Consider the following 72,089-nt stretch of genomic DNA (forward strand, 5'->3'; position numbering starts at 1 on the left):
AATAGCTTCCCAATAAATGGATCACAGCACTAGGCAATTAATCAGAACAAGTTCCAAGGCACAGCCCTGAATTATCTACTTATGGCAATCCTGTCTGCAGCCATGAGTGCCATTCCTAGACATGATATTTTATATTCAGAAAAACTGAATTCTGTACTTTCATTTTGCTTAGATTCAGTTATTCCATTCAAACCCTAACCATTTATAGGCAAGTATTTTAAGGAGTCATGCTATGAGTTAAATGAATTATCATGATGAAATAGATTTGTGTGTCATCCAATGATCAGCTCTAAATCAATTGATGGTCTCTTCCTATGTCATTATAGGTTGACATGGCCATATAAAATGTATCAGTCAATAAATCAGTCCTATCTTTCATTTCCCTCCAGCTTTATTGTTTACAATTTTCTTCATAATAGGGTTAATTTCTGTAGTAGTGACTTGTACATGTGCTATGTGGTATGTAGTGTACATGTGCTATGTATGAGTTGTGCTATGTGCTATGTAGTGTACATGTGCTATGTATGAGTTGGAAGAAAAGTCTCCAATCCCATCTCCTTGAGTTCAAGGTCCCCACAGGGATGTGTCTTGAGTCCACTACCATTCACCTTGATAACCCATGACTGCTGTGCCAAATCTGCTACAAATCATATTGTGAAGTATGAGGATGACACAGCAGTGGTGGGTTTTATCCAGGACAACAATGAAGATGCATATAGGGAAGAGGTGAAGGCTCTGGTGGACTGGTGCAATAAAAGTAACCTGGTTCTAAATGTTAATAAAACAAGGAGATCACTGTAGATTTTAAAAAGAGCCAGCATGGTCATACTCCACTCAATATCTAGGATGCAACTGTAGACAATGGACAACAGTATTAAGTATCTGGGGGTGCAGATAACTAACAATCTGAACTGGTCTCTCCACACGTCATCCTTAGTGAAGTGTGCAAAGCAGCACTTGCATTTCCTGTGTGAAATGAGGAGAGCATATCTTCTCCTTCAGTCCTGGCCACTTTTTACAGAGGCACAATTGAGAGCTTTTTAACAAACTGCATCACTGTTTGGTTTGATGGTAGCAGTGCCTCAGATAGAGAGTCCATTCAGAAAGTGGTAAGGACAAACAAGAAGATTATAGGAAGCTCGATTCCTGTTATTTAGGATACTGCTTATAAGCGTTATGTGCTTAGAGCTCAAAGCATTGTTAGAGACCGCAAACACCCACTTCATGGTCTGCTTCTGTTGCACCTGTCTGGGAGGAGGTTTCAAAGTATTTCTAGCAGGACTTCCAGATTCTGTAGCAGCATTGTTCCCTACGCCATCTATCTGGTAAACTTGCAAGATTCATTTTTCTCTCCATGTACATGTACATCTGAACTAGATTGTGTTGTTTCTTTGTGATATAGATATAGTGATATAGATATAGTGATATAGAACCACTATATCCACTGAAATATGCTCTTGCCAACAGGAAATCCCTACTTATATCTCATCTAAGTCATATTCCTTGCACTTTCAACTCAATGGTTCTGGTCCTGCCTCTGAGAGAGAAAAAAAAACAAGTCTAGTTCCTCCTCTATGCGACAACTATCCATCTATATTCTGCACAAGGGTGTCTCCATGTTTCTCCTAACTACTTTGATTGCCAACTGCCATCCCTCTCTTTAGATGCCACATCCTATTTGTGGACCATGTAAATTTCAGCAATCATTTTCATATGAAGAGACAAGAGAGTTTAATTAGAATAGGAACTAGTTTCTCATAGGAGAGAACAATATGTTTTAAAAGTAAATATTAAACTAGATTTCTATCGATGTGTGGGATTGCCAGGTTTAGTTTCCTACAAAAAATTCAATCTATGCCTGAACAATAAGGAGGGTGGGAGGATGCTAAAATATGGTCTATGCTAGATTCTTAGTCTATTTTTCACACTCTATTCCTTCCCTGGCTGGAACATAGCATTGAAATACTCTTCATTATTCTGTGTGTTCTCTGTGGCTCAACAGTTATGTTATTAACTCTGTGTTCTTTCAATGGACTTTGTGATAAAAGTGAGACCACTACACTTGTAGAAACTAAGAAGAATCTTATTGCAGTAATGAAGCAGTGTGGTTCAAAATACAATGCAATGCAATGTTTCTTCTTACACCACAGATAAACTGTTGACAAACCAAATGTTCAGTTAAACCACAACATCTGCCAGGTAAACAGGATTAAATTTCTTCAATATTCAAAATTTCTAAGAACACAAAATGGAACCAGGCAAGATCTGACTTAAAAAGGTCTTGGAAGTCATGATCTGCTTTATTTTCTTTCAAAACAGAAGACATGAAATGGAGTGTGTTGTCAAGGTAGAGCTGAATAATTCTGCATTCCAAAATTTACTTTAAGGAGCAGAAAGATTCAATCAATTTATGCTGTTTACTGCTTACTTTAAGCTAATTATCAGAAATTCCTGTATTATGAATAGCTTTGCCAACTTTCTTGATTCAGGTGAGTGGCAGCACATCATTAGATCTAATTTGTTTTTGTGGCCAGATGTTACCATTCTATGGAGCTAGACAAAGTGATATGAAAAGTAGCAGCACCCTCAATGACCTTTCTCTGTCCTTTCCTGGATATCATAATATCCTAGCAATTCTCAGTCTTATTTTATTTCGTATTTCATTGGTTTTTTTCCAATTTTTGTATCTTCCCACCTCAAGCCAGTGGCTCTGGCCAGCAAATGCTAAAACAATGAAGACACATTTAGAAAAAGAAATTAACTACAAATAGCTAAAAAATATGGTGGGAGGGGAAACGTCCATATTGGGAGTTAATCAGACAGCCTTTGAAAGAAAAAAAAAAGGCCATATCCGAATAGATACAAGATAGTGAAATGTAATCTAAGGGAGTCAAAGACCCCTTTGGCTATATGTTTTTTTAGCTTAACTCCTGACAGTCAGGATTGAAGAAACTTGTTGGGTGAGAAGCAAAGGGGGAAAAAAAATCAGGAAAGTTCAGTTGCTTTTTGGAAAAGCACTTTTGGGACAATCATAGCCTGGGTGATTGAGAATCTCCATAGACTTTTGGTTTGGATGCCTAACAATTAATAAAAATATTACTAACCAAAGTGGAACAAGAAAAGCTCCTGGCAACAAACAACCTGACTTTACCTCCTTCCTAATTTTAAAATTAGGATGTTAAAAATTTGGAAAATGCCTAACTTGACTTTACTGGTATATCACACACACACCTGCAACAAAAGAAACAATTTTCTGTTTCCCCCCTCCATCTAGACCAGCCTGAATAGTAGCACTAGCCAGGGGCAGCTATGGCAACTATGGCAACTGTACTACCAGGAACCCTGCTGGTGCACTGGTTAGAATATAGTGTTGCAGGCTAACTCTGCCCCCAGTCTGGAGTTTGACAGGATCAAGGTTGACTCAACCTCTCAATCTTCCAAGGTCAGTAAAATGAAGGATCTCGATTATTGGGGGCAATATGCTGACATTGTAAACTGCTCAGAAGAGTGTTGTAAAGCATTATGGAGCAGTATATAAGTCTAAGTGCTATTGCTACTTATGACCTGTGGACTTCAACTCCCAGAATTTCCGAGTCAACCATACTGGCCCAGGGATTCTGGGAGCTGAAGTCCACAGGTCATAAAATTATCATAGTTGCCCACCCTGTATAGGTGATAGTGCAGAGACTGGACCTAAAATAGAGGTCCAGGTCTCAACTTCAGGCAAAGTGCACTGCTACCAGGACTAGGGGAGACATGATAGCAGTGTTCCAGTATCTCAGGGGTTGCCACAAAGAAGAAGGAGTCAAACTATTCTCCAAAGCACCTGAGGTTAGAACAAGAAGCAATGGGTGGAAACTAATCAAGGAGAGAAGCAATTTAGAACTAAGGAGAAATTTCCTGACAGTTAGAACAATTACTAAGTGGAACAACTTGCCTGCAGAAGTTGTGAAAGCCCCAACAGTGGAAATTTTTAAGATGTTGGATAACCATTTGTCTGAAGTGGTGTAGGGTTTCCTGCCTGGGCAGGAGGTTGGATTAGAAGACCTCCAAGGTCCCTTCCAACTCTGTTATTCTATTCTATTCTATTCTATTCTATTCTATTCTATTCTATTCTATTCTATTCTATTCTATTCTATTCTATTCTATTCTACCATTTAAAAAGACCATTTTATGACTTTACCCAATGTGCACAAGACTTACAGAATGGCATGATTACCACTGCTATCCAGCATTCTCCAGAATCTGCCACACATCAGGTCTTTTCTTTTTCTGCTAACAGGCTCCTGCAGTCCAAGACTATTCAGGTCCCATGAGGGCTTCATTCTTGAAGCAGTTTTGGACAAAGCTCTTCTGCAGCCTCTGCAGCTTCTGAAAAATTTGTGCAAGCATGACCTTTTCTTGCTCAATTTTTGGAAGCTGTGGAGACCATGTAAGAGCACGGCCCTCCTGGGTGACTTATAGAAGTTCAGAGGTCACACAACAGCACCCCTTTTCTCATAAAGTCTTCAGGGCCTCTGAAATTTGTACAAGAATGGGGCATGCTTTTGAGAATCATTGTTGGGGAATCTTGATGTGTCATACACAACATATGATTTCACAGGCTTAGATACTGTTGGTAAACGTCTCTGCATGATTTTGGAGCTCTTCTTGGAAAAGTAGCTGTGGCATGAAAGTTTGAGTTCTCAGTCTTTGGGTCTGCAAAATCTCATTTGAGACCCCTTAGTCATTGTTATGGGGAAGATATTAGCAAGGGGGGTGAATGAGGTCCTAAGTGGATCCCAATCAACAATGAGGTCCAAAGTATTAGCTGTTACAATCCACGAGATATTTATGCAGTTTTCTATTAAATTTCCTAATCCTGCCTTTGTGGAGCTTATTTTCTTGAGTGTATCCCAAATATTTGGATTCCTTCAAATATGACCACAATGAAAATCAGTCAAATAAAAAACTAGTATGGCAGAAACAAGTTCCAAAAGAAGACTCATGGAGAGATAGCACTTTGTTTATTGATAAATCAACAAAAGACATTTAATACAGAAATGGAGAAGAACCCAAGAGAAGAACAGAAGTTTTATGGGGACATTAATGAGCAAGGCATGAAGATGGTGGGATATCCTTAATCTTCTGCAAATTTCACACACTGTCCAAGGTATCTCAGGCGAACTCTTCTTCTGCTGCGACTGATGGGAAAACAGCCAAAAATTAAATATAAGAACCATAGGGGTGCATCCACCATCATGGCCCAACCAACCAAAAGACTAGAATAGTCAGCAAGGTTACTTGGGACCTCCTGAAACTGGCAAGTTGGCTTTGCTTCCCACTTCTCCTAGCTTAGTAAAATATTCTCCTTGACACCACTACAAATCTATCTGTGACAGAAAATGTTTTCTAAGTGAATATTCACAGCCAATGTGAAATAAGCAATTTTTCTGAAAGCCTAAAAATCCAGGGCTGCCTATACAAATGGTCTCTTCTCCACCATAGAGTGAGCTGCATACTTACACATACACATTGCAGAAATAACACTTGTTGTCATATGTTTTGCCATCAGAGCCAAAGTGGGGCTGATATTTTCTGGTGCAGAACTTTCTTGGGTACCCCGTGCAATATTGCTATGGGGAAAAGCAAATGATTCATTTAATGGTGCCACCCTGCCCTTCTTTTTGTGGCATTCAGTGATAATTTGAATAATCTGGACTAAACTGATTATGTGTTCTTATCTTGCCAAGTTGTAATTGCTTCTTCATCAAAGTTCACTCCTGTTCTAATTGATCCTCCTTGTCCCATATAGGCCATCTTGCATGAGCAACACTGGAAAAAGGATCCAGGAATTTTTAGGAATTATATCCTTATATTGCTGTTTAAATAAATTCTGCATGGTTTACAATGTACTTCCCAACATTAAGGGGTTTCTGTGTATGTGTATGTGTGTATATGTGTATGTATATATCTATAGACCTGGCCTTATGGGGCAGGATGAGAGGAAACTGCCTGAAAAATCATTCTGAGTCTTATTGTATCTGAGGATACATCACATTGGCAACAAAGGAGGTTGTTGATGATGGGAGGAGGCATGGGGTTATTTTGTATTTCTGAATCCTATACAATGACTTGATTTAATGACTAAGAGCTGATACTCATCCTTTTTAGATTGAAATTTTGGGCAGCAATATCTGAAAAAAAACATACCAAATGTGAATATTTGAAACAACTCCACATTATCTCCTATTTTTTTTAAAAAAAATAGTTGTGTGTTTCCACTTGCACTATCCCTTGCTCCCTCCCTCCTTCCCTCCAATTAAAATCCTTAAAATAGAAAGGAAAAATTAATATTCAGGTAAAATTCCAAAATCCAGTAAAAACCAACAGTTCACTACTAATAAAACTGATGAGGATATCGTTGGGCAGTTCAATACTTCTGATTTCATCAGGAATTTTCCTTATGTTACACCGGAAAGCACATCTTGATACCACAGCCCCAAAATGAAAGGTGGCCATATGATCCCTCCCTTGTCTAAAAGTAAATCAAAACAATTAATAAAACCAATGTAATGGGCTCTTTTCCTCACAGTGCCTCTTCCTCACTTTTGTGAAAACTTGTGCCTGCACTCTGAGCTGCTGCAGAGCTCTTAGAAACTGTGAGTCACAACCTGAAAACCTCTGGTATACAGAATCTTCCAGTGAAAATGTCAACTCTATACTAATAATCTCCAATTTTCGTTAGCATCTTGTGCAGATTCCCCTGAGCAAGAATTATTTTCCACTAAATCAGCCCTGAGGATATTTTTGGATGATTGTGCTTTTTGTCCTCAAATCTCTCTTTCAAAAAAGGAAAAGTTGGAATAATAAACAGAACCTAATGGAATACAATGAGAAGAGCAGCAGAGTGAGCAGCAGAAAGCTTCCTGGCTTCATGATTCCTCACTGAACTTGGCTGAAGTAGGACTCTTTGGAGCAGTATATGCTGAAGAAAAGGCCTCACAGCTTTCCCCTGCCCTTCCAGACTATATAGGTATATCCTGACTACTTTGGTGATGAAATCTCTCCCTTCCAGATGCAACTGGTTGTGGAAATGGTCTGTTGCTAAGGTCGGTGGAAAGCTGGTCAGTTTGTAAACTTTCCTTTACAAAATTAACCCAGGATTTAAGAATCGCCTCTCTCCTGATTAAATTGTTTTCAAATTTATGCATCATCAGACTTTGTGGATAAAGACTTTGATAACTAGTAAATAAATCCCAATATCTTGTTTCCTTAGAAGAGACCTGTTGCAACAACAAAGACTTCTCTCATTAGAAGAACAATATTAGGCTGAATAGAAGATGGCAAGTGTCAGCTAGGAATCCATTTTTCTAAAGAGCAGAAAGAATTTGATGAAAGCAATAGTATATTTATTGTTTGTTGACTTTTGGAATAATGATCTCTTGTGGGGATTTTAATCTCATGATGGGATCAAAAATGGAAAGATAATAGGTATAGACTGCACAATTAAACCCCATCCCCTTTTCATGTTTGTAGATTTTAACCATTCTTCAATCTTACCTCCTTGTAGCATGTTGTTAAACTGCATATCAAAGAGTGTGTGTGTTTAGACTAGTCAGATGTTTCAACCAAAAACCTTGAGATAATGCAGTTCATCTTCATGTGATGCTGACCCATTCTTGGTCTTCCTTGACATTTTCTCCACCATTTCTGCAGTTATAACAAGTTCTTGTATTTCAACTTGCTTTTTATTCTTCTCCACCTCCTTTATCCAAGCTGCATTCTTCTTTTATTTCTTTGGGTTATACCATAGCTGCACCTAGAACTGTGATGTTTCTTCTTCGTGAGATGTTGATTGGTTCACTGCAGCCTCTCCGCTGATGAGGCATTTAGAAGCATTTCTGATTAAACAGAAGGCATTCGATAACTTGAACTGGAACTTCCTCATATTACAATTAGAGGCTATGGATTTTGGCGATAAATTTATACAAATGATTAGGAAAGTATACTCCTCTCAAACGGCAAAAATTATAATTAATGGGGACATGACAGATAATTTGGATATACAAAAAGGTGTGAGGCAAGGATGCCCTCTATCCCCACTACTGTTTATAATATCATTGGAAATTTTATTAAACGAAATCAGGAAGGATGAAGAAATAAAAGGTCTGAGAATACAAAAAGAGGAATATAAATTACAAGCCTTCGCCGATGATGTGGTGTTTATGTTGGAACAACCGGAAACAGCAGGAATCAAACTCTTAGCAAAGATAGAGGAATATGGAAGAGTGGCGGGGCTCAAAATCAACAAACAAAAAACTAAAGCACTAACAAAAAACCTGACAAAGGTACAGGAGACAAAGTTAGAAGATAAACTAGGAATACAAATTGTAAAAAAAGTAATGTATCTAGGAATTTGGCTCACCACTAAAACAACGTCAATTAGAGAGGACAACTATACTAAACTGATGAAACAAATTAAAAAGGATTTGGAAACATGGAACAAACTACAACTGTCATTTTTAGGGAAAATCGCATCTATAAAAATGAATATACTACCCAGATTACTCTACTTCTTTCAAGTAACTCCAATTTGGCCAGGAAAGGATTTCTTTAAGGACCTTAATAAAATAACAACAAAATATATCTGGCAAAGAAAAAAGGCCAGAATTAAAATAAAATGTTTGCAAGATATCCGGGAAAAGGGAGGATTAGGCCTACCAGACTGGGAGTTATATTACAAAGCAGCATCGCTAAATTGGATAAGAGACTGGATAGACCTCAAAAATAAAAGAACACTACTCCTAGAGGGATTTGAACTACAATGAGGCTGGCACACATTTCTGTGGGAGGTAAAAGATAAACAACACGGATACTTCCAACAACATATTATTAGAGGATCACTAAACAAAACATGGCAAGAGATTAGAAAGCAGCATTACACCAAAATTCCGCAATGGCTATCGACCATGGAAGCATTGATTTATCCAAATGCCATGGACATAGAGAAAATGAGAAACTACAAAGAATTATTGAATAATGAAGGAGACTTACAAACGAGACAAGAATTGAAAAATCAGGGTATAGACATTGATTGGTAGCCATATTTGCAAATAGAATTAAGATATAAAACAGATTGGGCACAATTCGGATTTCAAAATGAACCAAATGAATTAGATGAGATATTACAAGGTACAGATGAGAAAATGATAACCAAAATTTATAACTATTTAATAAAATATAAACTAGAAGAGGAGGTGGTTAAAGAAAACATGATAACTTGGGCAAAAAACATAGGATACAGCATCGAATTGGATAACTGGGAAAAAATATGGAAGGTAAATTACAAGCTGACAAGGTCTATACCCTATAAGGAAAATCTGTACAAAATGTTCTACCGATGGCACCTCCCACCGGCGCGCCTGGCAAAAATGTTCCCAAATACATCTCCAATGTGTTGGAAATGTAAATCACAAAAGGGAACATACTATCATCTCTGGTGGTCATGCCGAAAGGCGAAACAATATTGGCAAGAAATTAAGAAAATGATTGAAGAAATTATAAAACAGAAGTTGGAAGTGAGGCTGGAAATCTTTTTATTGGGAATAATTACAGCACAATATACCAAAGAAATCAAATACTTAATTATTCATATCTTAACAGCAAAACGCATACTCTTTGCCCAAAATTGGAAATCTGAGCAATTACCGACAGAAAACAAAATAATCGCAAAAATTACAGAATGAGCAGAAATGGATAGGCTTACAAAGGAACTACAAGAGAAAGATGATACTGATTACTATTTAGTGTGGCAAAGATGGTATAGCTGGCTGGAGAAAAAGATAGGAACATAAAAATAACTTTGAGTACCTAATAGGAAATGTAAAGAACTAAACAAAGAGCGGATTATAAATGTTCTGTATATAAATATGTAAATATGTAAATATAGATATGCATAGAGAAAGATAAGAAAAATAGAAAAATAACCCATCAATGTGATAGCTTTAAGAGTCAGTCGTAAGACTGAATTGATGTTTGTTTGTTTTGTATGTTGTTTTAATGTATGTTGTTTGTTTGTATTTTTAATCAATAAAAAATATTAAATAATAAAAAAAAAGAAAGTGGAGATTTTGCAATTTGAGGCACTATCTGCAGATCTTCTGGGATATAACTTATTGGGTGCTTTATTATTTCCAGTGCTTCCTTAGCCTTCATTGCCTCTAGGTGATATTTCTTGATCAAGTATTTTTTTAGTCTGCTGTTCTTCAGCTTTGTTTCTTTTATGTGTTCAAAATTAATTTTCATATGGGGTTAGGGAGAGCTTTAAATATCAAATAAAATAGGCAATTTGTTACAGTATGTTTTAAGAGTAAATAGTTTTGTCACCATTAAAATTTGAGGGGCTATCACAGAGAAGAGGGGGTCAACCTATTCTTCAAAACACCGGAAGGCAGAACAAGAAGCAATGGATAGAAACGTATCAAGGAGAGATCCAACTTAGAACTAAGACATTCCCTGAAAGTGAGAACAATTGATCACTGGAATGGCTTGCCTCCAGAAGTTATGGGTGCTCCATCACTTGAGGTTTTTAAGAAGAGATTAGACAGCCATTTATCCAGAATAGCATAGGGTCTCCTGCTTGAGCAAGATGTTCATCTAGAGGACCTCCAAGGTGCCTTCCAACTCCATTGTTCTGTATTCTATTCTATTTTGTATAATAATCCTGATTTTTATAGATATGCAGGCCTGCCAGATTTAGTTTCCTACAAAATATTCAATGCTGGATTCTTTGTTTAGCTGCTCTCTCTCCCCCTCAGAATGCTAGATGTTGACCCTCATAGCTTTTGCTTCCCACTCTACCCCTTCATCAACTGGAGCCATAGAAGTGAAACATTCTTCATCATTCGGTGTGTTCTCTGCGATTCAATGCTTATGTTTTAAACTCTGTATTAAAGTGGACACTGAAATGGACTTTCATCACTTCAGTGGACTTTGTGATGAAAGTGATCCCACAAAATTGGAAGCCACAGATTAAGAAAAATCGTATTGCAATAATGAGGCAGTGTGGTTTAAAAATAGTGCAATTGTTCCTCCTTACACCATAATATACAGTACATTATTGACAAATTAACAGTTCAGTTAAACCACAGCCTCAGCTAAGAACCTGACTGGATTTCTACATTATTCCAAACAAAATTGAACAAGAAAATGGAACAAGAAAATTGAATTTAAAAGGTCATGGAAGTCATCGTCTGCTTTACTTTCCTTTAAAATACTTAGAAGACATGAAATGGAGCATGTTGTAAAAGGTGAAGAATTCTACATTCCAAAATTTATTTTAAATAGCAGAATGATTCAGTCAATGTACACTGTTGTACAGAAGATAAACTGCTTACTTTAAACTTGTTACCAGAACTTAATGCATCAAGAATACCTTTGCCAACTTTCTTGATTCAGGTGAGAGGCATTAGATTTAATTTATATTTATGGCCAGATGCTACCATCCATTGTGATTCTATGGAGCATAGGTTCTTCCACTTTTTATGTTTTTGAGAAAGTTATATAAAAAGCAACACTTCCCTTAATGACTCTTCCCTGTTCTTTCCTTTATCCAGAATCACAATATGCCAGCAATTCTCTGTCTTATTTTATTGCTTATTTCATTGTTTTTAGTATAGCTGTCCATCTCAAACCAGTGACTCTGGGCAACAAACAATCATAAATACAATTAAAACACATTAAAGAAATTAAATACAAACAACAGCCAAGAAATCTTACAATCTGTCAGTGTCAACATAACCAGGAAATAGAGCACACTCAGGTCCCACATCCTAGACACATAACCCAATGTTCAAGGCCTTCCCAAAGGCCAGCAGGGTCAGATCCAGGGGTGGGTTCTAAATTTTTTTACTACCGGTTCTGTGAGCGTGGCCTATTTTGTGGGTGCTGCTTGGAGGTCATGTGACTAGGTGGGCGTGGCTAGCTGGTAAGAGTCATTTCTGGAAGGTCCTCGCACTTACGACCCGACTCATTTGTTTGCTTTTAACACTGATCAGCTGTAGGACAGCCCTTTGAAGCCCCGTGGCAAGAGTTTAAACAGTTTTTTTCCCTCTAGTCATCAGCTGGGACTCAGGAGGCAGCAATAGATTGGGGATGGGCCAAATAAAAGGTAAGAATAACGTGGGGGGGCAGGGGGGAGAACCGGTTCGGTGATGTCATATCGTCACCGCTACTGGCTCGGCCGAACCCGACCGAACCGGGAGGAACCCACCACTGGTCAGATCCATCCTAATCCCTGGGAGAAGGGTGTTCCAGAGACAGAAAAGGCATTCCTCCTGATAACTGCCATCTGTAATGTGACCAGGAGCATGCCCATCCTGCTGGACCAGATTAGACAGGTAGAAATAATTGGAAAAAGACACTCCCTCAGTTAACACAGTTCTACAACATGAAGGGCTTTATACTTTTATTACACCTGAAAACACACTGTAAACCAATGCAACCCCTGAAACAATAGTGGTGGGTAGGTGGGTGGATGTACACACACCGTTCAAATATTAAATTGGCCTTTACTCTTAACAGGAATATATTTGCACTAAATTAAGTTTACATGAACAATTTATTAAAAACTATAATAACTGAGGAAAAAGTAATGATATTTGCCTGGAAAATATGGACAAAAATAAAAACGATAGAGAGCTTCTTTCTTTATTTAATTGAATATGAATAGTGAGATTTATTTATGAGAGAAAATATTCAAGCAAGTCTATGGTGATCATGAGAATGAAATCAATGACTGGATGAGTAGATCTGATAATTTGAACTTTGACTTTGGACAATGTCTTCCCATTTCCACCCAATGTAATGGTTATTGTCCTTTTCCTGTAAGCTTGTCATACTCTTTAAAAATAGGATGAAGACCACTTGAGATATGACTGTTTTGTGGAATGTCAGTTCTTCACAGTTTCCTCTAGAGAAAACAGAAGGATTTTAGCACTAGCAAGTTGTCCACAAAATAATATCTTTCTAAGTTATTTATGAAACTGGTTATGATTACTTGGATTCACAATAAATATGTATATATGAGGAAATTTCTTCCAAATAATATTGTGTAACTTACTACTATTACTTGTTTGAATAAAAGAGACTGGCTTTCAAATATTTTTTTGCTTAATGTACAAAACAATGTGTGTTGAAGCCTTCTAAAATACATTTTAACATAGATTTTTTCATAAAATATACAAACTTTTCATTTTCTTAGAAACAATTTTCATTTCATTTTCAATTTTCTTTTCATTAGCTATATATCATACAATCCTTGATTCTGTTATCTCTGGCTTTATGACCGTAGTAAATGGTAACATGCTACATTCTTAATTGCTATAAACTGTTCTAGAATCAATCAATATAGAATGAATAGAACAAACCTTGGGGCATGGTCCTATATTCTGTATGCCAATCTCAGATTTAGTTTTCCTGGAAAAACAAAGTAGAGATATAAAGACCACAGTTAAATCCCTAATTTAAAATTGAACAATATTGTGAATATTATGGCTATTTATACAAACGTAAATCCATGTTCAGTTGAACATTATCACAAACTTTTCTCAGAAGAGATTTAGTATTAAGAGGAACTTCTACTCCACCATCAAAATTTAGAAATGTTCTTGATCCTAATTTCAGTTCAAACATTTCAGTTGTATTTTTGCTGATGACTCTTTCTGCCCCTGTAGCAATATCTTTTACAAATCATGACAGTGTCTTCTTTCAGCTGGAAAATCTGAGTCCTTATAATTGTGTGAGGATAAAAAGGGAGGCTAGGTAATATAAGCATGTATATTAACTTCTGGAAAGGAAAAGACACCATATGCAGAATTAAATCAGACAAAGCAGTCTGAGAAATTTCAGTAATTGGTTTATATACTTCTTGGTTGCTTTTGATGGGGAGGGGGGTAATTTGGTGCAATGGTTAAGGGTGCTAGAGTAAAAGTTGTGAAACAAAAATAAATAAATTCTTTCTTCAGCGATCATTTGTTCCATTTTGCAAAAACCAAAGGCAAATACTTTGGTCTTTTAGCTAGACAAAATTGTCCAAGATGACTACAGGTAAGGCAAACTGTGGAAAGGAGACATGTAAGCATATACTCACAGAATTTGATTGCAGAGCACACATTCATTCTTATATGTCACACCATCAGTGCCGCAAACCTCTGGAGGGATCAGTTTGCAAAGGACTTGTCCTCTGGTTTGGGGATACTTGCTGCAATCAACCTAAAGAGAATTACTGGTATGGGCAACTTGCGGAATCCAACTAGACTTGAGTCTTTTCTGTGTCTTCCCACATTAAACATATTTTGCAAATTTGGAAAATGAAATGCAATACGTCTTTGGCAGAACTTAGTATTTGGGTTATTCCATTTCATTCCACTAGTAAAAAGGAATGTCACTATGGAACTGATCTCATTCTTGATATCCCTTTGCCAACTTTCTCGATTCAGGTGAGAGGCAGCATGTCATTAGATTTAATTTATATTTATGGAGCTGAATTCAGCACATTACCACCCCCACCCCCATTTTTTCTTATTTAAGAATTCTCTATGATGAGAACAAGGGCTACTTGTTTCATAAATACTGTCTAATTCCAGGACAGCTGACAACAAAACATTCACACAAGAACCCTCCTGATGATCGTTTAGAAACCTTAGTACTACCAGGTTGAATGCTAGGATTTCTCTTTGCTCAGTTGCACAAGGGTGCTTGGAGAAAAATCATAGGGGTAATTAAGTTTTTCAACTATAGTTCTCTAGTTCATTCTATAAATCTTCAAAGATGAGTTTGATATCAGTTTCTCTGTTATGGCCCTTCACTTTATACCTATTTCTGAAACTTCCAACATCTTAACACCCAACATACATATATAACATGACAATCAGTTGCATATTTTGGGGAAAATAAATTCCACTGAACTAAGGTTTTAGGTTCCAAGCAAGCATGTCAAGCATTATATTCCTCACAGTCACTCATGCTCTTGTCACCTTTAGATGTCACGGTTAGATTATTGCAACATGCTCTACATGGGGCTACCCTTGAAAAGTGTTTGGAGACTACAGTTGGTCCAGAATGCAGCCGCGCAAGCTATCGTGGGTGCACCTAAATACACCCACATTACACCAATTCTCTGCACTGGCTCCCTATTGGTCTCCGGGCACAATTCAAGGTGTTGGTTATTACTTTAAAGCCCTACATGGCTCAGGGCCAGGTTATCTTCGAGACTGCCTTCTACCAATAGCTCCCAGCGACCGGTAAGATCCCACAGAGTTGGTCTCCTCTGGGTCCCGTCAGCTAAACAATGCCGGCTGGCGGGTCCATGGGGGAGGGCCTTCTCTGTGGCTGCCCCAGGTCTCTGGAACCAGTTACCTCCTGAGGTCCGGACCACCCCCACCCTATTGACCTTCCGAAAAGCAGTGAAGACCTGGCTTTTCCGGCAGGCCTGGGGCCATTGATCTCGCTGTTGCGATCTTGTGAGATCCGGCCATGAATGATGTGAATGGGTTTTAATTTTTAAATGTTTTTATAATGGTTTTTTTTAAATGCATTGTAAGCCGCCCTGAGTCTCCGGACAAAGGCGGCATATAAATTGAAATAATAATAATAATAATAATAATAATAATAATAATAATAATAATAATATTCCTAGTCCTGGCACCATCATTAAAAATATAGTCTTACCGTTTCATGAATGACTTCTGTACATTCACCTTCATGCTTTATTGCAGGGATATGTGTGGCATTCCTGTAAGCAACATACAAAGTGCTATTACATGAGTTTTGATCATGTAATCATCCCAGCTAATTATTGTGATGATCAGTCAAAAAGCCAATGGTTAGGCTATGTTACAGAACAAATAAAACCAACAGACACACTCACATTTACAGAAGACACAAAAATGTCAATTTAAAAGTGGAGAAATACTCCAAATCTCAGCTGAAGCATTGGGAATTCTGATAACTTACCCTCTTGAGTTAATATATGGCTTAGTAACCATTATAGACCTTGGCTGTTGTGCGTAATCTAGCATGACAAACTGGATTCTTCCTTTCCAATTGTTCCAGGTTTGTAAGATCATCAAATTTTGGAAGTTCCCATGCTAAAATGCTGACATTTCTTGAGTAAACAAGCAACTTGTATCGCATTTCAGCTATTTTTATATTTAAAATAATGTGAAGTTATCTGAGAGAGCAAGAATATCACGGAAGGAAGATGACCACTCTAGTACCTGCAGGCCCCACACTGTTGCCTTCTGACTTGTATGGCTATGTTATGGCAAGATCAAACACACAATTTATTATTGGCAAAAACCTTCTAACTCTAGGAGCTGCAAGGACTTCCCCCTTTTGCTTCAAGTTATCTCATTTCATTAGTTTTTTAAATTATGTTTTTCATCTGGTATCTTCTGATGTGTAAAATAGAATCTAAAATTCCAATAGAAAGAACAATGAAATTACAAGGGAAATCCCAAGCATTGTATCCCAACTCTGATATATCTTTAAGGTTTTCAGCAAATAAAGTGGTCAGTTTTGAGGATTTATTCATGGGGAATATTGTTGGAAAGTTTATGCTAAAACAAAGGCCTGCACATTCTCTACGCTTGAAGCACACTTTTGTGCTGCAAAATCCAGATAAATTTATCCAATACTTAAAGACTTGGCACACAGACCTTTTAGATTGTCTACCACCATTCATCATCCAGTGGATGATACAATTTGTCAAGTCAACTTCACAAGTCACTGTACAGATGCTTGGTAATTTGCATCAAAATTTTAGAATCTGTTCCTGATCTTCACACAAGATGAGGTGATGTCTTTACATTTCTACAGTCATTGTTTTTTGTCAGCACTATTAAATTTAGAATTTCTTAGATCATCTAGTTCAGGGCTGTCAAACTCATGGCCCGTGGGCCAGAAGCATCACACGCTGGCCATGCCCATGCCTGGTTAAGCAAAGGGGAAAATTGTGATACATCACATGATGATGCCATGACAACACTGCTTTGACACCCCTGATCTAGGTTATTTGCAATTCTCTGCTTCCAAATAAACACCACATACACTTCCTCATTATGAGACAAGTTCTATCTTAATCAGTCATTAAGCAAGCCTGAAGTCTCCAAAAGAATAATGATCAAGATAATATTTGTATGTGCATCACACTTATCCTGCATTGTTTTTATTTTAATTGAGTCTTTTCTGTGTTCATCATAGCAAATCACCAATCAAATATTAGATAGCTTGCTATGGTGTAAACACAATTAATACTCTACTGCAAAGGTGTACATGAGTCAAATTACCTTTACAGTGAAACAGGAAACAATGTTTATACTCACATAATTGCTAAGCACAGGAAACATTTATTGCTGTATGTTTTTGCATCGGTGCCACAAACAGGAGACCACAAAGCCTGGCAGGAAGTCTTGTTCTTTTTAAGGTTGGCTAGAATTATAATGCAGTTCAGCTAAAAGCAAAAACAAAAAACCTAGGATCATTCCAAGCATCAGCCTAGTTTTAAATTTGCTCAAGTAATGAAAGCCAGCTCTAAGGACAGATTTAGCAATGTATTTCTTGCAACTGGCTTCAGTTGGAAATGGAATTAGTACATACAAATAAGTTGATCTAAATATGTCTATTATAAAGCAAGTCTATCCAGTGCAGTCTCACACTAATAGTCTTCAATTCCTCATAGAGAGCTTGAATTCCATAGGTAGAACCCCCTGTCTACCTACATCTGAAAAGTCCCCAGTAGTATGAAACAATCACATAGTACCTCCTAGTGGTCAATGTAGGTGACAATACTGCACAGAATGCACATTGTTTGAAAGAAGGCATTGGGTTGGGGTAGAAGTCATGTAAAGCTCAATTCACATACGGATGACATAGTGTAACATCTTTATCTCTGCTCTGGGTGCTTAAAGAAAAGTTGTGTGTGTGTGTGTATAGCCAGGTTCTTCCTATGTAAACCAAGATTTTTATGCAGCCCTAGTTCAGTGAAATCCCAATCCACTAGCTAGGACTGCATAAAAATCTTGGTTTATGTAGGGAGAACCTGGCTAAAAAGAAATACACATAAAGGTCTACGAAAAGAAAAGAATATGTGTGTGTGTGTGTGTGTGTGTGTGTGTGTGTGTGTGTGTGTTTCTTTTAGCCAGGTTTTTCTTACATAACCAAGATTTTTATGCAGCCCTAGCTCAGTGGAGTCACATCCACTCGATTCTGGGCTTTTTTCTTCTGGCAGCCAGCAGGCCCTATGCTACCTAGTGAGAGACTTATATAGATCTATTTCTGGCTCATTAGCCATCATCAGTAAGCCACACCCACATCTCATGTATCCTCCCTGTAAAGGTACAATATCTATTTTCTTACTCTTCGTAACACACATAAAACCTACGAAGAGTATATATATATTTACACACAGTATGTAGGTCTTTGGTTATTCAGGTTTTCTCCCATGTAAAATTGGAAGTGTCTTGGCAACGTTTCAACGAAGTCTCATTCGTCAACTTCACGCTGGTGTTTTCGGCTTCGTGCTTCTAGGAGCAATGTGTGATCGCAGCTGTTTCTTCCTTTTAACTGCCAGTGGGGGTGTGAACTGATTGGGTGGGAGCTTGGCTGTGTTCTGATTGGGTGGAGGTGTGTTCTGATTGGGTGGGGGCTTGGCTGTGCTCTGATTGGATGGGGGGTTGGCTGTGCTCTGATTGGATGGGAGTGTGTTCTGTTTGGGTGGGGGCTTGGTTGTGCTTGGGTTAGTCTGAATTGCAGGGGGATTTGAGCTGGTGAGCTGCATTGCTGTTGTTTGGCTTTGCGTTCGTGGCTGTGCCACATCTTCATGGTAGGTGTCAGTTTGCTTCATGTATGGATTGGAGGGGTTTAAAGTGGCTAATGATCCAGCTGTGGTCTGGCTTCTGGTTTGTAATATAAATTTGAAGAGTTATATTAATCCTCACAGTCTGTCAAATATATGCCAGCTTTGTCAACATTTATACACAAGACTGCATTTCTATCAACTGCAAATATCTATGATTCAGCTGTAAAATATGTGCAAAATGTAATATAGCTGTTTGCAAACCCAAAATGCAAATGGGGGAGAGATCATGAAACATATACAAAGTTACCAACTAAAGGGATAACTGCTGATCTTCATAGACTTGTCTTGATTAAAATGTCTTGAATTAGCTATAATAAAGCTTTATAGCTTTATTAGCTATAAACTCAAAACTACCACCTGTTGATCTGACTATAGAAATGTAGATTATTACCCCAGACCATTATATACCAAGTAAGGCCAGATGGATTAATAAATCTACCTACCCAACAACACACCTGCATTCTTTGTATCCAGCTGATATCCTGTGAAAGATCACCTTTGACAGAAGATCCAATAATTGAATAGATGATAGAACTGCTTTGATTTCTGCCACTAGAGGGCAACACTTCTGTCCAACAATGACAGTATCAATAAAGCTGTTCTACAATGTATGGAACAGAATTGTGTGTCCATTTTTAAAGGTGTTTTGTACTTAAGCATAAATGCTACTTTTTCTGTAGCAACTCTGGAAACATGAAACACCAATCTTTGCTAATCTTACTAAAATTATATTGTCCAAATACAGGTTCTTGACCAGTGATAAACATTTATTCCATTTTTATATTAGGAAAGACTTTTACCTTGCTGTCAATGGTAGCGCCAGTTTTCTTTCTGTTTCTTAAAAGATCTTTTCGACAATCTGCACTATATGAAGAGTCTCCTGACCTAGAAGAAATAATATGTACATTCATCTAAGTTTTTAATGGTGAACATATATCCAGTGATGATCTCACTGATGCCAAATGCTAATCTGATCAAGATTGCATCATGATCAACACAACATGTTCTTGCATGATTTGAATGAATTGGCTTCAGATGCTAGCATGAGTAGGATTTTGCTGACATAGAGACTAAGTTGACCTTGATAGACATATGCAGAAATTATTGCGTAGGCAAAAGGGGCTGCAGAGTTTGTTAACGTCCGAGATAACATTTGGTAGTGGATCAAGAAGTCACCTCCCTAATTCAGTATAAGGAGGAGGAGGAAGTATAGCATAGCCAAACTTGCAAGGTTCTGTTATTAGAGCCAATCTCAATAAAAATAGTAAAATAGTTTCAGCCTTCCTAAGGCATTGGTTCCTTGGTCTGGTCTACCAGATTGCTACCAAGGATTCGTTGCTTGTACTTTATAACCTGAGAAGGGAAACTGATGAATCCAAGCTCACCTGCAAGGGTTGGATCTTGGGGTCCTGTGCTTCATTGGTTCTGCTCCTGCCTGAGAGGACAGAACTAATCAATGGAAAAGGGTGGCAAAGTGGTTAGAATGCAATATTGCAGGCTAACTCTGCCCACAGTCTGGAATTCGATCCTGATGAGCTTGAGATTGACTCAGCCTTCCATCCTTCCAAGGTTGGTAAAATGAGGACCCAGATTGTTGGGGGCAATACGTTGATTCTGTAAACTGCTAAGAGAGGGCTATAAAGCCTTATAGAGCTGTATATAAGGCTAAGTGTTATTGCTATCATTATCTGACTGGATTACTGCAATGTTCTGTACATGGGGTTGAAGCCTCCCTTGGAAGCGCCAATGGATACAAAATGCAGTGACTTGTATGTTTCCAAATTAAAGGCATGACTTTTATATAAGACCCATTTTATCATCCCTACATTGGCCACCAATAAATTTTCTGGGTATGATTCAAAGTGCTGTATTGGTCTACACAAAGCCCTATATGTGTGGGACTGAGGTATATTCAGAACTGCCTTCTCCAATAGAAATGTGGTTGTTTCATCAAGAATTTCAATGTTTAAGATGAAGAGAGACAGATGATTGAAAAAGTATTTTTTGTTCCAGCCATCAAGTTATGAACTACCTCATGCTGGAAATTAAGCTGTTAGCTTTGTTGTTGGCCTTCTGGAAGTTAATATTATTTGGGGGAAAATACAGAAAGGAGCATTCACTACAATAACAAGATTTGGCAATGGCTAAAATCAGGAAAGCTAAAGAAAGAGACAGAGGGGATAATTCTGGCTGAACAAAATTAAATCTTAAGAACAAATGTATTCTTTTTCTTCCTCTTGTGCCATATCCGTCATCGGATGTTGGCAATCATGTTGGCAATCCTATTTTTGTCAACAGCCGCATGAAAAAGTGCTGCTGAGTTTTGTCCAAACCAGTCCCTTAGGTTTTGAAGCCATGCTATTCTTCTTCTGCCTGGCCCTCATTTGCCTTCAACCTTTCCCTGGAGGATTAAGTGAAGGATGCCGTATTTTTCTGGGTGTCACATCACATGTCCAAAATATTCTAACTTTCACTTTTTAATGGCTTTGATGATTTCCCTTTGCTTTCCCAGGTGGCTTATCAATTCCACATTTGTGATTTTGTTAACCCAAGTTATGTGTAACAGCTGTCTGTTCAAATTTCAAATGCTTCTAGTTTCAAATGCTTCTAGTTTCTTCAAGTGGTTTTCTGTCAGAGACCAACACTCTACTCCATAGAGCAGGATAGAAAAGATGTAACATCTGACAAGCCTGATTTTCAGTCTTAGGCTTATGTTGTGACTGCAGAAGACCTTTTTCATTTTGAAGAATGCTGTTCAAACAAGTGTATACAAAGCCAACATTGAGAAGACAGCAACAGACAGCAAATACCAACTCTGAAAGAAACTGAAGAAACAGTAGACCACCTAGATAGCTGCTACAAAAAGTTCCCATAGACTGACTAGAAACAATGGCATGAAAAAATAGTAACAATGGTGCATTGGAAGATCTCAAGAAATATGGTTTGCCTGCAAACAACAACTGGAGGGAACATAAAGTAATAGAAAGTAAGTGATAAGTGCCTTAGATGCAATCCCAAAAAAACTGGAGCACCACTTGGACACCACTGGCATTAACAAAATCATCATTGATCAACAGCTTTACTTAAAACAGCCTACATCCTGTGATGATGCCTTAACATCATGAAACAATAACATCTGTCTATCCCAGGGTACTTAGAAGGACTCAATAGGTGAATAAAAATATCAAATCCAGTTTAAATATCTCACTAATTGTGCAACCAACCAGAAAAGACAGATATTTTCTGGAGGGCCTTGAGAATAAACTGGCCCCACCTGCACATATTTATATTTTGATAGATTTGCATTTTAGTTTGATTTTGGGTTTTTTACTGTTTCATGTTTGTATTATGTACTCTATTGCAATAATTTTGAAAACAGCAATATGAGCATAAAAGCATAATAACTAAATCCATAAGCAAGCTCCTAGACTATCTTCTGAAATAGTTCATGAAAGCCAGGTGCTTTCATGAACTTAAGTCCACATTGTCAGAAGCCAGGTTGATAGAGAACTGACTGTTCTTTATGTTTCCTCTTTTGCACTATAGCTACTCTTACACAGTTCTTTGCCTACTTAGCATACTCACCCTCCACAATTGGTACTTGTTCTGTAATCACCATGTGCAATCTTCTCTCCTGTGCAGGAGTTATATCCCACATTGGGTTGAGTCAAACCATCCTGCTGATTGCAATTTCTCTGTCAATAAAGAAGTATATTATTTGCTTGTGGACAAATGGAGGCCTTGAGAGACAAGGTGAGATTGATTATCTCTTGTCCATTGAAACAGATGACCTTAGAAGTGTTTTGTTATTTCATTGATGGTGAAATTGCAATATTCAAAAGTTCAGAATTTTAAACAGCAACACTTGTATCCTCCAACTCTTTTATGTAAAATTCATCTTATTTAGACCTTGGAAAGGTAGTCCTTGGAAACTTTATGAGTTACAGATTATGTGTTCTTGGCTCAGAATGTCTCCATTTAATCATCCAGTCCTCAGTCTACAAGTTGCTTGAAGTCTCACATGGACAGCCAGATCCCTGAATCATATGCGGTTGTTCCCAGATGGGCCATTCCCACCATAGTCATCAGCAACCATAGAAAGAGATCATTAATATGTTTGAAAAGTTTTAATTTTGACCATGACTACAAATTTTATATTTATTAAGATAATCAACTAATAGAACGGGTACTATGAGATAGCCAATGTATGTTGATTTTACATATGCAAGTACCTCTGTACCATAACCAGTATTTCTAAATATATTCTAAATAGGGGTAGAACCTCCTGGGTGGTACAAATATATCAGATTAATGTTGCAGTTGTTATGAAATCCTTGAGAAATGTCTAGAGCCGTGATGACAAACCTCTGGCACACAGAGCCATATCTGTGGGCACATGAGCATTGCCCTAGCTCAGGTCCAATGCACATGCGTGCGCTGGCCAGCTGGTTTTTGGGCCTTCTGGGCCCACCAGAAGTCAGGAAATGGGCCGTTTCCGGCCTCTGGAGGACTTCCGGGGTGGGTGGGTGGGGAAGGTCATTTTCACCCTCCCCAGGCTCCAAGAAAGCCTCTGGAGCCTGGGAAGGGTGAAAAACGGGCCTACTGGGCCCACTGGTAACCTTTTTGCCAAAAGAAGGGGGAGTGCAGAGGTGGTCGCGTGTGCATGTGTGGGGGGCATTGAATTATGAGTGTGGGCACATGGGTGCGTGACCCCCTGCGCTCCCCCTGCTTTTGGCATGCGACAGCAAAAAGGTTAGCCATCACTGGTCTAGCGCAATCTACAGTCTTAGGAAAGAGCTTGGTGGAAAACAAAAAACAAAGAATAAAGCCAAATAAACAACAACAGAAAAAGTAAACATGGAGGAGGTTCTCATCCTAATATAGTTAATGGAATGAGATGTTGGATATAAAGATTAATGGGTCACAAACAAATCTGTCAAAATTCCTGAACCATATGGGTAGGAGGCTGTAAATGTCTTCGGCTTTAAAATGTTAATACTTGTTACCTGTTTAAATTGGCAATATGATTTGTATAAGGCTTATTGTGGAAGGAAGGAGCAAGGTTCCTTAAGAGACAAAGTCATAAGAAAGAAAGCAATAATTTGTTAACATGCAACATTGCATCCTGAAATGAAAATTATTGTGCCTATGAATTATTTAATGCCCTATGATTTAAGTATTTCAAAATAAGTAGGTAGGACATTTGGAAAGAAGACTTGGAAAGAAGTACCTCTGAAAAAACATAATACAGTTGGAGTGGTGAAAAAAATAACAAAAATGACTTGTTGTTGGAAGTAACTGATATATTAGGCAAATATATCAAGTTTGGAACTTTACTAGTTAAAAAAAACAACAAGTTAAACGATATGTCATAAAATTCCACTAAATTATGTACAATATGGAGAAATTTGTTTGTTGTTCTCTTCTTTGTCTGTTTGAAGGCGCTCCTGTTGGATTTGTCCACAAAAAGATCCAGCAGGAGCTCCTCCATAACAGACAAAAAAGAAAACAATAAATGGAGCAATGTTGTCATTCCATATCTTGCTGGAATATATGAAAAGTTTGGGAGGATCCTCAGCCAACACAATATAATTGCACACTTTAAACCAGGAATACATTAAGGCAGAAGCTTGTCCACCCCAAAGACAGAACACCCAGACACAAACTGAACAATATGGTATAGCCAGTGGTGGGATTCAAATAATTTAACAACCGGTTCTCTGCCCTAATGACCAGCTGAGTAGGTGTGGCTCTTTGGTCATGTGACTGTGTGGGTGTGGCTAACTCAACATCACTCACGTCGATGGGTGCTTCGCCTTAGCTGTTACAATGTAATAAGGGTTACCCAGAGGCAGTTTCTGTAAGCAGGGCAATAAAGATTAGGCTAGAAACACCATTAGAATGTTTCCTTCCTGCCTTCCTTACAGGATTAGCCTTGTAAAGTGGAAAAAAACAAAAGGAGATTTCTTCGAAACAACTGGTTCTCTGAACTGTTTAGAAAATTAACAACCGGTTCTCCCAAATAGGTGCGAACTGGCTGAATCCCACCACTGGGTATAGCCAATGCAATGCAGTGAGACATGTGCAGACCTGTACATTGGGAAAACAAAACAACTACTTCACAAATGCATGGCACAACACAGGAGACAAACTCATCAGGCTAGGATTCAGCAGTCCATCTGCATCTGGATCACTCTTTTTGAAGACAGAAAAGTTGACATTCTGGATGGAAAGGACCACTGGTTTGAAAGAGTCAAAGGGGCCATCTATGTTAAAATTGAACAGTCTTCCTATAATAGAGGCGGAGGAATACAACAACACCTATCTCCTCTTTACAATGGAGTCCTTTCAGCATCCCAAGAAGGTTCCACACCCATCTATACTCTGATTCAGGTGACTCAGAGGATACAGATAAACCCTCAAGTGGACTCAATGACTCTCAGTACTAACAACCAGATGACTGCAAAGAATATAAATCCTTCCATTCCTCACCAGTCAGTTAGAACTGAAGCAGCTTCTTGGATGACAAGTGAAATGTTTACATAGAAAAAGCCAAGAAAGTCCAGTTGCCTTTTGAAAAAAGCACTTTTGAGATTATCCGGATTAAAAGGAGAAAAGATGATTCAGAGTACGCCATCACACCAACTGCTTCTTACACCAAACACGTTTGTTCCTAGAACTGTTGGCTCTCTGATGGTAATACTCCTCCACTCTTAAAGTACCTGTGGTCTAATATAATTTCATTTAATGAAATTAAATGAAATATTCAGATCAGAGAAATAAAGTACTTTGTTACCTAGCACACATGGCATAAACCACTGAAATGGCTAGCACAGTGATGGTGAAGCTATGACATAAGTATCAACAGGCATGTATCAAAGGTGACATGCCTGTTCACCAACACTGACAGCTTCTAATCTCTTTAGTCTGCCGCGCCTAGTGACGCAGCAGACTAAAGCACTGTTATTAACAGTTATTAACATCAGCTGCCTGCAATTACTGCAAGTTCAAATCTCGCCAAGGCTCAAGGTTGACTCAGCCTTCCATCCTTTCTAAGGTAGGTAAAATGAGGACCCAGATTGTGGGGTCAATAAGCTGACTTTGTATAAAAATATACAAAATTATGAAGGCTATTGCTTAATGCATTGTAAGCCGCCCTGAGTCTCCAGAGAAGGGCAGCATATAAATCAATTTTTTTAAAAAAGCCCATCCTTCCTCCCATTTTTGATGGGGGGGGCTACAGAATGGAATGTGCTCTTGCATGGCATTCAGAGCCTCCAAATATTTTACACAAAGAGGGCATGCTTTTGCACAATTTTTGGAGCCTGCATATGCAGCAGGAGAGCATTCTCTGAAGCTGCTTCAGGAACAAAGGCCTCAAGTGGATGTTTTTAAGGAGAGTCTAGACCTGTGATGGAAAATCTATGGCACATCAGTGGGCACGCAAGCTCAGCTCTGGTGCGCAGGAGGTCCCACCGGAAGTTAGCAGGCCGTTTCCGGCCTCCGGGAGGGTGGGGAAGGCTGTTTTCGCCCTCCCCAGACTCCTAGAAAGGCTCTGGAGGCTGGGAAGAGCAAAAAATGGGCCTACCATGCCATTGCGTCCCAGGAGCGGGGGGAGTGGGGGGGGCTATGCACATGCATGGGGCAGGGCGCATAGAATTATGGGTGTGGGCATGCGCACAACCCCCCCACTCCTGGCACACGATGGCAAAAAGGTTAGCCATCACTGGTCTAGACAGTCACTTATCTGGAATGTATCGGTTCTCCTGCTTGAGCAGGGGGCTGGATTAGAAGACCCCACTAAGGTCCCTTCCCGTTCATTCTATTCTGTTCTGTTCTGTTCTGTTCTGTTCTGTTCTATTCTATTCTATTCTATTCTATTCTATTCTATTCTATTCTATTCTATTCTATTGATCCAAAGCTGCCTCAGATAGGCCTCAGGCATCTGTCAACAGAAAGAAAACACCACCTGAAGGTAAATAGTGAGTGGCAAATCCTGGTAAGGGGGACGGTGTCACACACATGATTGGCCATTTAAAAAAAGAAAAGAAAAGAAATGAATATGTAAAAAAAATTGTTTCTCTTCATTGAGGATGGGGTTTTTTGACATGCTAGTAGAGTCAAATTAGGTGTTTTCTGACATTTTGACATGCCGATCCCAAAAGGTTCACCGTTACTAGGCTACCACAACATGTAGCCGTGGGTGCCACTTTAAAGAGCTTCAAAGAGAAACGAGGCCTGTTCATGTAGTCTGTGATCAAAGTTTGTTAGTCTTGATGCCTATCTTCAGTATCAAAAGCAGCATGCTTGTGATTGCTAGTTTCTGAGATAGATGAGAAAGAGATTGTTGTTTGCTCATTCTCTGCTCCTTGCTTTTTGCGTGTGGTTAGTCCCTAAGGGGAAAATGTGCAAGATATGAAATATGCAATTATTTTATACCACCAGAACTACCAGTAGAAACAAGAGATGCAAGACAAAGTTAAATTCCTCATCGTTCTTTTAAAAAGAGACACACAATATTTGATTGATAGCACTGTTTGGTAGAACACTGATCTATTAATTTTCCATTCTATAAAGTTAGAAACTGAATCTGACAATACCGCTGATAATTCTTGTATACATCTAATAAATACACAAGAAAAATGTATGGAGATTTAAGATACATAATGCATTTCATAGTAATCAGATTTCCATAACTAATCCCTTATTTGGTTTTTTTGGCCTTCCTCTAGAAATAATGGATGAAATGCACAAATTTGCTCTTGGATACCACTTGGAAGATTTGCACTTTTTTTACCTGAGCTTCTAATCATGATTATATTAACTCAGTTTCCTGAGCTGGTAGGATTGTTTCACCGGCAAGTACGCATATGGATATCACCTGTAAAGTTAGATTTTATCAACTAATGAATGGATACACATTGATCAAAGGCAGAATAGGTATCCACTTTGCTAATACAGGTAGTCCTTGACATACGACCACAATCGAGTCCAAAATTTCTGTTCTTAAGTGAAACATTTGTTAAGTGAATTTTGCCCCATTTTATGACATTTCTTGCCTCAGTTGTTAAGTCAATCGCTGCAGTTGAGAAGTTAGTAACTCGGTTGTTACGTGAATCTAACTTCCCCATTGACTTTGCTTGTCAGAAGATCTCAAAAAGTGATCACATGACCTTGGGACACAGGAACAGTCATAAGTATGAACCAGTGGCCAAGCGTCTGAATTTTGATCACATGATCATGGGGATGCTTCAAAGGTTGTAACTGTGATGAACTGTCATAAGTCACTTTTTTCAGTGCCGTTGTAACTTTGAACGGTCACTAAACGAGCTGTTGTAAGTTGAGGACTACCTGTATAACTACCAACACTGCTCCAAAGAAAGAGAGAGTCATCGTAAATAATACTTTTGTTTTAACACTGTCATCTTCTTTCAACAATGAAGATCCTGTTCAATATACTAGTATCATTAAGTTGCTCTCAGCCTGAGGCAAAAATAGTTTGTGTCAAAACTCAGCGTAATAGGAATGACATACAAATACAGGATGCTGGAACTATTATTTGAGACTTCATCATCTCCCAACACCTCATTACACCTCTTTGCAATTTTACAGCAGAGCTCTGATGAACCTTCAAGTAAATCACAGGGTTCCCTGCATGTATTGCTTAGTATCGGCATATCAAAAAGCAAAACTGGGCAACTTCCAAATATTATTAACTTAGTAATGTAGGGAGATGTATTTGTTAGATAACTAGCAACATCCAGCACAGAATTCACAAAAATCTTCTCTGGCTGCCTGCTGGTCATCTTTACGTCACAGGACCCGTCTTCCATAAATGGAATGGAATTTGTAAACCAAACACTTCCTTTTAAAAGCTACATTTACTACAGCTATCTCAAGATCAGGGGTGCTATTCAGCAGGGTCTGACAGGTTCTGGAGAACTGGTAGCGGAAATTTTGAGTAGTTCAGAGAACCGACAAATGCCACCTCTGGCTGGCCCCAGAGTAGGGTGGGAATGGAGATTTTGCAATATCCTTCCCCCAGGAGTGGGGAGGGAATGGGGATTTTGCAATATCCTTCCCCCAGGAGTGGAGAGGGAATGGGGATTTTGCATCATCTTTCCCCCAGGAGTGGGGTGGGAATGGGGATTTTGCAGTATCCTTCCCCGGGAGTCGGGTGGGAATGGAGATTTTGCAGTATTCTTCCCCTGCCACGCCCACCAAGCCACACCATGCCCACCAAGCCACATCCACAGAACCGGTAGTAAAAAAAAAATTGAATTCCACCACTGCTCAAGATGACAATGAAAGGAGTAGAAAAACTAGCTTGTAGTCAAAATACTTCAGATCTCAGAAGCTGAGTGTAAAGTTAATAAGCAAAGAAACAAAAAGAAACAAAAATCTAAATTGCTGCAGCAAAAACAGATAAGAACCTTCTGCAAAAGTTTTGATTGTTACGATAAATCTCCAGTAAAATTACATAATTCGTATCATTGCAGGATGACATCAAAATGCCTTTGAAGTTACTAGCCCTCCTTTGCCTCCCCAGGGGTGCCCAGGATTATTTCTGTACTTTGACAAAGAAATTTAAGAAGACTACTGTGAAGTAACAAAATTCAAATTCATTTTTAGATTTCACACTATTGGAGCTAGGATCCATAGAGATGGAGAGAACTTAATTCTCCCTCCCAAAAAGTCTGCTATTACCAGCTTTTCCCACTTGGTGGCTACCAGCTATGCAGCATCGTCAGAGAATTCTGGAAATTTTAATTCCAACATCTTGAGGAACTACCCTATTGGGGAAGTTGAACATAAAAATTCATTATTTTATTCCAACATAAACACAGGAAATGAGCAACAGTCATTATGTCTGGATTTGTATGTCTTTTGACACACATTCAGACAAATTCTTTGGTCATAATTTTAGCACATTTACTTCTTATATTGCTGGGAGTTGCCAGCACTTCTGTTTAATACTAGGAAGATAAATCTCCAGTATTACTGCTACCTGTTCTCATTCAACTGGAAGAAATAGAATTGGTGATAGAAAAGTCTTGCAAAAGAGAATGTTGGTAAAATTCTGGTGTGAATTCTGTTCTTCTTTCTCTTTTCTTTGCAATGTCTCTGATTCCCCATTTTTCAATTACATGTCAACAGAAGTCGGTATGAGTGAAATCTCCCTCTGCCCTGCTCCCATTGGGGTTTTTCAGCAATGACTCTACTCCAGAGAGATCTGCCCTTGGAGTATTTTCTGGAGAACTATTTCTTCTCCTAGAGAAATTTAGAACCATCAACCACCTTATTTCTCAGACCATCTCTTGAATGGGGGAAAAAATGGAACACCATTTATGTTCTTTTCTAGTAATAACATTTCATGCTTCCTGTCCTCCAGCTTTCTGCAGTCTTCAGTATGATCTTGCCTATAAGCTACATTGCTTTGAGAGTACATTGCTCTCAAATTACATCTTATGCTATAAAATAGTTTAGTCCAAAAATTTCCACTTTCTGAAATGCAAATGGTGCTGTTTATCTCTCTTCAGCTCCAAGATAACTATTCATTTCCCTCAGAAAAGACTTCATCTAGATAAGTTGGCATTCCTCAAGAAGAGCCACTACAGAAAATATGGATTTTCTGGAAGTTGTTGAATGTGAATTTCCATCATGCATGCAAGACTCACACAGGAGAATAGGAAGTGTCCATTCGTCCATTTCCAGATGTAACTATATTTTTATTTTAAAATAAATAAAACTATATCTTACATACCATCTATTTTTTCTTCCCATATGTAAGTCTCCACCATATTATATTTATATTCCTTAAAACTGAATTCTGAATTTTCTTCATTATGATATCTCCCAGCATATCATAATGTATACAAACTGTGGTTGGTCTTCTAAAATAATTTGAATACTACTGCCTGCCACATGATCCCAGACTGCCAATCCTCAACTGCTGCAAAAGACAATTTTTGATATGATGTTTCTGTTTTCCTTTGAAAATATGAAATCTTCTTAACCTGAAAAGGCTTTGAGGCTATGATTGTTATGGTGTAATATTTGAGCTTCCTCTGCCACAAATGCTACAAACAAATGAATCATTTGAAGCAAAACAAAATGGGGAAAAAAATCTGTTTTCACAGTTGTGGAGGTAATGGCCAGGTAGAAGTTTGAGTAATATTCCCCCTCACCTCATTTAGGTTTCCTTGCTTCCCTTGAGTAGCTCTGTTGCCATTTGAATATGGGCTTGGTTGTCCTTTTCCACTTCCACCCAAAATCTTGCCTTGTCTTGCTTCTTTTTTGCTAGAAGACACGGAGCATAGAAGAACAGAAATTGGTTTTCATAGTCCAAGTGCTTATTAGAACTCAAAATGTTTAGTAGAAGAGCAAGATAAAAACACACCAAAGCAATATACAAAAGTGGAAACAAAAGGAAAGACAAGATGGCCAAAAGATGGCATAACAAATGCTAATGAAAACACAATTGGGATATTTACATGTAACTTAATTATAAATTATTTTTTAAGGATTGTGGCTTGGCTTGCTGAAGCAGTTTAACAGAACTAAGAATGAGCTAAATGGAATAAATCTAGGTTTTTTTTATTGTTGAGATCCTGTCTTAGTTGAGAAAGTGACTGGATGACTTGAGTCGAGCCACAATATCCAAACCTAATCTATCTCTATTTGTTATGTTGGATAAGAAGAGGCAGAGAAAAGTTCATATCTATGGCCTTTGTCTTATTGAATGGGTAGAGTTCAGATTCAATAAGTAAGGTGAATTTCACAAAGAGGATCACAGTAAGAAGACTCCAAGTTATCCAACTTGAACAGCCCATTAAAAATCATTAGTTCTTTGCAAAAATTATTATTATTGCTCTCCCCCAGAGCACTATATTGAATAGTAGAATTGCTTTGGAAAAGTCTCTACGAATGTGTGAATTCTATTATCTGGCCAAAGTGGATCATTTCAGGCACAGATTTTTGTAAGCAATGAATGGACATCAAAGATAATGAATTAATGACTCTTGTCACAGTCCATCCTGGGACTACCATATATGTGCCTGGAATACAGCTTCTAATCAACTTTCTCTCTCTTTCTCTCTGGGTGAAAATGCTGAGGTCTAAAGGCATTACTAAACTGCCATTCTTCACAGACTTGACTATATCGTTTTTTGATGTACTCTAATTCTATGTATTGTAGAAAGTCAGCACCTACCCCCCCTTCCTAGAAGAATGAAATATTTTGGAGAAATAAGAAAAAGGCAGAATATTATATTTTCCCAAAGGCAGAAATGGAGAAACATGTTTTTTTTAAAGACAGAAAGCAGACAGAAAGCAGACTGACAGAAATCAGTCTTTCTTAATAGCCCCAGCAGATACTGAAGAGGCAGCTTTCAGAAAAGCAGATTTGGTAATCCATTCAAGACAGGATATTTTGAAACTCCCTGCAGCAAAGTTTAAACAAAGGCAGGATTAGGTAGAATGGTAGTATTAGCCGTCATTCAAGATCCAACACAGGACAAAGCCATTAAGCCACAATAGGAATTGCCCAACACCCTTTCAGAACCCAAGCCCTTTCATTGCATCACGCCAAACTTCAACCAAACCTGGGGGCTCAGACAAACACCTAGGATTTGCATTTCCTCTTCTGCTTATAGAGCCATCTATGACCCTACATGGCCCCATGGGAGTCTGACAACAGCCAATAGAATGTATGTTCTTGCACAGGAACAGGAAGCTCAAATGCAAAGCCCAAGAAAAGGTATAACACCCCCCTCAACTCCATGTGGTCAGCTGCACCAAAACCATGTGCTTGGTGGTTCTGTTCATCATTTAAACCTTCTTTCCAATCAGCTTCCATGTTTCCAGTGTCTTTCTCCTGGCTTGGAATTGAACCAGATGGATATTTTTCCCGCAATATAAATATCATTATTTAGTTAAAGCACTTACAATTGCTCTGCACACATGATGCACTTGTTGCTGTGAGTCCGGCCAGAATCATCACGTACTGGATCATTCTCACGTGTACAAGTGAGTTCTCCATTTGGCCCGATCTGTGACCGATATTCATAGCAATTATCAAACTTCTGGAGAGAAAGAATATAAAATGATTTGTACTGATTCTTAGAAACTATTATGCAAATGCATCATTGATATACATTATCTTTGTATATCATAAGGTCAACCATGTCACCAGTCATTGAGAACCTTCCTTGAGGTCATTAAAAGCATTATTTGGTGTTGTCTTGATATTGAGTCCAATTATCTTTCTTTTGCAAGGGTATTCAAAGTGTGCCATTGATCCAGTTAATAAAATTTATTTCAGCAAGCTTGAAATACAGTCAATTTTCCCTAACCATAGCAGCAATTGCTAGGTAGACAATATCGTGAGGATAATTCAGAGAATCCGCATCTCTGCTTCAATTGCTGATAAAAAAATAAGTGTTGCAAAATAAATGCAATAAAAATGAATAAGGCCCACAATATGATCTTCATGCACTGTGGCAGACCATTATATACTTGCTGCTTTAGATGGAAGATGGAAATACAGGATAAATATCATTTATTTTTTCATGTTGAATTATAACAGATATTATATATTATCAGGCAAAGATGAAGATTTAAAAATGATACTAAACTTATTTAACCTAAACTTCCCTGATAAACCCACATAGTACCTGCTATCAAGAAGGATAATTCAGTCTGTATGCAATTTAATGAATGAGATTTTTCTCATTCATACCTTAAACAGGACAAGCATATTTTTAATACAAGACGTATACAGTTAGTCCTCAACTTACGAGCACAATTGAGCCCAAAATTTCTGTTGTTAAGTGAGATGTTTGTTAATGTGAGTTTTGCCCCATTTTATGATCTTCCTTGCCACAGTTGTTAAGTGAATCTGTGCAGTTGATAAGTTAGTACCCTGGTTGTTAAGTGAATCTGGCTTCCCCATTGACTTTGCTTGTCAGAAGATCACAAAAGGTGATCACATGATGTTGGGACACAGCAGCTGTCATATATATGAGCCAGTTGTCAAGCATCTGAACTTTGGTCACATGATCATGGGGATGCTTCAAAGGTCATAACTGAAAAAGTCATAAGTCACTTTTTTCAGGGCCGTTGTAACTTTGAACAGTCATTAAATGAATTGTTGCAATTTGAGGACTACCTGTATTGTGTGTGTTAGTATGCTATACATGCCTCCTAGTTGTTAGATTAAGACAATAGAATGTTGGCTTGCAAGGCAGTCACTAGATTAGGGATCCTAGCCTTTAGAGAACAAGTTTGGAGTATACTGGCCTTTGATTGTACCTATTGATATTGGTCTATTGGTCTATTGTCTATTGATTGAAATGGTCTATTGGTCTATTGATACATTGGTCTATTGATCTATTGGTCTATTGATCTTTTGATCAAAAAGTTCCCTGTTCCAAACTAACTGACAAGGGAGTGCTAGGTATAGAAACTATCTCAAACAGAGCAAAAAGAATTACATAACAGACTGCCATGGAAGGTATGGAGTTCTCCTTAGAGGAACTTTTTAAAAAGGCTCTGGGTGAGAAAAATGAATGCATGAAAATAATTGCTGCTTAAAATGGGAAGAAAATATATGTTGTTTAGGAAAAGATAGTTGCAAACAATGTAATCAAAAAGAACAAAAAATCTCACATTATAATAGGCAATGGAAATTCAGAAGCATTTTGATGAAAGGTGAAAGGAAACTTAAAAAAGGAACCTAGAACAGAATGAAGAATGAAAGAGATGAAATGAATTGGAACTGAAGCAGGGGTGAAATCCAGCAGGTTCTGACAGGTTCTGGAGAACCGGTAGCAGAAATTTTGAGTAGTTCGGAGAACTAGTAGCAGAAATTTTGAGTAGTTCGGAGAACTAGTAGCGGAAATTTTGAGTAGTTCGGAGAACCGGAAAATACCACCTCTGACTAGTCGCAGAGTGGGGTGGGAATGGAGGTTTTGCAGTATCCTTCCCATGCCAAGCCCACCAAGCCACACCACGCCCACCAAGCCATGCCACAGAACCAGTAGTAAAAACATTTGAATTTCACCACTGAACTTAAGTATTTTAGAGATTGATATGGGGAAGAGCTTCAAAGAATTTAATTAAAATGAATGCTATATATGTAAGTGTCCATGAAAAAAAATGGATGAAAAGAAGATCACCAAAACTGTGAGAATGTTGACAAGTGGTAAAGGATTTGTATGAAGATGATTGGAAGAATGCCCTTATTTTCCCCTGTACAAAGTGAAAAGTAGCAGCAGTAGATACAAAAAATACAGGGGCAGTTGTGTGATAGAAGACTGATTAAAGGATAGAAGAGGTGGGCAAAATTTGGGAAGTGAAATGGGCCTTTGTGCAGGGCAGGAAAAGCTCAAGCCAGGTGTTTCCTGCACAATGACACAACGTAAAATAAGAATGGGAAAAGGCACAGAAAAAGAAAAGTATGGAGAAGTATAACGATTGGTGTGAATGTAAACCAGCTTTAGTTATGCTTCTTTTCATTTCCTTTTTAATAGTTTTAATTTCTTTGGTTTACTATTTTTTATTTCTTTCCTGCACTCTTTTCCCCTGAAGTGGTAAAGTCTAATTCATATATGGTAGTGTAATAAAAAAAACCTTTGAGCGTGTGCAGGACACAGCAAACTCTTGATAGTGTTTAGCATGCTAGAATATGTCTGGGATGCATGTGTTTTCTTCTTCTTGGTCATTGTGAGCAATTGGATGCAGAATGGTAATGGTGATAGAGAAACCTGGGTAAAATTTGATCTCACCTCATTGTTTCCATATTGTGGCTGTCTCTGTTCAAGAGAATTCATCTTACCTCCATTTTTGCTGCACAAAAAAGTATAAAACATTTTTTTAACTTTTCAGCAGACAGTAATCTAATGTAGTTGAAAATCAATCACATTATCATCTACTCACAACTGCTGTAGGCACATCATGCAGTTATTGTTGTATTGTTTGCCTGAAGCATCATGAACTGGGTTAAGCTCTCTGGTGCAGAAAAAACCCCCTTTAATGAAGTAAGGCCAATATTCACGGCAACTTTCATCCTACGGTGGAGAAAAACAAAGCTTTCTTCTTTTTGTCGTCTCAGTTGAAGATACTATTTATTACAAGTCACCAACTCTGTGCTAACTGAGTTGCACGAAGCAACAATGCAGAATAATAATGCACGTAATTATACTCTCTTACAAAATGCTCCGATTGCTGGTTTTAAAATTAGGATTAAATACATGCTATCCTTTCCCATACAAGTCAATAGAACCTATTGTTTAAAAAATCAATTTCTTTCTTTTCTCTCTCTCAAATCTGTTGGTTGATTTGAGAGAGAGAGGGAGGAAGGGAGAGAGGGAGGGAGATGCACTTTAAACAGTTCATAGTCACTGCTCTGATTTTTTTTTTTTACTTTAAAAAAGCAATTTTAATATAGAAGGACTAATTCCCTGTCTTCCCTACTTGTGTCAGCTAGACAGCTAGATTCATCCTTATGGCATTTTGTGTGAACAATTGTGCTACGAAAGCTAGCTTTGTGATCCTACAAATGAGATCAGATCAATTAGACGATGAATCCAAATTGTGCTGTGTAGAAACAAAGAAATTGAGAAAGAAAGGGTCGTTAATGGAACAATTTGCTGTCTAAATGAGAAAAGGCAGGGCCAAGATAAACAAGAAACAATTAGAGCTTAGTTTACATATGGTTCCGTACCTTGCCCTAACTGGAGCAATCATAGCTTATTCACTACTCAATTACATATTAATGGAGTGCCAACAAACTGCTTGGAATTTTCTAAATAGGCAGCTGCAGCTCTGGCTCTGCCCAGGCAAGTATACACAGCACAGTTCTATGTGTGTCTTTGTGCGTATTCAGAGTTCTAAAGGCCATTGAATTGAGTGAGATTGACTTCTAGTAAGTATATATATCATCCAATTTCAGTTCGAGAAAAATCACAAGAAAAAGCAAAATAAACTCCAAGAGCGCTGATTAAAGTATACAATTATAGCCTCAATGCATTTAAGCCCTAAATAACCCCCCATCCCCCAAAAAAGGATTATACAGTATAATGATTGTTTTAAAATAATTCCTTTAAAGTGAAGCTTCAGAAAGGGTAGCTCTTCTGGGAAACAACTGTCTTCTTAATGGATCTTTTGGCTGGGGCTGTTGAGAAGCATTTCTCTTCCTTTGGCTTAATAATATATGATAACGCCCCAAAATTCCTGATGATCTGGATCTTGTTCAGCTTTGTGTCTAACATGGATTAAGGACCAAGACAATTCTGATCAGTTATTTATGCTTGGAACTGAAAAGCAGTGTTTGAACTTTTGAACGTTTCAGTAGTGTTTGTTCTTACTGTTCAAAGTATACTTTTGAGGATTCTGGCAAGGATAAACCTCGGATGTGTGGTTTTGAATATGTATGCCACAAAGGCCATGTTTCATGATGTAATACAGGGGTTTTCCATCCATCCATGTGATCTTTATCTTATGCTGTGTTCCATGCCACTACTGTCTATCTAATTCATGAAGATCTACAGTCAGTGAAGTATGAGACGTAAGGCTTATCCGCGCTTAATATTTCAAAAGTTCTGGTCCTGTGCTCCTGATGACTTGATGCTAAACCGATTTAAGAAAACCTGTCTGGACTAAGATGCTCTGGCAGCAGCCTACAGGGGAGTCACTCTTTGGCAGCCTTGCGAACTAGCCCAGACAAGAAGCCCAGCCAGGATATTAGCTTTACCTTTATTGTTAGCTTACATTAACAGAAAAGTCTGAAAGTACATCTTTCTCCCCTCACTTTTACAGTCTAAGAAACTAGGGAGGGTTCCTACTGAGATGGTTGCAATCCTTAATTCCTTCTGCAGGACTCAGCTGCCAGTTGTACAAACTTTATCTAGCCTGCAGCATTTCTATCTGTCTCCCAAGGTCATTCCTACGTACCATCACAGTCCGGACTGCAGGCTATTGTGTTCTCCCATTGGACAAGTCCCCCATACTATAGGGGGCACACACACTATATTACTGTGTGTGATATAGTGTGTACTAAGAGATATATCTTATACTAAGAGATAGATCGATTTTGCAAGCTTTTACCCAAGGCCCCAAACTCTCCATAGGTTGCTTGAAAATTATTTGAAATTTTCTGAGGGTGAATGCTTTTTATTACAAGGGACTGGCAAATCAGGGATTACAGGGGGTTTACAGTATTTGGAAAATAATAACAATAAAGTGAATAGAAAGCGGAAGAAACCCAGTAATATAAAAAGAAGGCATTCCTCCTGGGTTTCAAACCAGCAACATTTGGGTTACAAGGCAAAAGTTTTTAAAGATTGTATTAACAATAGGTTAAAAGAGAGTTTAAAAGTATTAGAGTTAATGCTAAGCTCTGGCTCGGTTGCAAAGGTGGTCCTTCCTCTGCCAAGTAGTTGAAGAACTGCTGAGATTAGAATGCACCAAAATAAAAGCACTCTGGCTGAAGCAGATAGGAGCATTTAATTTGATGTTGAGTGGACAAGCATACTTTTAAACTGGAGCAGGAAAATGTGCACAGAGATTTCAGACAGATTTGTACTTTCTACCTGCCCCATAACTGGTAAGGACTGCTCACCATGTCCAGAGTGCAGAAATGTGGCATCATCTTCCTCCCATTCCCAGGATATGGCAAAAGCATCCCAAGCCCATGTTTTCCAGCTTTGGTTCATAACTACTGTTCCTTGACCCAAGTCTTCTTGAGACTTTCAAAGAGGATGGACTGCAGTACTGAATTCTGCCTTGGTTGTTCTGATCAGTTCTGATTAACTGCAGAGCGTAGCATGTCCCTGTCTCCAGAGGCTGGTCATAGGCATTAGAAGGGATTTTGGAAGTCTAGTCCAACCCCTTGCCCAAGGCAGAAGTCCTCATACCATCTCAGACAAATGGTGTCCAATCTTTTCTTGAAAACTTTAGCAATGGAACATTCACAACTCCAGGAGTCAATTGCTTAAAAGTTCTCACTGTCAGGAAATTCCTCCTTGATTCCAGATTGGATCTCCTTCTGATGACTTCCACTCATTGTTCTTCCCTTACCCTCAGGTGCTATAGAGAATAAATTGACACCCTGTTCCCTGTGGCAGCCCCTCAATTATTGGAAAAATGCTATCATGTTTCCCCTCAATCTTCTCTTCATTAAGCTAAACATATCTAATTTCTTTAGCTTTCTTCATAGGATTTAGTCTCCAGACTGCTTATCATCTTCGTTGCTCTTCAATACACTCTTTCATCAAGTTTTTATTTTATTTTATTTTTTTGTATTGTGGTGACCAGAATACCAATTGTGGCCTCACAGTGCGGTATAGAGCAGTACTATCACTTCCCTTAATCTTGATATTACTTCCCTGTTGATGCAGCCTAGGACTGCATTGGCTTTTTTGGCAGCTGCAGCACACTGCTGCAGTTAGTACTTGATTTATGACCAGTCACTTAGTGACTATTCAAAGTTACGATAGACTCTCCCCAAAACCTTTATTGCTAGTTGCAGCATTTCACAATTATATGATCATGATTTACAACATTTTTTGCCTGTTTCTGGCAAAAATGTCTATAGGAACACATCAATTCGTTTAATCACCATGGTATTTGTTTAACAACTATGGTGTTTAGTTAACAACCACCTCAAAAAGCCATCAAATTGGGGGTGGTCATGTGGATGCTTCAACCTACAAACATCGTAACTTATAATGAAAATTCATTACGGCCATAGGTCGAAGACTATCTGTACTTAAGTGGTGGCCCATCAGGACACCTAATCCATCTCATAAACACTAATCTTAAATCAGGTTCTGCCCATGCTGTACCTGTGCATCTGCTTTTTCCTGCCTAAGTGTAGGACCTTACTTTTCTTGCCACTGCGCTGCATCTTGTTGAATAGGGATCAATGCTCAAGTCTATTAAGGTCCTTCTGAATCTTGAATTTATCTATCAAAGTATTAGCAATTCCTCCTGGCTTAGTATATTTGCAAATTTGATGAGCACCCCTTCAATCCCCTCATCTAGGTCATTTATGAAGAAGTTGAAGAACACTGGGCAGAATCTTGAGGTATCATCCTTCCCTCCATGTAGATGGAGTTCCATTGAGGACTGCGTGCTGAGTAGGGTTGGTCAGTCAACTGCAAATCCATCCGGTAGTTTTATGGTCTATCCCACATTTATCTTAGCAAGAAATAGCCCATGGTGTATTTTATCAAATGTTGAGCAGCCATTTCATCATGGACTGCTAGGCTGCTATGTCCTCTCCAAGTTGCTGTTTTTAAGATAATTTTGCAATTGTCAGAACACGATCTTCATGCTTGGGTCACCTTCTGGGTGGATTATTGCAATGTGCGCTACCTAGGGCTACCCTTGAAGAACATCCAGAAGCTTCATTTGGTCCAATCAGGCAATTATGGGCATATCTCACCATGCCCATATGACATCTTTGTTCTACAAGCTGCACTGGATTCACATTTGCTTACAGGTGCAATTTGCTTATAAAGATCTACATGACATGGGGACCACCTATATTCCATGTTTTCTACTTGGCTCATTACATCAGGCTGGAGGAGCATGCTCTGGGTCCCATCTATTAAGAGTTGTCATCTAGCAGAGCCTTTTTCATAGCTGTCCTGGCCTCTTGACACCTTTGCTCACTCTTTGACTCTGCTCACTTTTTGGAAAACCTTGAAAACTGGCTTTTTTTTCCATTAGGCATAGAATCCAGGACACAGCCCATGCAATTGGTGGATGGTGTGCTCAGAAGCCGCTATGTGTTAGTTGGTCAGGATTTTTTTTTTAAATAAAAAATATGCATTGTATTTATATTGTGTTTTAATTCTTGTTAGCTGCCCTGAATCTCATTAGTGAAAGAAGGGGAATATAAATAATAATCATATTTAAAAATAGCAATAGCAATAGCCCTTAGACTTATGTACCGCTTTGTAGTGCTTTTACAGCCCTCTCTAAGCAGTTTACAGAATCAGCATATTGCCCCCAACAATCTGGGTCCTCATTTTACCGACCTCGGAAGGATGGAAGGCTGAGTCAACCTTGAGCCTGGTGAGATTGCAGGCAGCCGACAGTCAGCAGAAGTAGCTTGCAGTACTGCATTCTAACCACTGCACCACCACGGCTCTGCTTTAGTATCAAAGGAGATAATAGAGGAAAGGATCTGAAGACAGCCATGTGTACAAATACGGGAAAGCCAAGAATGGCACAGGGCTGCAAAAGGAAAGAAAAAACCCTAAGGGAGAAGGCAGATTAGAAATCAGTCACCAAGGCTTAACTTTGCTGCAAGGAAGTAACGGGCAAGGGGAACCATCAATCCACTCTTGTGGTGTCCATGGTCCAGAATGAGCCCCAACCCTGACCCATAGCCAAACCATTGGCTCTGTATTGAATGTCTGGAGTTGAATAGCTGGGAGTAGCATGGCAGAAAAGCAGCTTAAGTTGTAGGATACAATTGCTCTTAGAGTGAGTTCTGCCCTCCATAAATGGTCATGAGCCACTTCTGATGACAAAATGAGAAGTAAGTCCAGATTGATTGTAGCTGAATAAATAAAATAATTTATATTCTGGATAAGAAAGATGCAGTATTAGATAAGGAAATGGCCAATCTATTATTGTTTTGTACTTTTCATTATAAACAATAGAGTTCGCTCTAAAGGTGGAATATAATTCAAGTTTCAGAGAAGTCCGAAGCTTTCATTTCAACAGCAAAACCCCCAGAGTTTATGTTAAGTTTTTGGTTTAGAGTAGTGTGCTTAAGATTTAGTATGTTTTGTACTTTAGTAACAATCGGCATTTATCAAGTCCCTTCATACCACTCCAGAAGAAGAATCTTTAGACCAGCTACTTCCATTACTGCCAGCTATTCCTCTTTTTCTCCTGTAATAAAGAGATGGAAAAAATATATGGAGAATGAAACTGCTAACTCCCTGTAAGGCAGCATGTTAGACTTTAGCTACCAGCAAGGTAGCTATCAACTATTGGCAGGAATGAGAATTGTGGTAAAAAATCATAAGGTCATTATCCCTTCATTTTATAAAATGAACTTTATAAGGTGCAGCATTTAAGCCCCATATTTTTTTTATTTCCAAAAGAGTTTCTTCTTATAGAATTCCCAATACCTTGAATTTCATGATAACAAAGAATGAAACTATACTATAAATATATACAAAAGGGGGAAAAAATGATGTCAACATAGGTAATGATGAATGTTTTGGATTTTGCATATATAGTTTCTCCCCTTACTGAAGTCTTTCGCATATAATCAAGTGTAAGCCCTACTACCACCATATTACAATACCATCAATAGCTTACAATCTCATAATTATCTATAATAATTTTCTATATTCCATAGAAAATTTGTTGTGGTTATGTTCCATTTCACACTTAGGAAGACTGAGATGCTATATATATATATATATATGGATAAATGTTGTCATGTGAAAGATATGAATATTATTTTAAATTGTGATAGCTGACCATTTTTTAGGAATTTTGGTTGAGAATTATATCAAAAGAGTCCAAAAGCATTATTACTTTGGATATTAAAGTCTGGATTCAAGAAATGTGTAACTTATCACTTTTTGAAGAGGATATTTTTTCCTATTAATCAAGATGAAGCAATATCCCTTTGCTATATATTTCATAATATTTTACAAGAACAGGCAGTTTTTATATGTAATTTAATAACTGGAACTAATTTAAATCTGCTGATCTCCTGCAACTACTAGCTTCCTCTCAATTATAGTCTATGCTCTTATTTACCCAATCTGTATGAATATGGAAAGGTAAACATGTGGTCTATCAGTATAATTAAAATCTAATTTGGAAATTCTGGTCATTCATTTGATGATGAATGAATATTCATCATTCTCATGAAATGAGAACTATTAGATACTTAGAAGCTAAATACCTGAATAACTTCTAGTGGTTTTCTCTGGTTATTTCGATGCTTTCTTGGGCACCTTTTTAGTATAAATCTTGATGAGTTAGGAGAACAGCAGGACTTTAAACTGATCTCTCTGTTTTAAGCTTATACAGGTAGTCTTTGACTTATGATCAATTCAGACCAAAATTGTTGTTGCTAAGTGAAACATGTTTAAAGTGAACTTTGCCCCATTTACAACCTTTCAAGCCACAGTTGTTAAGTGAATCACTGCAGATGTTAAATTAGTATCCCGGTTGTTAAGTGCAACTGGCTTCTCCTTTGACTTTGCTTGTCAGAGGATTGCATGATCCTGGGACACAGCAAAGGTCATAAATATGAACCAGTTGCTAAACATCTGGATTTTTGTCACATGACCATACAGATACTGCAAAGGTTGTAACTGTGAAAATTGGTCATAAATTACTTTTTTCACTGCCGTTTGTAACTTTGAACTGTCACTAAATGAACTGTTGTCAGTCAAGGACTACATCTATGCTGCTTTATCTGCCTTAGCAAAGATTTTCTGCTAAGCAGAAGAACCTATGAATATATTTTTGCAGTAGGAGGAAAAGGTGCAGAGAAAATATTCAGTGTACTGCTTTCATCATTGCATCAGCATCTCTGAAGCAATCACTTGCTTCTAATACTTACAAGAGTTCTCGGCACATGACACACTTATTGGTATGGGTCTTGCCTTCAGGGCCAATAATAGGGTCAATGTCTCTGTTGCAGTATAAATTCCCATTGATGAATAATTGTTGGAATTGCCAGCACATGCCCTCCTACAGAGATAAAAGAGTATTGAATGAAGCTTTCCTGATTCAGGAACTTCTATGGAGAAGTGTGCTGATCCTTCTAACTTGAGGAGCTCAATGATTTTTTTTTTTTTAATCTAGAAAATAGACCCCACACACCCGCTTTACAGTCTGTTTCTGTTGCTCGCCTCTGGGAGGAGGTTTCGAAGTATTTCTATTAGGGCTTCCAGATTCTGTAACAGCTTTATTCCTATGCCATCCATCTGGTAAACTCGCAAGATTTGTTTTTCTCGCCATGTACATACATGTCTATACATCCGACCTAGACTGTGTTGTTTCTCTGGGTCATATAATATATGTGGGTGTATATGCATAATTTTATTTATGTGTTTATTTTTTGTCATGTTTATGTATTGTATGTTGGAGGTGGTGGCCCTCTGAGAACTGTATGCAACGAAATTTCATTTTAATGTATCCCGATTAGTTTACATTTAAAGTGACAATAAAGTTATTCTAAGTCTAAGTCTAGTTCATCCTGAAAAGAATGTGATTATGCAAATGCTCCTCCCCATTTATGGAATTTAATGTGAAGAGCCAGAGACTGGATTTCTCATTTGTAAAACTCCACTTTTCATCATTCCTGTATGTTTTTGTTACCAGAAGTATTAATTTAGAAGTTAATTGAGTTGAACAGGATGTTAGGAAATGCTAGAGACTACCCCTCTCAAGACATGCTAGTTTTTCTTATAATTCTATACCAAGTTACACCAATTATGCCCTGGTACACAGTGTCATAGATGTTAATTTTGACCTAATGTTGACTGTTGGTTAATATTACCTGCAATAACTGACATGACTTTGAGGTTTTCTCAGCTCTGCTTAGATGTGATAAATTGAATTTGGGATGAGAAATGTGTTTTGTCACTGAGCACCTCTGGCCTTAATATGCCACATGTAAATGGACTATGAAAATAACCCTGTAGAAACACTGGGCAAGGACAGAAATGAGCAATGCTTGAAAGGACAAGAAAAGAACAGATAAATCAGAACTAACCTGGTATTTAACTTGACTGGTTACATCTGCAACAAAAATAGAGATACAGATATATTTATCTTTGTGTGTGTGTGTGTGGTTTCATAGAAATGACTAAATTTTACTCAATATTAAAAGATGATAGGCAGTTAAATCTGATATCCTCCAAGCTGGTTCTTGTTAAGCTTTGTTGCATATGAGATAAATAGAGATAGACTTAGACATCTTCAGGATTAGGTCCAGACTTCAAAAATAGTCCTGCCTGCCTCAGACTGGTCAGAGATAGTCCATTCCAAGTGTTTCTGGCTGATTGCATAAAACAAGAACAACAATTGCATTACCTCTACCTTTTCTAGTAATTCGGTAGTGGCTCCAAGGTCTCCCAAGCTGGATGATGACTTTAATCTAAATTTAGAAAAATTACCCTAACACCTGACTGTATTACCATTCTTTATTTGATTATGATAATTCTTGGTTTAGGTCATTTTTTTGACATTCTTACACTTCTGAATAACATTTGCAAAAAGCTTGATTGAGAACTGTTTCCACTTTCACCCTCCTTTAGTTCTCCAATCAGGTTCCTGCATGGCTCTATAATGATAATCCAAGATGAGCCATCTCCAAAATATTACTACCCTTCTAAAAGACTGTGATTGGAATAACCAATGGTTGACTGTTGAAGATATTTTCAGCTGAGGACATGCTAGTCAAGCAGAAGTCATGAGCAAATGTAATTACTTTTTGACTGGTTTTGGTTAGAGGAGAAGGCTTTTTATTCCCATGATAGAGATAGTTTTCCACAGACAGCCATTGACCCAAGTGAAATTCATCTAAATGCAGCACTGGGAAAGACCATGAAATGGACCACCAATTCAGAATCTAAATTGTTTGAATCTGAACCATAGTCTAGGTAAGTAAGCCTCAAAAAGAGAGAGGACCCTTCAGTTTCAAACATAAGCAAATCCACTGGTCTAGAAAACCCAACCTAAAATCCTAGGATAATAATCCAGCCATTGAACTTTCAGTGTTACACCTGACATCCTGCTTTTTACACCCATTATTGCTAAGGCAAAACATCAGCTAATACCCTGTTTCCCCCAAAATAAGACATCCCCTGATAATAAGCCCAATTGGGCTTTTGAGCGCATGGCAATAAGGCCAAGTGCTTATTTCAGGGTTCAAAAAAATATAAGACAGAGTCTTATTTTTGGGGAAACACGGTAATCATTGCAAATGAGGTGTCAATGTCAGGCACTGAGATTAAAAAATATATCCAATAGTTGAAAAAGACTTCTAGACCAGTCTAATTTAATGCTGCATTTAGCAGTTTTTCTGACATTGAAAATCCACATATTTTTTCAGGAAAAAAAAATAACAACTTCACCTGTCTTAATTATAGTACGAACACCCTAATTTTCTTTCTTTCCTCTGTGCATTCTGTTAAAGACAATTTATGTTTCATATTCCACCTATGCACTGATATGAAATTTGAAGTCTTTTATTTTTACCCTTACCTAGCACCAACAAATAAATTACCCCACAACAGTTGTGGCTGAGTTTTTACCACAACAAGTGTGCTCTAATTCAAGTGCCATTCTTTGGTGGAAATAAATAAATAATAAACTATAATAAACCACCTTTTTCTTTTGCAAAAAAATACTATTTATAAAGAATAAAAAGATCATTTATCCATATCATAAATAATTGTGCCAAAAAAGTTGATATAGTGTGAGTAGAGTCAAACCAGATGATTTTTTTTTAGCCCCTTATGCAATAATTCGATATTGTATCTTTGTAGTACAGATGATACAGGACCCAGTCCACATGCAAAAGCAAGATACTCAATATATCTTTCACACAGATCTGTATTAGCTGCAACAAATGAAACTTACCTTCAAACTGGATGAAAAGTGCCAGAATAAAAAAGAGACCTATTGCCTTCATGGTTCGGATAATAGAAGCTCAAGATACTTTGATTCTATGTGCACATTACTCCTAAGAGTTCTCAAAAGGGAACTCAAAGAAGAACTCCTAATCATGTAAATACATATAGGAAGCCAGTTTCTCCACCCACCTGTTGACATAAACTTCAAAACAGCCCTCATTAATTGTGCAAACCAGTCAGATGAGAGTTGATTTTAATTTTAATAAGTCTGTCAACAGAACATCCATCAGGATGCAACAGGGATAGGAAACACACCCTGCAATTTGTCAAAGCATTTGCTAATAAGTTGTGACATTTTTCATCTCTGGCAGATAATGCTAGTGTGTGATATTCACCTGAGGTACATTCAAATCAAAGATGTTTTTGTAAAATTATAATAATATAATTGAAGAGAGACAGGAACTATGTAATAAATACATATTTATTACATGAAGCTAGTAATAAATAGCCTTCAGAAGGCTGCATTTCAATACCAAAGGATCTTACAATTTAACTTATAAATCTAATACAGAGGTGTCAAACTGCCGGCCCATGGACCAGATGCGTCATGCGCAGGCCACATCCATCCCAGCTCCGCAAATGGGGAAAATATCACGAAACAACACAGGACAGCAACGTGATGCCACAAGTTTGACACCTGTGATCTAATACAAGATCAATCAATCAGAATAGAGCTGGAAGGAACATTGGAGGTCTTCTACTCCAACCCCCTGCTCAAGCAGGAGACCTTATACCATTTCAGATAGATGGTTATATAGTTTTTTCTTAAAAACCTCCAGTAATGAAGCACCTACAACTTCTGAAGGCAAGTTGTTCACTGGTTAATTGTCCTAACTATTAGGAAGTTTTTCCTTAATTCCAGGTTGCTTCTCTCTTTGATTAGTTTCCATCCATTGTTTCTTGTCTTGCCTTCTGGTGCTTTGGAAAATAAGTTGACCCCCTCTTCTTTGTGGGAGCCCTTCAAATCTGGAATACTGCTATCAAGTCACCCCAGTCCTTCTTTTCTCTAGACTGGCCATACCCAATTCCTGCAAGTGTTCTTCATATGTTTTTGTCTCCAGGCCTTTAATCATTTTAGTTGCTCTTCTTTGCACTTTTTTTTTGTAATGTGGTGCCTCTGTTTATACAAGCAATAATTGTATTAGCTTTTTTGGCTGCTGCCACACACTGCTGCCTCATGTTTAAGTGATTGTTCACTAGGACCCCAAGGTCAATGAAAGTTGAATGCAATTTTTAAGTAGATTTCTGATAAATACCTGATAAGGAATTGATGTCTCATCTAGAAGCTTTTCAGTTTTGTAAAGTTACTGGTGAAAATCATGAAAGAACACCAAGCAACTGGACACTGCAGAAATTCCTGCCTCTCTTCTTCCCCAAAAGAAACCATTTTAGGAGCTGACCAAACAATAGCAGGATTCCGTGTGCGACTTTGAGACAATCCATTTTGTGTAGTAACCAGGAAAAAGGAGTGTGGACACATTCATTTCATCAGTGATTCCTTTAAAAGCCACACCTTTTCCTGAGTTTGCACAGTAGTTGTACACTTGCATTTTTCTGGAATCATATAGTTACCAATTAGAGTAGCTTTATTTCTGCTCTAACTTCCTGACTCACACATAAGGACACGTGTCCTATTACAATTAATGATAAAATAACATTAAAATAATTTGTTTTTAACCTTATACGCAACTTCAATAACTCTTGTTTTTTGTAAGAAACAACATTAATTAAATAAAATTGTGCATAAAAAGGAGTTGAAATTAGAAAAATTCTTCAGAGGAAAATGTTGTTCTTTTTCTACCACATAAACATTCTGTTGGGGATACAACAAATTTAATTTTCTTTAAAGAAAGATGCTTGGGATCTGTGGCCCTTCAGAGGTGACTGAACTACAGCTTTCAATGATTCTTAATTCACAATCCCTATTTAGAGAATTAATGTAATTTGCTAGCAAAGACTATATTATGAATTACCAATCACCCAGAACATTTTCACAAGTATGTAAAGAGAAGTTTTTCAAACAAGAATAGTTTGTCTACATCTTCAGTTCTCTCAAAACCTGATGAAATTTCTAGAATGTTCTACTCAGCCTACTATAGTATGTTGTCACAGACTTTAATAATTCATACCTAAAAGGCCAAATGTGATCTAGGTGGAGATAAACTGTAAGGGTATCACAGAGGCAATACCAGCAGCTGTCTTCCCTTGAGAATAGTCACTTGATTGCATATCCTCACAACACTGAAGAGCCTTTTCTCTGGCACATTGTTATGTTTTCCCCTCAGCTGTCCTCAAAAACCAATACAGGAGGACTCCTTATTCAGAGCAACAATTCTCCTGTGACTCTGGACCCAGAAATAACTGAACATGTTATGTTCAGTTGAACATGTTCATAAGGTCATGTTATGACCTTAATATTAGCCTTACCTCACCATTTTGCATAAATACCCACTGTCCTAAGGACAATTTCATACCGCCCTGCTTCAGGATACAATGTTGTCAGGTTCTATGCAGCAGTGCTCAAAATTCATTGTGGTGGTTCTGAAGCAGCCACAGTTTTTCCAAATTTCAATCCCACAGGAGTAATGGGCCTCAAATTTTGGATGTATTCTATGGTATAAGTTAGCACATTTGAAGTACCCTGCCTGGCCTATTGTTGTTGCCCAGCGATGCATCTTTTCGTGCAATTAAATATTTCAAACAGATAATCAGACACAAGAGTTTTACTAGTATAGAGATACATGTCAAGTCACCCTGATAACTATAATAATATATTATACATTCAAAATGCTTCCCAAACATAGTCTCAGTAAACATCGAACTGACATCACTATCCAAATGTGTCCTATCTATGCAGGAACATGTTCATTAAATAAGCAACAACATGCATTTAGCTATTATTTATTAAATAAAACACTACAGCTGGCTTCTTTTAATATGTAAGCAGAGAAAGGACACTGTGACTTAATATTGAATATAAACCCATTCAACTTCTTCTTAGACTAGCTTCTTCCCTCTTTCAGTTAAACTCTCCAGAATTCCCCACATACTGTATAATGTTTAAAAATTAGAAAGTTCAGTCCTTTATCCTAGTCTGTCTGGTCTTCCCTTCCATTTGTAAAATCTATGGTATAGCTCCAGCTATATTAAAACTGAGCTTACTATTTGTATACGCCACTGGATAGAAGATATAATTTATTTTAGCCCCACCTTTGTCTTCCAACCCAGGAGCAAATTTATATTCTAATTTCCTAGATGCTTGTTTTTATCTTGCTTATATCATTGCAAACTGTCAAGCCTTCTTCTTGAGGAAAAGCCTAGACTTTTTTTTTTTTTAAATAATTGGAGTACAGGTAGTTCTTGACTTATGACTGGTTGCCTAGCAACCATTTGAAGTTACAACAGATCTGCATAGGGTTAGGACAGAGATTCAGTTCCAATGGCTACCCCCCCTCCCCCATAAAACACAATCACCTGACCACACTTTGTTTGGTCAGCAACCAAGTCACATTCACAGCTATTTGCACCATCCTACAATCACACAACCATGTTTTAAAACAGTTATACCAAAAACCAGCATTTACTTCTATCAGCCTGTAGCAATCCATGAGTTTTCTTAACAACTGTGATGTTCACTTAATGACTGCTGCAAAAAAAGATCATAAAATTGGGCTGGTCACTTGAGTTACCCAATTTATGACCATCGTGAATTATGACTCTGATGAGCAGACTCCATTACAGTCATAACCCGAGAACTATCTATATGTTAAATTTCAACTATCCCTTATATTGTGTTAGAAACTTGTAGTTCTAATGAATGAAAGCAGGTACAAAGTCTGACATTAAAGCCAAAAGTCCCATTTAATTAAAAAAAACTTCAATTATGTAAACTTAATTAGATTTCACCTATATGTCCATGATAAAATGGATATAATACACTCTGGATCAGGTTTTTTAAAATCACTATTATTGTCTTATTTAGTAATTAATGCAGAGGAACTGAGGTCAAGGCTACCCTGGAGAGGATTGTGCTTTGGCCTGAACAGCAGTTAATTCTTTCTTGAGGGATAGGGTAATCCTGCAGACTCTTAACAAGATTATAGCGTGCCCTTTCCACAAGGGGCCATTTTGTGACCCAACTAATCCAGATAGTTTCCATCCAGTCTCCAATCTCCTTTCTTAGAGATTATAGAGAAAGTGTTTAAACGCATGGCAGCTTCAAAAGACCCTGGAGGAAACAGTTATCTTTCAGTTAGGATTCAGTCCAATTTATGAGACTGAGACAGAATTGGGCACACTCTTGGTTGACCTCTAGCTGGAAAGGGATGGGGGTTGTACATCCATCCTTGTTCTTCTTGACCTGTCAGCAACCTTTGATACCATTGATCAATGTATCCTTGAGGCAGAGGCCATTGCTACCGGCTCACTCATGGGCACATGCGCAAAAGTGCCTGAGAGGGTGGGCGGAGCCCCCTGCCACCATCGCTACTGGTTCACCTGATCCGAGGTGAACTGGTAGCAACCCATCACTGCCTTGAGGGTAGGCGAACTCTGTGGTGCTAGTTCTCCTTCCTCTGGGGTCAGTTCCAAATTGGGAAATTGTTGATAATTGGGTGAGAGTGTGGCAGAAGCCCCTACAGAGTTGCCAGGAGGGAAGGACTTTCCCAGGGAATCTTTGGTAGGCAGGAAAAGCTCAAGGGCAGAAATCTTCCCCCACCCCTAACAGTTCATAGGATAAATTGAATAGTTATACAGATAAGTGTTTAGTCTGGCAAATTTCTGTCTATAGGCAAGCAACAGTACAGAAGCCATTCTGAAATAACTCCTCATGTCATTTTGGATTCCTTGATTCTGCAGAGAGTGTTCAGCATCAATGTTTTAAAAACTTTTTATATTTGACAATTTAAGCTACCTAGATTTTTCCTTTATATAATGAGGAAGATTTGTAAATACCAGAACAGGCATATTTAAATCATGGTATTTACACACATGCAATAAATTGGAGCAATTCAACTTATAAACTTTGCAAATTGGTATACAAAACAATGTATTAGAATTATTTGTATTTAAGTAAATCCCATGTTAATGGACTCCCTTTGGAGGAAGAATGCTAATAATATATTAATATACTAGTATTGTGTAGTAACATTTTGAGAATGTTAATGGCAGGTCCTTTCCAACCCTGTTATTATATGTTCTATATAAGAAAAATGTATAATTTGATTTTTAGTAAGACATACAAGGATGCATGCACATACAAACTCTGAATGAAAATAACTCTGGGGGTTTTGAACTACTATTGTTAAGAACTGATTCACTGAAACAGTTGATAAAGGAGAATAATACTTACGCATAAGATTGACATAGGCTGGATTTATGCTGATTCTCATATTCATACTGCTGAGTTACATCTGGTTGAAATAATGTATCCTGTTCCCCCGAAAATAAGACATCCCCTAATAATAAGCCCAATCGGGCTTTTGAGTGCATGCACTAAAATAAGCCTCCCCCGAAAATAAGCCCTCCCCAAAAATATTTAAACGTAGAGCTGGAAATCAGGTAAGATGGCAAGAGGAGCCCATCTTGCTCCACGCACCCCAAAATAATAAGACCTTCCCGAAAGTAAGGCCAAGCGCTTATTTCAGGGTTCAAAAAAATATAAGACAAGGTCTTATTTTCGGGGAAACATGGTAGGTATTGCTGAATTTCTTCTGTAAAATAAACTTTTTTTAAAAAAAAGTACTGTGATAAACTAATAATACTTGCACTGTACTGTAGGGCAATCTTATTTCATCTTTCTTTTAAAAATATGGAATTGAGACATAAATAGTTTCAGGGTGTGTCTAATTCACACTGAATGTTTGTGGTCTCCAGTTTCTTTCATTCCCACTAATCATTGGATCAGCCTTCCTTTGTTGCTCTTCAGATGTTTGCTTAGTAGATGCAAGGTATCTTTGATGGATAAGAATTGTATAGTTTAAAGCATGCAGTAGTCTTTTATTGCATAAACCCTGGAAACTATTTTCCCTTTTTATGACCTGGAACCTCCCTAAGTAATCCTATATCCACAAACCACATGTCCAGGATTTTGGTGGCAACTGTCTAGAGAGTCTGCTCACAGATTGGTTACTATTGTAGGCAATTGAGCAAGCCCAGGTGGGTGGACGCACACACACCCATAATACCTGCAACTCTTGTCTATCACCACCCTCAGTTGCAATGTGTCACTTACATCCAAAAACAAATTCTTGTGTTGGGCACACAGATTCTCACACTCCCTCCTTGACACGGAATCTCGGTTTGTGCAAGAACGGCATTACCAATGTCTTAGAATAAACAATGCTATTTTTATAATTCCTCACAAACACCAACTACTTAAATTTTATCTTATTTTAATTTTTGTGCCTTCAAAGCAGTATTGATTCCTAGTAGCTGCCTGGACAAGTCACTGCAGTTTTCTTGGCAAGGTTTTTCAGAAGTTCTTTGCCATTCCTTCCTGTTTAAAGCTGGGAGAGAATGACTGGCCCAAAGTCTCCCAGCTGGCATTATGCCTAAGGCAGCACTAGACATCATGGTCTCCTGATCTCTAGCCTAGTGCCTTAACCACTGCAAATGATTCTTACTCAAATATTAGAAGACACACACGTGTGTGTGTGTGGTGTACGTGTATGTGCGTGTATATTATAATATTATTTTACCTCATACTTTATTTATTTTCAAAACTTTGATTCATTATAAAAAAATATGAACAAAATATGAACATCAAAATATAGATCTTTTTAAGTCAGAATTTTAAGCCCGAATTGATTTCATAAGTGCCTTAGCAACACAAGTTTCTCCTCCAAATAAATCAACAATTCATTTGAAAAAGGAGTACATTAATCTAAATATTTGCTTTTCAGTTAAAATTGTATATATAATTATATAGGTGTAAGCTTGGGATTTATAACTAAATAAGTATGTATAGAAGTACATTAGGGACTCAGTGGCTAAGACTCTGAACTTGTTGATCGAAAAGTCAGCAGTTCAGCGGTTTGAATCCCTAGTGCCGCATAACGGGGTGAGCTCCCATTATTTATCCCAGCTTCTGCCAACCTAGCAGTTCGAAAGCACGTAAAAAAAATGCAGGTAGAAAAATAGGGACCACCTTTGGTGGGAAGGTAACAGCATTCCATGTGCCTTTGGCATTTAGTTATGCCGGCCACATGACCACAGAGATGTCTTTGGACAGCACTGGCTCTTTGGCTTTGAAATGGAGATGAGCACCACCCTCTAGAGTCGGGAACAACTAGCACATATGTGCGAGGGGAACCTTTACCTTTACCTTACAAGTACATTGTTATCAGTGCACTTATTTTTTTTTATGTGTATAATTTGTTTAATTTTTTAAATTTGTTTCCAACAATAATAGTTACAAAGCAAGGTTAAAACTTTATTTGTACTTTAAAAAATAGTAAATTAAACCATTTAACAGTAGTAGTAACTTATCACCTTTTCCTAAAATACAACAAAAAGTCTCTTCTTCCAGTATCCCATATCTTATCTATAAACAAATTCTTAAAAATCTCATCTTCGGTAAAAGTCAATTAATTACCAGAAATAGGAACCCTGACCAAATAAACCAAATTTATGTTTCTTTTTTTTTATTTTCAACAATCTTGATCTTTAACGCCTTCAAATAATGTCCTAAAACTTTATTTCCTTTCATTTTTTCTTTGTTCTTCCTCACAATTTTTTTTCAGAGTTTTAACAACCCTCTTTTCTAAATTCCTGTAGGAAGATTAGCCCTCTCACTCTCTTGGTTTGTTTTTAAATGTTGATTTTTTATAAAAGCTCATTTAATTATTAAGACATCAGTTGGGGTGTTTTTTTTTTATGTCCAATGAGCATCTTTTTCATATCATTCTTATAACCTGTCATCTTAAAATCCCATATCAGTTCAGTCTCAGCCTTATACTATAAAGTTTGTCCTCTTCTATAACATCTTTTGAAATCTTTTGCTGCATTCTATATTAATTAGTCAAATTTAAATGTTCTTTTAATTGTACTCTTCAGTTCCTTCTAGTTCCCTTTAGTGTTCAAGTTTCAAAGTTCCATCTTATTATTTTTTTAAAAGAGTTCAAAACAAGAGTATTTTCCCACAAGAAGGATTTTTATAACTCCATTTTTTTAATTTCAAATTTACCTTGATCTTTAGTCTGCTTGTAACTTTCTAAAATCAAATTTCTAATCATCCTTTTGCTGTTAATTCCCTAAAATAAATTAAGTATTTAAACTTGTATTTAAAGTTTCACTGTATTGAATGAAACTCACCCAGTGCTGTAAAATTAGTTGATCTAAAGCAGAGGTCTTCAAACTTGGCAGCTTTAAGACTTGTGGACTTCAACTCCCAGAATTCTCCAGCCACATAGCTGGCTGGAAAATTCTGGGAGTTGAAGTCCACAAGTCTTAAAGCTGCCAAGTTTGGGGACCCCTGATCTAAAGGACTTCCGGGTTGGCTCTGCAGCGCCATTGACGGTCTTTTTAGACCACCGCCCCCGTGATCCCGTTGAGCCGTTCTGACAGCGCTAATCAGCTGTCAAACGGCTTGAAAATCTCCCCTTCGGGAAAAGAAGGGGAGGAGAGCAGGTGGGTGAGGGTAGAGCTCCCCGAAAAACCCTGGATTAATTCCAGGGGTTAGGAGGGTGAGAGCTCCCCGTTCAGCCCACTGAAGCTCCAGATCCGGGGGAACTCTGTTTTTTTTACAGAGCTAGGCGTTGCGTCCAATTTCTGCTGTCAAACAGAAGATTAAATGATTTCAAAAAAGCAGGCGGAACAGAAGCAGGAGGACAAGCTTTTTGCAAGTATAATACTTAACTCCGGGGATACAATGTTTCTAATTGAACTTGCTGAGCTGGAAGTAAAGATGGCGTTTCTTTGTTGCGATTTTAAAAGTGAAAGTTAGAAAGGAAAGTCTTCGCTAAGTGCTCAGAGACTGGCTTTAAATTGCTGGAATAGATTTTGAAGAGCTGTTTGGGAAAAGATTATTTCGTTTGGTGATTTATAAAGAAATTGCTGAAAGCTGCTTAAAAGGATGGCTCTGACTTTATGATTTTATGGTTGTGGGAAGAAAGGAAATCTTTTCAAAATAAAATGGCTTCTAAGAAAGAAGATCCTGAAAGTGCTAGAAGCTATTTGGAGGTGTCAGAAATGGAACAGTTGTCTGATTTACAGAGCTATAAGGATTTTGATGCAGAATTTACAGAATTTATAAAAGAAGCCATGAATAATCACACTGCAGCTATAAGTAATCAAATAGCAATTCTTAAAGGGATAACAACAGAAATGACCGAGGAGACAAAAACAAGAATGGAGCATGATGACAATTCAGGAGATATTCTGATTGTAGCAGAGAAGGTGGAAGAATCTTCTCAAGAATTTTCGAGCTTATTCTCTGCTCTTTTTGAAAAAATTGATAGAATCTTTCAAAATTATGACTTGGTTTGGAAAAAAGCAGTAAATGACCAGACTTTCGAAGTTTCAGAAGATGAAGGAGATTTGCCAGTGGCATTTATACATTTAATAGAAAAGAAACAACTGAACTTTCTTTCACAAACTCTTGATAAACTTTGGTCCTACAGACGAAGGAATGAACTGATTTATATAAGCAAGAAGAGGCGATTTGGGGGCTCTAAATCAGAGGAATTTTTCTTAAAAAGGGGACAATCTTTGCAGCTACATCAACCTCAAATCAAAATGAAAAGCCTCCTCAAAATAGAAGTAGGAGGGTTGCAGAAAGACTGGAAAAAATATAAAAAGAAAGTAAGAATGGAAGATTAACCTTTTCTTTTGGCTTTGCAGTTGTTCTACTCATGGTTAAAAATGATTATGTTTTAGGTGTTATAACTATTGAGGGGGAAAAAGCATAAAGTTAAATATTGATTTTAAATATGATGCATTAATGGTTGAATGTAAGATTAACCCTTTTTGGTTTTCTAGTTGATGTATCAATGGTTAATTATGTTGATGATTATCTTTTAAAATTCTAAAAGCTGGAGGGAGGAATAATGAAGGGGGAAAATTTAGGAACCTAAAAAATGTAGAAATTTAACTATTGAATATCTAAGGTTTATTTTTGGTTATGAGATTTTAAAATATCTGAACTTTGAGAAAAGTAGGAGGGGGGAAAATGTTTTTGCAAATGAACTGAATATTTTACTGATATATTAAGTGAATTTTTAAGGTTTGAATGTTTAATATTTGTTAATGGCTTTAAAATTTTTAGAGTTGTTCTACTCATGGTTAAAAATGACTATGTTTTAGGTGTTATAACTACTGAGGGGGAAAACGCATAAAGTTAAATATTGATTTTTAAATATGATGCATTAATGGTTGAATGTAAGATTATCCTTTTTGGTTTTCTAGTTTATGTATTAATGGTTAATTATGTTGATGATTATTTTTTAAAATTCTAGAAGTTGGAGGGAGGAATAATGAAGGGGGAAAATTTAGGAATTTAAAAAATGAAGAAATTTAACTACTAATATTTAAGGTTTATTTTTTGTTATGAGATTTTAAAAAATATCTGAACTTTGAGAAAAGTAGGAGGGGGAAAATGTTTTTGTAAATGAATTGAATACTTTACTGATATATTAAGAGAATTTTTAAGGTTTGAATGTTTAATATTTGTTAATGGTTTTAAAACTTTTAGAGTTACTGGATTATACGCTATTTTGAGTTTATAAAAAGGGAGGTTGATGAAATTGTAAAAGGGGAGTTAAGGGGTCTTGGGAGTTATTAAATCTTGCAGTTAGTTAGTTTATTTTAGCGAATGTTTGGTGAAACCTATGCCCTGTTTTCTGTTCTGGGAAGTCGGGGGTGGGGGGGGTGAGGAGGGGTTGAAGATTGAGATTACCAAGGATTGATTTTTTTTTTCTTTTTCTTGATGATAGTTTGAATGATTGTTTATATTGTATACTTGTGTTATTAGAAAATAAAAACTTTTTTATTAAAAAAAAAAAAACAAATTTCCAAAAGTTATTAGGACAGGAAGTATGCAAATCCTATGTCCTTAAAGGCTCCAACTATGAATCAAGCAAGATAGTTATTCCTTTATCTCCCAGAGCTCTAGAGACCATTGCACTCTTCTCAGGAGGAACAACTATATGGAGCATTTGTGGGCAATCTCAAATTCTTTTCATTGTCCAGAGAAGAATTATATAAAGAGAGCTGTACTTGCTGGCTCTTCATTCTGTCAGGGTTGTCAGATCCACTTTTAGCGGCATCACTTTCAGTTTGCCATTTTTTTCCTGGAAGTCCCATATCATATCAGTATACAGGCTTATCAAATGAATGAATTAGTGCTATACTACTAGCCACTGGAATAAGCAGAAAATTCTTTGCAATTATTTAGATATCAATTATTATTAATTAGCAATTAGAATAAATGCATTGCCTTTTGCTTGTGCACGTGTAAATGAAATTTACCATGCTATTATAATTATGTACATACAAATGAGGTGACATTTTCATGCAAGAACTATTTGTTGAAAGGGTTTCTTCTCTCTGGGAGAGGGAGAGAGAGAGAGACAGAGAGAGACAGAGAGAGAGACAGAGAAAGAGACAGAGACAGAGACAGAGACAGAGACAGAGACAGAGACAGAGACAGAGACAGAGACAGAGACAGAGACTGACTATTTGGTATCTGCCGAAAATAAAGGCAGGGTTATTTTTCAAGCATTACTTATTAATGAGATTTCTTGAGAAGATGGGGTTATAAGAATGTTGGCAACTGACTTACTTCCCATCTAAAATCAAACTACATTAAAGGTAAAGGTAAAGGTTTCCCTTGCACATATGTGCTAGTCATTCCCGACTCTAGGGGGCAGTGCTCATCTCTGTTTCAAAGCCGAAGAGCCAGCGCTGTCTGAAGACGTCTCCATGGTTCTGTGGCCGACATGACTAAATGCCAAAGGCGCACAGAACCTTCCCACCAAAGGTGGTCCCTATTTTGCATTTTTTACGTGCTTTCGAACTGCTAGGTTAGCAGAAGCTGGGACAAGTAACGGGAGCTCACCCCATTACGCAACACTATAGATTCGAACGGCTGAACTGCTGACCTTTCGATCGACAAGCTCAGCATTTTATCCACTGAGCCACTGTGTCTAATGTAAACTACATTAGGGTATCCCAAACTACATTAGGGTAGAGCTGTCTTATCTTTTTAAAAATAGCTTGAACCAACAAAGTGGCGGTCCTTTGGATTAATAACATGAGAGTTTCCAGGTGGTTAATTATATAAGTCTGTCCTGAGTCTTCAGTTTGAGACCTAACCTTTATAGCATGTAATTGCCCAACACGGTTATCTTGAACTGCTCTTTAACATAAGTCTCATTCTTCATTGCATAGGGATGCCTCTTTTAAAACTACTCACTAGTTTTACCCAGCAATCTTGGAAAAAGACATTTACTATTCCTGAGAACAATCCCATTAACTGATTTCCCTGCTGTTAGTAAGAATGCAGAAACCAAGTAGCGGAAACCATCCAATTGCCTTGGCCATGGCACATCCTGAAATGATCCTCTATGCTTGGATCAAGCAGTGTTCTAATTCTTCTCTTCCTGTATTTTTAATGGTACTTGCTCAGAGTGGAACTGAGTTGTTTTACTTTCAGAGCATCTGATCATCAACTCCTTTGCATTGGAACAATCCATTATAACAAAAGACTTTTGCTAAATAGTTCTAAGGCTTAGAAATGCATTCCTGATATACTTACTTTACACACCACCCATTTTTAATAATTCATAACAGTAATCCTTAGGAGCTAGCACTTTTCACCTTCAAGATGATTTATAAACATGAGCTAATTAATCCTTTCAACACCTCAGACAGGTAGTCACTATGGCAATGGTGAGGAAACCAATAGAGAAAAGGTAAACATATGCTGAAGATCACAGCATGATTCACAGGTTGGGTGAAGGAAGAGGTTATAGAGCAGAGGTGTCAAACTCATGGTCCGTAGGCCAGATGTATCATGCACTAGGCCATGCCAACCCCCATTTTAGCAAAGGGGGGAAAGTCGCATTACATCATGTGACAATGAGTTTGACACCCCTGTTATAGAGGGATTTTCTCTCAAATTTTCAGGGGGTTTCCACCACTTCTAGCATCAGTTACAGCATCACTATGCTAGACCTAAAAGAACTTCAGGTCATTCCTTAGACGAATGTTGGTCTGATGTAGCAGGAGGTCACTAGAATTTTAATCTGATTATAACTTCAGAACTGTCATCTCTAATTTACAAAAAACAAACATAAGAAACAAGGACTGCAGAGAAATACCAGTTCACTTAATTTTACATCATTGACTCAATCTGCAAATCAAAGCCCAGATCTTCATTGCATTTTGTGATACATACTTATGGGTCTGCACCTATGCAGAGTTCTGTTGAGAGTCCACTTCCAACTGTAGCAGAAATGTATCTAAGTGTCCCTTCAAATCTTTCTTTAGCAACATCTTCATTCACTAGTGGTATAGCCTTGTTCTATCTGCTTTAATTTCTTCAAGAGCTGATTGATAGTTCCCCAGGTTGGGGTGGGGAGAGATAGAGACCTTCTTCTTAGAGAATGTTTCTGGTGAAATATTCAATTTTCCATATCACTATGGAATCTTTGCTTGAATAGATCCAGTCCATTTAACTTCTCACAGCAGTCCCCTAAATGCAAGCTCCCTTTTCTCATTGCCTATGATTATTGATACCAAGGGAAACTGACTCAAGAACCTCAATTGCAACCTCATGTCCACTGAATTTCTCCCTTCTCACACATTTACAATCTAGAACACGCTTCTACATCATAAGAAACAGGGGCTGAGCTGTATTATCTTATCAACTGCAGCTTGAAACACTGTGACAAGCCTAAGGCTGAAGTTTTATAAATAATAATCCTTGATTTTAACTTCTCCTTCCTGCTTTTCTTCATTTGATCACTAAAATTATTATTTTTCACAAGTAGGCCTTTGAATAATTTAATCTTGCTTCAATCTCACCATACTTTACTATTATTTCAGTGCCCTAATAAGAGCTTATTTTTTAAAATTACCAGTTGATCACTGCACCAATATGGACCACACACATGTATAGCCAAGCTTTTATAATAGAATAGAACAGAATTCTTTATTGGTCAAGTGTCATTGGACACACAAGGAATTTGTCTTGGTGCATAAGCTATGAAAGCATTAATTCAATTCGTTTTCAAGTGGTAATGGCTATTCAAATCTGTGTAATTGTTGTTACCAATGAATGCTGCTGTTCCAAAGATTAATTAATTATCCTTAAGACTATAACCAGACACCATTTGAATAGTCCTTATGAATGGCATCTCTTTAACTGCAACTAATTTCCACCTTCCTTCCATATAAGTCATCCTGATACATTGTTTTCATCCGGCATTGCTCTGAGGCATCCTACTTCTCTTGTATATCATTAAAGAAATTGTGAAGAGCTTAAATAAATAACTATCCTAGGTATTTTGACAGTAGTACATTTTGTACATGCACTCATGCCCTAGTCACCGTACTGCTTCACTATTGCAATGTGCTGCACATGGGACTGTGCTTGGAGAACACCTGGAAGCTTCAACAGGTCTAGAATGTGTAGTGCAAGTGTTAATGGGTTTCAGGAGCTGTAGTGGATGTCTGTTTGCTGTCCAGGTAAAATCCAAGATGCTGGTTGTTATCTATAAAGCCCTACATATCATTACTTGAAGGACCTTTATGCAGTATCATCTGCCTAGGTGATTTGATCCTGTAGGTTTGATGCACTTCAGTTAAACAATGTTATCTCTCAAGAGTCTGAACCACATCTTCTTTGTAGCAGCACCTTCCTTCTGGAATGAGGTCTTTCCCCAAGACCTAGATACCATTCTCTCTGCCATTATTTGGAAGAACTGTGAAGACCTGGCTCTTCACCTAGGCCTTCAATAAGACAGATTGAGAACTTTTGCTTTATTTCTTATGTTTTATTGATGGTATTGTAATTTCATTGATTGCTGTGAGATGCCCAGATCCCTGACAGTTTTTTGGGTAGCATACACATTTAGTAAATTATTATGATTAGTCACACTGTCAGTCAGATACTTCTTTGTTTGTTTGTTTATTTAATTGTATACTGCCCATCTCACATTTGGCTGGGCTTGGCATTTTTGTCCACCTATTGAGTCCTACCCAAGGACTTGGGGTAGGCAGATATTGTTGTTCAATAATATTAAAGGGATCATCACAGGATGTAAACTGTTCAAAATAAAACTGCCTTTTCAAGTAACTGATGGTGATTTTGTCAATGCTTATGGTGTTACCCCAGCAAAGAAATACTAGAGTAAGATTCATATTTTAATACAGAAGATTCTCAAAATTATATACATTTATATTTATCATGTTATAAATATTATTATAATTTATATTACTATAAATGTAAAAATCAAACAGACTTTTTTTCTAGGTTTAATGAACAAGGAACTTGAAAAATTTTTTTGATCTTTGTTGTTCTACATGTTGATAGCAGCTAGAATGGAAAGGTACACTAATTCCCACAATGGAAGAATAGTTGGAAAAACTGATGGAGCTAGCAGAGGTGGCGTTTAATTTCATCCAAATTAATTTCTTTAATTAAAGAAAAGAATGCATCCAATTTTGTTTCTACCTGGAAACCACTTCTAGACTTTCTGCTTGAGACAGAAAAAAATGAAAATGTAGGGTTGCCAGGTCTGCTTCCAAAAAATAGCGGACAAGCAGGGGGGGTGGGTGTTTAAGTAGTAAAAAAAAATTAAAAATTACAATTAAATTATATATTTTCTTACAAACATTTTAACACGTATTAAAATAATCACTTCAAAACTTTACTTAAAATTCAAAACATCAAATATATTATAATAATATGTAAAATATTAAATTACATTTTACTTTGCTGTCGTGTGTATTTTTTATTTGACTGTGCAGCTTTGATCAATTCTTTGTGTTTAAGGAATTATTCTTTAATTTCAGTACAATGTTGAGAAATATTAAAAAATATACAATCATAAAGCTTTTGAATAAAAAAAATGTCCACTATTTTGTGAAAAAAAATAGTGAACATAATGTGAAAAAAGCGGACTGTCCGCTCAAATAGTGGACACCTAGCAACCTTATGAAAATGTGACCTTGGGATTTGCTTATTAGATAAGATTGTTGTTATAAAAATGGCTAGTATATATTAAGCATGCAAAAGCAAAAAGTTGAGGCTGCAGTGTTATTACCTTTATTTTGCTGCATTGAAAAGAATTGGAAGTTAATGCTCTTTTACCCCTTTACCTTATACTTTTCTCTTCCCATTTTCCCCTTCCCCACTGCCACAATATCTTAATTTTCACTTGTATTTTATATTTTGATTAGTTTAATTAAATTATATTTTTAAAATGCTGATGATGTTCAAGAGGTGCTCCAGGTGTTTTGGGATTACACCCAAGGCATCTATCACTGTTGGTACTATGATTTCTTTTGCCACAGTCATTCTATTTCTATTTGCAGATCTTTGTATTTTGTTATCTTCTCCAGTTATTTCTCTCCTATTCTGCTTTCTCCAGATATTGCAATGTCCACTATCTGGACATGTTTGTCTTTCTTATCAACAAATCTGGAGTGTGGTATGGCAGGTGTTTGTCTGTCTGAATTCTAAAGTCCATAACTATTTTGGCTTACTTTATTGTCTATGTTGTGGTCCCATTAGTTCTTGCTTGCAGGCAGAACAGATCATGGACAGGTCCTGAAATGTTTAGGGTAACACCGTCCATACTTTTATGACTCAAAGCCTTCTTGTTTTTCACAATTAACAATATCTTTGTTAAAGAGGAAAAGATTTCCAAATTTGTATGATTTAACTTAATGGGAATGAAAGATATTCAGATTCTTTTAATCTACCTGCTAATTCACTGTAGTTCTCAGAATTTAATAACTGCTCAGGTTATATCTGGAATGTTGTCTCAGTTTATGGTTATTTTTCAGCAATTGTACTGTAATTGATTGGTAGGAAAAAATGCTAGGTAAGTAACTAAGCCACAAAATATTTGCAATTGTTTTGTCAAATGAGAGATGAGCATAATAGCACATTTTGATTTGGCTTTAATTGAAAACAAAATACAATAATTATAATCCTACCCATTTAATCATAGCTTGCAATTGGGAATGAAGGAAGCTTCCTGACTGTTCAAAAATACTGCTTACATATTATTTTTATTAGCAATTATTACTATAGGCTGGAGCAGCTGGAATCAATCTATATACAGATTATAGAGAAAAAAAACCCACTGGCAAATTGTTCTTTGAATGATTTTCTATCTGTTTAGGAACCAACAGATCTGTAGCAATTGGTAGAGTGTCCTCACTTATTTCATCACGGTATGGCATGCTGGTCTGACAGCTGCGGATAGAAAAACATTACAGAGGGTGTTGAGTACAGCACAAAACATTATGGGCTGTCCCCTGATACTACTAGATGGGATTGCTAGGGCTTGTTGCCTTAGAAGAGTGAGGAAAATTCTCAGGGACGACTCTCACCCTGATCATCACGTCTTCACCCTCTTACCATCGGGAAGGAGATATAGAAGTATAGCCAGCCACACAAACAGGCTGAAGAATAGTTTTTATCCTTGGGCTGTCAGACTCCTGAATGAGAAATAACATCATAATTATGTAGTATGATGGACTGCAGGGCTGGCACAATGTGTAATATGTTCACACTGGTGCAATAGCACTGAGTGTTTTGTTAATATGATTTATTGGGTTAGGGATTTTTTTGTCTTCACTGTGAGTTGTATTGTGTTGAGGAGGTGCACTGAGGGAGCTCAACCAATCTCATTGTACATATTTTGTGCACTGACAATAAAGATTTGAATTGAATAGAAGCTTAAAGGAATCACTGACATCTATATATTTTCCCCTTTGGGGAGGGAAAACACTAAGAATCTTCCAGATATATGGACCAGTCCCCCAAATTCTCAGTAAGGCTAGGTTGTCTGGAGCATTCTGGAAGTCGGACTCTACACCTGTTTTTTCCTTTGTTTGAAAATGGCTGTTTTTTAGCAGAAATCTCAAAGAAAGAGTGAAAAAGCTATTTGTCATCCATTTGTCATCTGCCAGTTTTTCCTTAAGGTTTCCACTCCCTTTCATGCAATGCCATGAATTATAGCTGTTCCTCATTAATATATTACCTCCCTCTGATCCTTCAATAGAATGTCACCCAAAATTGTTTAAGTCATCTAAAAAGGCAACCATGCTTTCTTTTTAGCTGAGATAGAAGTATAAAATATACTTTAAGAAGAAGTATCATTGGCCAGGGGGATGCTGCAATGATCTTGACTGTGGGAATTGTCATGGGTCATTTTTTTCAATGTTGTTGTGGCTTTGGGCCATCACTAAATGAATGGTTGTAAGTCGAGGACTACCTGGCAATTTGGGCTATCGAGGTGTGTAGCTTTATTTGCTAAAATGAAATCCTCTTTTTTTTCCTCCAATGCATATGTCCCCCTTTGTCCAATTTTGGTCACAACACAAAAAGTGTTGAGATTCTAGAAAAGATGCAGAGAAGAGCCACAAAGATGATTAGGGGTCTGGAGGCTAAACTATACAATGAACGGTTAAGGGAACAAGGTATGTCTAGTCTAATGAGGAGAAGGACTGTGGGTGACTTGATAACAGTCTTCTGCTATTTGAGTGGCTGTCATAGACAACCGATCTTTTCTCCAAAGCATCTGAAGGCAGGACAAGAAACAATGATGGAAGCTAATCAAGGAAAGAGGCAAACTAGAAATAAGTAGAAATTTCCTGACAGTCAGAACAATGAATCAGTGGAATAACTTGCCTCCAGAAGTTGTGGGTGCTCCATCACTGGAGTTTTCAAGAAGAGACTGGGTAACCATTTGTCTGAAATGGTAGAAGATCTCCTGCTTGAGCATGGGGTTGAACTAGAATATCTCCAAGGTCCCTTCCAACTCTATTATTCTGTTATCTTCAAAAAAGACACCTATTATTACATACGTATAGAATAAACAGTGGGGTTCAAATTTATTTAAATATGATTCTTCCTTCTACTTGCTGAAGATGGAAGAAGCAGTGATTAATGGACTAGGGTAGGCTACCTGACTGAATCCCTAAAACTATGTTCTGAGTCTTAATTTTCATTGCATGATACAATCATAACTACTTGCGTTTCTTATCTATTGTTATTTATTTATTAATATTTTGATCTATTGTACTGATTAAGGAAACTCAGACACATAAACTGAATTGCCAAAATTAATCAGTGATAGAAGAGAGGTAACTCATAAAGCATCCTTTTGCAACCCAAAGCTTTCCAGTGGTTTTAATCTTGTGTGTTGAAGGAGATTTTCCTAAACCTTACAAAAACAACATAAGACATTCTGACAAAACATTGCTGGTATTAGTTCAGCTTTAGTTCTTTCCCAGACATTATCTGCCTGGGTGTCTATTGAAACCATATTTCTTTTGAGATGAAGTGCTTGGGTATCTTGAATGGAATGAAGTCAAAGGAAATGTGTCAGTTAATTCAACATTCTCCCTTTCTGATGAGAATCCCAGTTCTGATAGTCTCTTACCACATCCTGTTTGCCTGATTTTATTTGCTAACACCAAATATCCTGTGGCTGACTAGGAGATCATGAAAGGTGATTCTTTCAGGATGAAGGACAGAGATGTATAAGAATGAAACTGCAATCCAGAAATCCTTGTTAATTGGTGATTCACTATTATGAATAGTGTGTAATGTTATAAATCATATTCCATAAAATAACTTATTTTTCTATTAATGTAAACCCACAATTTAATATATGTCATTCTCAGTTGATCATAAGACAAGAATGATAACAATACTATTTTCCAGAGCTAATTTTTATTTATTTATTTAGGCGTATACAGTATATTGTTCCTGCTGAGAATAATTCTGACAGCTTTATATTCCTTGTTCCAGTAATAAGGAAAATGCTATTAAACTAACAAGATCAAACCCAGACTACAGAGCAATAATAACCACACTCATATGACATGAATTTACAAAGAAGCTGTTCTTGATATACAATCCTGGCTAAATTATATCTAATGAAAAAAGCTGAAAACAACTGAATGAACAAATCACCTTACTCAGAGAATTCCTCTGTCCAATAGATTCCAATAAATAGTCCAATAAATAAATAAAATTAATAATGCTTTCTTGCATCTTATTCAGATATTCACCACATAGGGAATATGGGAATGATAGAGCTAGAAGAAGCTGTTTACGCCATACAATCCCAAATTAACAAAAGGCTGTGAAGCCTTCACTTTGAATATGTCCAATAAATGATGACTCCTCAGTTTAATGGATAATGGTTTCTATTTTCAAATCACTTATACTATTAAGAATTGCTTGGAATATTCATTTGGAATCTGCCTTCTTGTCACATAAATCTTTTACTCTGTATCCTGCATTTAGAAAGACAAAAGAGGTCCTGAACTACTTCTACATGATGTCTTTTCAGATATTTGAAAATGCTTTCATACGTGTGCTTGTATGGTATTTTATTTGAAGTGGTATATTAAAGGTGGCCCATGCTGTTTCATTAACAACTGAGGAAAAGATGATGACAGTGTCATAGCAGAATAAAAAGCATTCACACAACAGTAAGATGCAAGATTGAAACCCCTTCTGCTGTTTTTTATGAGTAAGACTGGTAAGCTAGTTTAGTGGCACACTAGTTCAGCAGTCTCCAACCTTTCTGGCTCGGCAGACTAGTGGAGGCAGTGGCAACGGGGTGGGGGTGGGAGGGGAGCGGGGGTTGGTTCTACTTACCTTTACTATGGGTTCACAACGGGAGCACGTGCATGCTTCTGCGCATCTGCAGATCACCCATGATGACATTGTGATGGGTGGGTGGAGCCTCCTCCTCCCACCGGTTTTACTACCAGTTCTATAGAACCTGACTGAACTGGGAGCAACCCACCACTGGAGGGGAGGATTGCACGCACATGCCGCTTTCACAAATACAGTTCACCCACCACTTCAGTGGCCCAGTTCCGAACACAGTATGGCCCAGCACTGGGCAATGGACTGGGAGTTGGGGAACCCTGCACTAGTTGAAATATTAGACTAGTACTAGGGGAACTCAGATTCAAATCTACCCTCATTCACAGAAGCTCCCTGGGTCACTTTGAATCAATCTATCTAATAAAAATGAAGGGAGAGTCTATACACATTCAGTCCCTTGTTTATAAATTGTTCAAAGTTATGATGACACTGAAAAAGTATCTTTACAACCAGTTCTTCCAGCCATTGCAGCAATCTCTGCAGTCATACGATCAAGATTTGGGCACTTTGTAACCACTGGGCATTTATAACCATCACAACATTGTGCAATCATACGATCATCATTTGCACATTTCACAACCGGCTTCTAACAAGCAGAGTAAGTGGAGAAACCAGAAGCAAAATTGCAAGTTGCAATCACATGATCTTTCACTTAATAACTGCAGGTCACTTGCTTCACAATCATGGCTGAAGTAAGATTATAAATTGATTGTGATCACAGGATGTCTTGCTTAACAGCTAACTCACTTAGTGACAGAATTGCTGCCCCCAATAGTGGTTGTTAAGCATGAATTATCTGTAATAATTTTTTGTCTTCTCACTTATTAGAGCTTGCTGCCATCTCATGGTGGTGTTACTAAGACTTGGATATTTTTATTAATAGCTTTGCTGTAATTCAGTCCATATTTTTGCATCCATAAGTAGTAATTCTGGCCTGGACTAAACATATTCAACTATGAAGAGAAATGCAATGTGAGCTTGTCTTTTATAAGTATTTCAGGACTATGTATAACTAAAAGATGTATCAAATCATCCTTTTTCTTAACCGAAAAACAGAACTATATTTCCCTCTTTAGAAAGCTCGAAATTAGAATCCCAAATGGCTCATATTGGCAATGGATGGTGTCTGAGCTCACAATCAGCAAAGAAAAATAGGAACAAGGATAAAACTACAAGTATAGCTGCCACTCTTTTTGTAAACTTAGAGCCAAGGATAACAGTAAGTTCCTCTGGTGATTAGCAGGTATGGTATCTGCATGTTTTTCTTCAACTACATACCTTAGTTTTAAGATGAAATTTTAACTGAAGGGCGTGCTGGCTATTTAATAGCAGGAGACTTTCTCTAAGTCATTCAGTGCACTTCACTTGGAGATATTTGCAGAAGTATTTTCAAATATAAATTCAGGACTTAAACAGATTGTACAGAAGTATTTTGATCTAAGACCACTAAAGTCTTTTAAGATTAAACAAAAATAGCCAGAAAATATATTGTAGCAAACTTATAGTAAAATGCAGGAATCTTATAGTCAGATCCTTCAATTCCCATTAAAAATAATGCAGCTTTATCAGTGGTGAAATCCAATTTTTTTTACTACCAGTTCTGTGGACATGGCTTGGTGGGCTTGATGGGCATGGTTTGGGGCATGGCAGGGGAAAGATACTGCAAAATCTCCATTCCCTCCCCACTCCTGAGGGAAGGATATTGCAAAATCTCCATTCCCACCCCACTCCTGGGGGAAGGATATTGCAAAATCTCCATTCCCACCCCACTCTGGGGCCAGCCAGAGGTGGCATTTGCCGGTTCTCTGAACTATTCAAAATTTCCATTATCGGTTCTCCAAACTACTCAAAATTTCCACTACCGGTTCTCCAGAACCTGTCAGAACCTGCTGGATTTCACCCCTGAGCTTTATACTTCAGTTCCTAATGATTCTATAGTATTGCCAAAAGCACCATGTAAAATACATTTTAGTCATTCAAAGAAAAGCTGCCAAAACATGGGTGACTGAATAAAGACTTACCTGGGCGGATTAACTATCTGCCTCAGGGTTATTATCTTCATCCTCCCCATTTCCATGTTCAGAAATATGGAGCAGATTGTCTAGCAAAATATTATAAATAGCTGCTGACTCTCCACTTCCATGAGATAATACATTTTAAACATCTGTAAAACTACACTTGATAATACTGCACAGGTCAAGGGATAGCAAGCAATGTTTATTGTCCTATTCAGTGCCCATGGTTTGCTGGGTTTGTTTCATGAATCTGGTTCAATACTTGCTGTACCAATCTCTACTGCTCTTCATCAAGCTTTATTCCTTGATGAGCTAACAAATGAGAATTCTGGGAAATTGGAAAGGGCACCTAGGAACATCTGTCAAATGCCAGAGTGGTTTTTACATTCCAGAGATCAACCAGAGTTCTAATAACCCCATTACCACTACCGTGTTTCCCCGAAAATAAGACCCTGTGTTATATTTTTTTGAACCCTGAAATAAGCGCTTGGCCTTATTGCCATGCGCTCAAAAGCCCAATTGGGCTTATTATCTGGGGATGTCTTATTTTGGGGAAAACAGGTTACTTAGTTGAAAAGAAAATTCTCCAGACTGACCAGGATCTATCTGACACTACTACCTGTGGGAGATTAGAAAGGGGCATATTAACTCCCTTCATCCGTGCAAGTGCAAGTGTTGGAAGGAAAAGGCACTAAGAATACAATTTGCTAGCACTGACTTCTTTTAATAAAGATATTTCAACTGTGCCAAGAAGGAAATAATTCTGTCTACAGACTGCTTCCAAGCAAATATTAATTGCAGACAAGTTCCACAGCAAATGGTAGGGTATTAGGGGAAAGAGGAGAAGCCAAGAGGAAACCTTCGCATTTCTTCCTGAGATGGGAATCCTCCCCAAAAGGAAGGCTGATTTGGGGCCTAGAGTTGACAGCATTCCTTCAACTTAAAGTATTTCTTCCAGTACTTTCGATCTGATGTCTCTCTTTGTCGTTTTGTTCTTTAGATGCCAAACATTCTCTTTCATGGGTTGTGCACAGATTCTTCACCTGCCAGTAAATCACTCCGATTGCTATCCAAACAAGAAGCCCTCCCAAGTAGTCTAGCAATAGCTTCCACAAAGCTGCTTTTCAATCATCTCCACTCTCCTTACTGTAAGCTTTTTTAGAAGTGTAAGAAGTTAGCACCCACCCCTCTCCTAGGAAAATGAGATATTTTAGGAAATATTAAAAAGGGCAAAATATTAAAAGGGAGGCAAAACTCAGAAAACCCCCCCCTCCTTTGTCAATGGGCCATTAAGGCGTGGGCCAGTCCATTGTACATAACAAAGATCTACCTCCTTCAGGAAGAACAAGAGTAAGAATTTCCCAAAGCCCTTTCATTACATCATCACCCAGCAAGAGTCAACCAAGCCTGGGACTCAAAAGACAACCTTCAAAGTTACCTCTGCATGGCCCCACGGGAATCTGACAACCAATCAGAACACAAGCTCAAATTCAAAGCCCAACAGAGGGTATAAAACCCAGATACTCTCAGCATCTCGGCCCTTTTCTGCCCAGGATCTCAAGCCATGTGATTCTGTTCATCAGTAAACCTTCTTTCCAAGCAATTTCCATGAATCCAGTGTCTTTTTCCCCACTTGGAACTGAACCCAGATGGACATTTCTTCTAACAGAAGGAAAGGGGTTTTAGGCACTATTATCTTTTTTTCTCTTTCTTTCTTTCTTTCTTTCTTTTTTTCTTTTTTTATTTGATTTATATGCCGCCCTTCTCTGGAGACTCAGGGCAGCTTACAAGGCGTTAAGCAATAGCCTTCATACTTTTGTATATTTTATACAAAGTCAGCTTACTGCCCCCACAAACCAGTTACCTAGGAAGCACAAGCACTTTTTCCAACTATTGACACATTTTTTAAAAAAAATCACTGAAATCAGAAGTGAATCTATATAAAATACAGACAAGATGTTTAATGAAAAGTATTCCTCCTCTATTTTAACTCAGAAACAGTAATAGGGAGTGTACCACAGCTGCCAAGATTAAATAGGAGCAAGTTCTTCTAAGCTTAGTGTCTTTTAAATGAATGCATGTTTATGGTGTTTACACTGAATGCTTACTAACCAAATTGGATTGCATTTCAATTAAGGAAAGGACAGGATCATCAGTCATCAGCTATTGAAACTTAGCAATCAGATGGGCTAATTTTCTGTTTGGGCTATTTTGAACTAAGCATCTACAATAGGACACAATGAAGCCTGTCTCCAAGAATCAGCAATGTTTTGTTAGCAAAAGAGAATTTTTACATGGTTCAGCATTTATTCATACACTCATGTAGATTAACAGCTAGTTGAACTTTCTAAACTCTATGAAAATCTTTAGAAATTCTAGTTGACTGAGTGGCTCAGTACTATATGTGATGTTATCTGTGGCATTTTGAATTCTAGCTTGCATTTTCCAGACTGTGACAAATAGAATTTGCTCTCTTCCTCCCTGCCCAGAGTTCTGCCAGCAAAGAGGAAGTCGTTCTTCCTCTTCCTCTTCCTCTTCTTCTTCTTCTGCTTGAGGGATGAATTGCTGGCTTGCAAAGAGTGGAAGAAATGAAGCTGAATACTGGGTGAAATTGG

General features: G+C 37.6%; 1 protein-coding gene across 1 annotated transcript; it reads right to left on the reverse strand.

The window, feature by feature from the left end:
* Nucleotides 1–12,431: 12,431 nt before the first annotated feature.
* On the reverse strand, nt 12,432–46,727 carry SPINK5 (serine peptidase inhibitor Kazal type 5). Its single transcript, XM_034401373.3, has 15 exons — nt 46,541–46,727; nt 44,670–44,695; nt 43,512–43,642; nt 41,749–41,812; nt 35,840–35,970; nt 35,689–35,749; nt 32,849–32,985; nt 31,090–31,201; nt 22,487–22,596; nt 19,702–19,786; nt 17,367–17,494; nt 15,712–15,775; nt 14,132–14,253; nt 13,410–13,458; nt 12,432–12,952 (listed from the first exon to the last, which is right to left on the reverse strand). Exons 1-15 carry the CDS (start codon nt 46,590–46,592, stop codon nt 12,941–12,943), a joined length of 1,284 nt encoding a protein of 427 aa, XP_034257264.2. The 5' UTR covers nt 46,593–46,727; the 3' UTR covers nt 12,432–12,940.
* Nucleotides 46,728–72,089: the final 25,362 nt, after the last annotated feature.

The sequence above is a fragment of the Pantherophis guttatus genome, chromosome 2 (genome assembly GCF_059756535.1).
Source record: "Pantherophis guttatus breed Tessera chromosome 2, ASM5975653v1, whole genome shotgun sequence".
Lineage (NCBI taxonomy): Eukaryota > Metazoa > Chordata > Lepidosauria > Squamata > Colubridae > Pantherophis > Pantherophis guttatus.

Bases quoted from the DNA above. Each gene is read 5' to 3' on its own strand.
- SPINK5 (XM_034401373.3), bottom strand. From the start codon at position 46,592: ATGAAGGCAATAGGTCTCTTTTTTATTCTGGCACTTTTCATCCAGTTT. The intron at 31,202-32,848 runs GTAAGTGCTTTA...CGTGTCTTCTAG, and splicing joins ATCATGTGTGCAGAGCAATT to CAAAAAAGAAGCAAGACAAG. The intron at 15,776-17,366 runs GTGAGTATAAAC...TGTTGCTTACAG, and splicing joins TTCCTGTGCTTAGCAATTAT to GAATGCCACACATATCCCTG.